We start from the raw sequence: 71784 nt of genomic DNA, 5'->3' as shown, positions 1-71784 counted from the left end.
ATTCATGTAGAGAAATGACGAAGTGACTAAGAATGGTTCCTGTGGAAGCGTATGAGAGGATCATTGTTGGATTAAATCAGATTGAGAGTGAATGAAAGTTGGCTTCTATGTGAGTCATATATGTGGTACTGAGAAAGAGAGTCAGGAACAACACTCCAACTCCATTGTCTCTAACAGTCACTGCTGACACCTAGGGGCCAAACCCAGACACTGCCTTCCATCGCTACACGCGTAAACTCTAGGTCCTTTAGGAAACAGAAGTGGGTTCATCTGAACTGTGACTGCTTCGTTTCGCTAGTCATTATTTTCTCTGGTCTTTATACATAGTCTGACCCCTTGTGAGGTCAAATGGTCCAAATGGGTAAAGGAACACTGAGCCCATCATGACTGAATGCAAAATGACAAGACAGGAAACCTCACATTGACTTGTGTCTCTTTCACTCTGGCATGTCCTTGTTGCTATGTAACTGTTCTTTGTTCCAATTATCATGCAACACTACTGTAGCCTGTCAGCCAATGACCGTTCTTCAGTGCCCATGCAATGCCTTTCCCTGATGGCGCATCATGCTGGCTCTGTTTTAGCAGCAGTAGTATGTGACGTGGGGCTCTCAGTGTGTATAGCATGCAGCGCTGCTCACTGATCTGTCACTGTAACGGTATGCTGATTTTCTATGAGGCTACACTCCATGGTGATATTATTATGGTGTGCATTGCATTGGCATTAATCAGTTTACCGTGACACACACACACACACACACACACACACACACGCGCACACACGCACACACTTCAGTGTCATGATTAGGTTCAGGAGGTTCAAACTCCTGGCTCCAGTCTTTGTGCCCACTCCTCCAAAAAAAACTCAGAAACAGACTCTTATTTCTTTTATTTTAACCAGGCAAGTCAGTTAAAAACGAGTTATTATGTACAATGACAGCCTAATCCGGCCAAACCCTAACAATGCTGGGCCAATTGTGCGCCGCCCTATAGGACTCCCAATCACAGCCAGAATCAAACACTGATACAGCCTTGAATTGAACCAGGGTCTGTAGTGACACCTCTAGCACTGAGATGGAGTGCCTTAGACCGCTGCGCCACTCAGGAGCCATAGCCTTGACAGGAAAGAGCCTACCTTATTGTGCCAATGTGGGCCAATGAGACGCCCTCAGTCAGGGGAAGTCCAGGGGTCAGAGGTCAACCCCAACTTATGGTCCAGCAGGAGGTCAGCCCATCTCTCCCTCCCTCACACTGACTCAAAGAATGGACAGAGTAAAAAACCATGCTCTGACCTTTCACCTCTGGCCTGACTCCTTTGTCTCGAACTTCACTCTCTCTTTCTGTGCCTTTCTCTTACTCTATCTCCGTGTCCAGTGGAGACCCACCCTGTGGCCTTTGTGTCCCCTAGTAGACGACCACAACTCCAAACGTCCACTTTGAGGGGTCAACCATTGGCCATGGTGACGGGGTTTCAGTCTGGGGTCGCGGGGTCATCGCGGGGACAGCGATCATCTAACGGTCAGCTCCTCCACTGGTCGGGTTAGCCCGGGGTCACCTGCAGGTCAACTACAGCGTCTCATTGTCCGAACATCCCCTCCCCCCCTCCTCCTGGACATAGTAGCCACCACCCCTCCCGTCCCTGTACACTTCCCCCTCCTCATCCCTTCCTGAAGCGTTGGTCAGTCACGAAGGCATGCGGCCCCATCCATCCAGGGCCTAATCATTACAAATGGCGGGGGGGGGGCAGCGTAAACAGACATCATTACAGACACTCGGCAGCGCACTCACGTCCACTTTATACGGCTATTAGGGCTAAGGGGCCATCCGTAATGCCTGCTCAGTAGGCAGGAGAGAGGGAGGGAGGGTATGCCCAGAGGGAGGAGGAAGAATGAGAGTGGGAAAGGGAGGCTTTTGTTGAGGCATTACTGTGTCCTCTCCTGTGATGTTTTGTCACTGTATTCATGACTGCCATTAGGCTCAGTCTCCATCTAACCTGCTGACCTGAGTGTTCCTCATCATGATCCGACTCCTCCAGAGGAGGGCGCTATCCCCTCAGAGAACTGGGCAACGTGCCGTGACCCGGCCTTCACCCCTCCTCCATTCAGGGGGCATCGGCGGAGAGGTCACCAGACGGTCGCACAGAGGCTTGAAAATGGCTGCCGCCGTTTCCTTGGGAAGTAAAGTTGCTGTGCTTACCAAGGTTGAGGGTGCCAAATCAAATTAGCCCTCCAGAAAGCTATTTGAGGTGTGTTGTCAAAAGTGAAAGCATCACATGGACAGCACACAACCTCCTTGTTAGCCAAGGAAACACAGATATTGTAAAACCTAGATGTTAGGATATTGTGGCCATGGATCATGTTTGGAGGTCTCACTGAGTTTGCATGAAAAAGGGATGCATTTCGTTATTTTGTGCAAATAAGGGCTGTTAGCAAGCTAGTATGTGTGTGTGTGAGAAAGAGAGAGAGAGAGAGAGAGAGAGAGAGAGAGAGAGAGAGAGAGAGAGAGAGAGAGAGAGAGAGAGAGAGAGAGAGAGAGAGAGAGAGAGAGAGAGAGAGAGAGAGAGAGAGAGAGAGAGAGAGAGGAAAAGGAGGGAGATGCAGGCTGTGGGTTCAACGGCAGGGCAAAGACAGACTTTCCATTCTCCATCACAACCCAACCCTGGGGGCAGGCAGCGCAATGCAGCGCGGCGCTACTGTTAGCAACCAACTGCTCCGTGTGTATGTGTGTGTGTGTGTGTTCAGAGGTACCAAACGAGCCCCCATACTGTACAACAGCCTGAACGATCGAGATCAAACAAGATGGAGGATAGGAGAGAGGGAAGAGGCTCAATGTAGCGAATGCCAAGAGAAGAGGACAAAAGACGGAAGGAAAGGAAATGAGAATGAATGAGGGCAGAAGGGACTGAGTAAAGACAGGCAAAAGAAAGGAGAGAGAGATGAGTGACATTAGAGAGAAATTATGGAGGGTGACAGTCGCCCTGTGATAAGTGACATCATCCCTCACCATCATCCACCTCTTCAACCTCACACACACACACACAAACACACCATTGGTTACCGAATCACAGCGCTTACACTGCCAGTGCCAACGCACCCCCTCGGCGGAAAACACATGACATCACAGGTCCACCACTATAGGCGTTGTCTAGGCGACCAGTACCCCAAACTTCCCCCTCCTTCTGCCCCCCCCCCCCCCCCACCCATCCCTTGATTTCTTCGATACATGTATGGATCCTTCCCTCTTTCGCTCTTTCTACATCCCATTCCATCTCTCCCTGTCTTTCCACCTGCCTTTCACCCCATCAGCGGTGGGGTCGCTGCGAGGTCGGCAAGACAAATGAGGCGCCCTTGTGGTTGTGCGCTGCACTGCTCTCTACTCCCTCCGCTGACGAAACAAATGCCCAACCTCCCTCCCTTGCTCTCGCTCTCCCCTCGCTCCACTTGTTCTCATTCTCCTCTTATCTCCTCCATACATTATTCCCCCTTCCACATTCCTCATCCCCACTACCCTCCCTCTCTCCTTCCCCCTCTCCCTCCATCCACCCCCAAAATGGAGTCACGCTAGTGATACGTGTTGGTTCCCGTGGCGTCTGGGAGATGGAGAGCCCCTCACTGTTCTAAGAGAGAGGGTTCTGCCATAGCGGGGGAGGGGAGGGGGGGGGTTGGGGAGACTTAGTGTGATTCCCACATATTTACCCTGATTTACACTGAGAGAGAGGTGATTTACCACGGTCTGACATGCCATGGCAGTGGTTCTCACCCTGATGTATGGTGCTGGGAGATGTGAGGGCTGGTTGATGGGATGGATCTGTCTCGATCACATCAGAATAAGACCTTTGTAGTCTGGGCTAGTTCAGTGGGAGAGCAGAGTGAATGTTAAGATTGATTTGAATTTGGTTGCTTATGGGTACATTGTGTGACCGTGTGTAATAAAGGGTATGTTTGTATGTAATGATGATCTACGTATATATAGCACACTGTTTATACAGTGCATTCAGAAACTAGTCCGACCGCTTTACTTTTTCCACATTTTGTTACATTATTACTTTATTCTAAAATGGATTAACATGATTTTTTCCCTTATCAATCTACACACAATACCCCACAATGACAAAGGAAAAACAGTTTTTATTTTTATTTTAGCAAGTGTATAAAAAATAAACAGCTGAAATATCACATTTACATAAGTATTCAGACCCTTTAATCAGTACTTTGTTGAAGCACTTTTGGCAGTGATTACAGCCTTGAGTCTTCTTTGTTATGACGCTACAAGCTTGGCACACCTGTATTTGGGGAGTTTCTCCCATTCTTCTCTGCAGATCCTCTCAAGCACTGTCAGGTTAGATGGGGAGTGTTGCTGCACAGCTATTTTCAGATCTCTCCAGAGATGTTTGGGTTCAAGTCCGGGATCTGTCTGGGCCACTCAAGGACATTCAGAGACTTGTCCCAAAGCCACTCCTGTGTTGTTTTCGCTGTGTGCTTAGGGTTGTTGTCCTGTTGGAAGGTGAACCTTCACTCCAGTCTGAGGTCCTGAGTATTCTGGAGCAGGTTTTCATCAAGGACTTCTCTGAACTTTGCTCCGTTCATCTTTGCCTCAATCCTGACTAGCCTCCCAGTTCCTGTCGCTGAAAAACATCCCCACAGCATGATGCTGCCACCACCATGCTTCACCATGGGATAATGCCAGGTTTCCTCCAGACGTAATGCTTGGCATTCAGGCCAAAAAGTTCTATATTGGTTTCATCAGACCAGAGAATCTTGTTTCTCATGGTCTGAGAGTCTTTAGATGCATTTTTGGCAAACTCCAAGAGGACTGTCATGTGCCTTTTACTGAGGAGTGGCTTCCGTCTGGCCACTCTACCATCAAGGCCTCATTGGTGGAGTGCTGCAGAGATGGTTGTCCTTCTGGAAGGTTCTCCCATCTCCACAGAGGAACTCTAGAGCTTTGTTAGAGTGACCATCGGGTTCTTGGTCACCTCCCTGAACAAGTCCCTTCTCCCCCGATTGCTCTGTTTGGCCGGCGGCCAGCTCTAGGAAGAGTCTTGGCGGTTCGAAACTTCTTCCATTTAAGAATGATGGAGGCCACTGTGTTCTTTAGGACCTTCAATGCTGCATAAATGTTTTGGTACCCTTCCCCAGATCTGTACCTCTACAAAATCCTGTCTCGGAGCTCTACAGACAATTTCTCCGACCTCATGTCTTGGTTTTTGCTCTGACATACACTGTCAACTGTGGGATCTTATGTAGACAGGTGTGTGCCTTTTCAAATCATGTCCAATCAATTGAAACCTTTAGCAAAGGTGGATTTCAGTCAAGTTGTAGAAACATCTAAAGGATGATCAATAGAAACAGGATGCATCTGAGCTCAATTTCGAGTCTCATAGAAAAGGGTCTGAATACTTATGTGAATAAGGTATTTCTGTTTTTTACTTGTAATACATTTGAAAAAAATTCTAAGAACCTGTTTTCACTTGGTCATTAAGTGGTATCGTGTGTAGATTGCTGAGGAAAATGTTTTATTTAATCCATTTTAGAATAAGGCTGTAACTTAACAAAATATGTCAAAGGTAAAAGGGTCTGAATACATTCGGAAGGCACTGTAACTGTATTTGAGAGTATTCAAGTGTGTGTCAGTCTGTGTTTTAGTTGAAAGCCATTCTTGTCATGCTATGCTGTGCTAAGCCACACGGCTCAGTTTGAGAAACACCAGAGAAAGAGGAAATGTACGTAAAGCCAGAATCCCATTCACCCTAAAGCCTCACTGATACCCCATACAGCCCTATAGGTCAATAGTCCAAGGTCAGAATTCAGTTACATGATCAACATGAAGCTTGAATGAGGAAGACGAACCAAAGTTCATCCAAAAACATACTTTTGCTTAACCTCCCCTAAAGCCCTTTAAATAAAGAGAAGCTAGGGAATTTCTAAGGAGGTTTATGTTTTCTTGCTCTTCAGATGATGCATCCATTTACATTCATTCATAGTGGTTCACTCCCTCTGACTGCTCCCAGCTTCGAACTCCAGCCATATTCATCATCACAGAACATTAACCCTCTAACATACGACATAACATCTCCACACGTCAATATTCCTTGCCTTCTCCTCTTGTTGTGTTGTTTCCTAACGCCATCCCCCCCTTGACATTCCTTGAACTCCTCGCCCCCCGCTGCCCCCTTAACCAAATCAACCTGGTTCTCTCCGCCGCCAGGCCCGTCACGGCGCGGCTTACAGATGGTAGTTTAAACGTCACGCCGATCAGAAGTATTGACCATAGCGACGGAGTCAAAATAAGTTCAATTGAGCGGGGATGATGGGTAATGGGTTAGGATGAGGCATGGGGCCACGGTACTCCCCCTGGAATGGGCTGGCTTGGGCTGGAACACAGTGGGGGGTTAACATGGAGGATAGGGAAAGATGAGAAGGGGGGGTGAAGAGAAGAGGAAGTGAGGGACCATAGGGGCCAGATGGAGTAGTTTTAAGTGCAGCAGAGGAGAGTGTGTGTGTGGGGGCGTTGGGAAGGGGTGACTAGTAGTCACGAAGTGCAAACCGTATGCTCCCAAACTAACGTTGTCAATGTATGTACTCTGCGTGAACTCTCTCGGTCTCAGTGAAAAAGAGCAGGAAAGGGTGAAAGGGAGAGTGAGGGAGCGAGAGGGAGAGTGTGAAATAGGGAGCGAGAAAAGGAGAGAGGGATAGAGAGAGGGATAGAGAGAGGGCATACATCAGTGCCTGGGTGCGTTGGCTCGGTGCAGCTGGTGATGAAGAAGCATATTAAAAAGGCAGGGTTGATCATCAGAAAGCTCTTTGCTCTAGCAGTGGGGGAATGTAGAGAGAGCCGTGCACAGATGGGCCGGGAAGATATTACAACCGCCTGTCACAGCGGAGAGCGGGCGCTGCAGGAGAGATGGAGGGAGCGAGAGAGCGGAGGAGGAGGGGGGATGTGAGAAGGAGAAATAGAGAAGTTGAGGAGGAAAGAGGGGAATGGAGTAGGAAAACAGGAAAGAGAAGAATGGACTGTGTGTGTGTGTGTGTGTGTGTGTGTGTGTGTGTGTGTGTGTGTGTGTGTGTGTGTGTGTGTGTGTGTGTGTGTGTGTGTGTGTGTGTGTGTGTGTGTGTGTGTGCGTGTGCGCGTGTGCGCGTGTGTTTAACTTTACTTGTGGGATGAAAAAAAATAACTTTGTTGGTCCCCCCAAAGGTCAAATGCTATTTCTAGGGGGTTTAGGGTTAAGGTTAGAATTAGTGTTGGGGCTAGAATTAGGTTTAGGGTTAAGGTTAGTGTTAAAGTTAGGGTTAGGTTGAGGGTTAGGGGTTAGGTAAAATAGGATTTTGAATGGGACTGAATTGTGTGTCCCCAGAAGGTTAGTTATACAAGTGTGTGTGTGTGTGTGTGTGTGTGTGTGTGTGTGTGTGTGTGTGTGTGTGTGTGTGTGTGTGTGTGTGTGTGTGTGTGTGTGTGTGTGTGTGTGTGTGTGTGTGCGTGCGTGTGTGTGTGTTTAACTTTACTTGTGGGATGAAAAAAAATTACTTTGTTGGTCCCCCCAAAGGTCAAATGCTATTTCTAGGGGGTTTAGGGTTAAGGTTAGAATTAGTGGAATACCTAGGAATACCTAGGATAGGATAAAGCAATCCTTCTGCCCCCCCCCCCCTTAAAAGATTTAGATGCACTATTGTAAAGTGGCTGTTCCACTGGATGTCATTAGGTGAATGCACCAATTTGTAAGTCGCTCTGGATAAGAGCGTCTGCTAAATGACTTAAATGTAATGTAAATGTAGTGTTGGGGCTAGAATTAGGTTTAGGGTTAAGGTTAGTGTTAAAGTTAGGGTTAGGTTGAGGGTTAGGGGTTAGGTAAAATAGGATTTTGAATGGGACTGAATTGTGTGTCCCCAGAAGGTTAGTTATACAAGTGTGTGTGTGTGTGTGTGTGTGTGTGTGTGTGTGTGTGTGTGTGTGTGTGTGTGTGTGTGTGTGTGTGTGTGTGTGTGTGTGTGTGTGTGTGTGTGTGTGTGTGGACGTGTTTAACTATTCTTGTGGGGACCAGAAGTCCCTACAAGAATAGTAAACAAACAAAAAGTTGACCAGCTGGGGACATTTTGTTAGTCCCCACAAGGTCAAATGCTATTTCTAGGGGGTTTAGGGTTAAAGTTAGAATTAGTGTTAGGGTTAGAATTAAGTTAAATATTAAGGTTAAGAGCTAGGGTTAGTTGTAGGGTTAGGGTTAGGAGCTAGGGTTAGGTTAAGGGTTAGGATAAAGTTTAGGTTTTTGGGTTAGGGTTAGGGTTAAGGTTAGGGTTAGGGTAAGAGTACGGGTTAGGATTAGGGTTAGGTTTATGGTTAGGGGTTAGGGAAAATAGGATTTTGAATGGGACTGAATTGTGTGTCCCCACAAGGTTAGCTGTACAAGACTGTGTGTGTGTGTGTGTGTGTGTGTGTGTGTGTGTGTGTGTGTGTGTGTGTGTGTGTGTGTGTGTGTGTGTATGTGTGCATGTGTGCGTGTGCGTGTGCGTGTGTGTGTGTGTGTGTGTGGCTCATCATCTTTTCTGCTCTACCAGTCCCTCTCTTGGCTGCACTTGTTTAATTAGCCATCCTCCTGCTACATCTCTTCTCCTCCTTCCCTCCAGCAGAACAGGAGGGCAGGATCAATGGTTTGGGATGTGAGAGTTGGGGCGCCGTCTGGTGTATGTCTCTGTCATTACAACCAGAGTCCGTGTTCTGTTTGCTGCACTGGGATGCTGGGATTTGTAGCTATGTGCCGAAATAGAAGACATTGTGAAACAGCTTTCCCTCCCTAAGTCTTAACCTTATCCCATAGGGGTGGTGGAGTCCAAAAATGGTTGGGGACAAGCTGACATTACTATATTTTGAGGTTATGTGCTCTAGCTACACACGTCTTAATAATCAGCACTGTCTGAAATGTTTCAGGGTAGATGACATGGCTCCTAGCAGCTGACAAAAGAACTCTGTGACCATGGTAACATTAGACAGAGGGTGTCTCCCTCCCTCCATCAGAATGGTCGCCACTCGTAAAATACAGCTCTTGAAAGAACTGGGAACCAAGTCATTACAGCATTTGAAGTAGAAAGAGAGAGGGAGAGAGGGAGAGAGGTGAGAGAGGTAGAGAGAGGACTGAAGCAGAGGAAGATGTTGAGGAAGCATCTTTTAATTAGATCTGCTACTGTGTGTCTACATGTCTGTTTATTTTATTTGGCCCACCAAGTTTTATGAGGAAAATTCATTTTTAATTGTTGTACATAAAATACTCTAAAAACACTGATAACAGTTTTGTCGATCTGTTCCAAGTATTCCCACGCATAATGTATACTTGATTGTATACAAACATAAGCATGGTTTGAAATGATAATGTTTTTGTCAAATATTATATTTGTTTGGACTTCTTGCGGTCAATTTTCAATCTGTAAAATTGTCTGTAATTATGTTCTGGCCCCCCGACCATCAGCTCAAGACGAAATCGACCCGCGGCTCAATCTACATATAGTTGATGATCCCTACCTTACGGTATCAATGCAGCTTTAATCAACCTTGCTCTGAAGCACCACCTGGTGGTCAAAAGCAGCAAAGCATATAGCTGTAAAGCATTCCGTGTCGGACAGAGGAGGTATATTATGGTGCCATTAACGCCTGGGGTAGAAGATTCGTATTAAAGCCTGCTGTAAGTAGTGGCTCGGTTTATCGCTGAGACAAGCCAGCTGAGATAATAATGTATTGATTTTTCCTCCTCACTGTACGACAGTGCAAGCCCTCGACACACTAGAGTAGATAGTATACTACAGGATAGGGGGAGTGGGGTACAATGTGATATACACTCCCAAGGGCACATAGGCTGAGTATGCACTCTGCTCTGGTAGTGCTCTGCTTGTAAATATTTTTATGTTTGGGAAATGTTTATGTAATAGTGCTGTAACTACACCCAAAGAGGGCAGAAACATTCAGTAAATTGATTGTGTGTGTGGACACATTCTCGTTCACCATTACTGCTCTTGTGACCAATGCCTGATTCAGAGGGGTTGGGTTAAATGCAGAAATGTCCTTTCCATGGGGTCTGCAGTGAGAGAGTCAGCACCTCGTTTTAACATCTCACCCACAGGACAGTTTTTATCTGTTTCAACGTGTACTTTCACTGCCACTAAGACACAAGTAAATCATCCGATACTATCTAATGCTACAGCAACATTTTACATGAACCCAATCTCATAAAGCTTCCTTATTAACATGGGATAACAGTTCTCACAAGCAGTCATGATATGGAATTGAAATACCCCTTTATATCAATTGATATACATGATTACACACACTGAGTGTACAAAACATTAAGAACACCTGCTCTTTCCATGACATAGACTGACCAGGTGAAAGCTATGATCCCTTATTGATGCCACTTGTTAAATCCACTTCAATCAGTGTAGATGAAGGGGAGGATTGATTTTTTGATTGATTTTTTGATTGATATTTTGATTGATTTTATTTGGATCTCTTTTAGTCCCCATTTGGACTAATCTCCCAAGAGTCCTTAAACATTGAAATACAATTTATAATACGAACACATTTTCACATATAATACAAATATACATAATATACTAACACCCAATAAATACTCAATCTAAAAAATGTTGATTCTTCATCTACTATAGTTCCACAACATGTCTATGTATTCTATTTAAATCGTTTTAAAATAATGTTTAAATGTATATATTGAAAGGTTTCTAGTTTGCTCAGTTAATTTATTCAATTTCTTTATTGCTCTAAATCGAAATGTTCTTTTGCCTATTTCTCTTTTCTGTCTGGACAACACATAGATGGTGGACAATCTATTCCTAGTATTTACGGAATGTCTGTCTCTTACCAACTGAATACCGTTGTGAATAGAACTTGGCCGTTTTAAATGATGTATATTATGAAATAAAATAAGCATGTTTTTTTCAATTATCTTGTTGATTGATAACCAACCATGAATACTGCGCATGACTGCAACAGAAGAACCATATCTCCACCTTAAAACAATCCTTGCTGCTTTGTTCTGGGCATTCTGCAGCCTCCTAACTTCACTTGATGATGCATTTCCCCAGACCACAGAACAGTAGTTCACCTGACTCTTAATTAATGCTTGTGTTATTTGCTGAACAAATTTTCCTGGTAAATATTTAGCTACCCTTCTGATTATGCATGCTCTTTTAATAATTTTTTTTACATAGATTAGTTATTTGAGACGACCATGATAAGCAGTTGTCTAGCTGCACTCCCAATAGTTTGGTTTCTGCCACTTCTTCAATTTGTACTCCTCCTATACTTAATTGTCTCCCATGCTGTTTTGGCCTTTTCCTAGTTGAACAGACCAACATAACTTTGGTTTTCTTGGTGTTTAAAACAAGTTTGTTTTGGCAAACCCAAACCCTGATATTCTCTAAATCTCCTTGTAAAGCTTGCTGTACCTGTTGAACCGATTGTCTTGCTGCATAAATTGTAGTATCATCTGAAAATATAGTAGCTTGAGTTTCAGCTAAGGCATAGGGAAGATCGTTGGTATATATTAAATAAAGAAGTGGCCCAAGGCAGCTGCCCTGCGGTATTCCACAGTTTAACACATGAGGGGAAGAAAATGAACCATTGATATAGGTGGACTGTTTCCTGTCAGTTAGATATGACTGTACCCAATTCAATGCTACCTCCTTAAAACCATAATGCATTCATTTTGTCAAAATTATTTCATGATCCACTAAATCAAATGCTGCACTAAAATCTAAAAATAGTACACCCACAAACGTGCCATTATCCAGAGCATTGAGCCACTGGTCAGTCATGTCAACCAATGCAGGGGTAGTGGAATGGTTTTTGCGATAAGCATGCTGATTGGCTGTAATCAGATCATTCTTTTCCATGTAAGGAGACAGGTTAAAGAAGAATTTTTAAGCCTTGAGACAATTGTGACATGGATTGTGTATGTGTGACATTCAGAGGGTGAATGGCCAAGACAAAAGATGTAAGTGCCTTTGAACAGGGTATGGTAGTAGGTGCCACCAGTTTGTGTCAAGAACTGCAACGCTGCTGGGGTTTTCATGTTAAACAGTTTCCTTTGCGTGTCAAGAATGGTCCACCACCCAAAGGACATCCAGCCAACTTGACACAACTATGGGAAGCATTGGAGTCGACATGAGCCAGCATCCCTGGGGGATGATAGAAAACCCTATAGTCTGCTTTGCCTATGACAATGGTGCCACGGCTTCCCTTGGGCCGTAGTGTGCCAGAACCCTTTACTTCAGTATAATGTTAGGTGAAAAAAATCAGTATAATTTTAATTGCAATTGTTCTACATGTGTATTGTATTGTGTCAGTGACCACTCTCAGTATTTGTTGACAGAGAGCACTCAACCCTTTTATCCACACGGTGGCAGCATTGAATAACCTTTGGAACTCATCCTTCTACATTAACCCGTGTGGACAATCAAATCGAATCACATTTTATTAGTCACATGCGCCGAATAGAACAGGTGTTGACCTTACAGTGAAATGCTTACTTACGAGCCCCTAACCAACAACGGAGTTTAAAAATTAAGAATTAACGAATAAGATTAAGAAATAAAAGTAACAAGTAATTAAAGAGCAGCAGTAAAATAACACTAGTGAGACTGTATACAGGGGGTACCGGTACAGAGTCAATGTGCGGGGGCACCGGTTAGTCGAGGTAATTGAGGTAATATGTACATGTAGGTAGAGTTATGCCTAGATTATAACAACAGAGATTAGCAGTGGTGACAGAGAGTAGCAGCGGTGCCACTAATGCAATGGAACGTTAAGAAGATGTGCGCTGTATTCCAATAATAATTCATGTGTTACTTTCCTCATGTCCTGCAGTGCCTCTTGCCCCTTGATGCATACAAAGCAGGGGTTTGGAGCACAAAACGGAGACAGTGTGGTGATGTCATAAAGGTATCCCAACATCATGACAACATGCAGTAATCAAAAGAAAACAGAGAATTTGAATTCAAACTAAAATCATCCTAGAATGTGTTGTCACAAACATCGTATCCCAAAACTAAACATTCTACATTCTAAGAGTGGACCAAAAACTACATTCTACAGATATCCAACAGTTCTACTTTGCTACCAAAGACAAAAGACTCACTGCAATTTTGTGGAGACCATTTGAAAGATTTCAGTCTTATTTCAAGGAAAAAGATATTGAGTTAGTCTATTTTGATCATAAATTAGAGCTTCAACAGATTTGCCATTTATCCATAACTTTAGCTCCAGTCTGTAAACGACCATAGCTGACAGGTAATGTTGTGTGTGCCTTCGTCTGTCAAAGGATGGATTCATATATGTCCTATCAGCTTTGGGGTCCTCTCTCTGCCTTTGACAAGTCCCTCGGTGGAACGTGGTGGAGCTCGGCCCTGGAGGAGCCTTCAGCGCACAACTCATCGGTCTGGGACCTCCATCCTGTCAACACCACTGATTGGCCAAAGAGCCAGGAAGTGACCTCAGAGTTCGACCAGGTTGAACATGCCATCAAAAGGCCCTTGCCCCTGGATTTCGGCAGGCCTGTAAAAGGCCTTAGGGAGATGAGCCTCACTCTCAGCCTCCACTGCTTCAGTGACTACATTATACAGTATTATAAACTGGATAGTTTGGGTGCTAGATGGGGCTGCAGTGAATAGCAGCCGTCTTACGGGCCCCAGACCAATTCTGCTCTTTTGTGTGTTTTTTTTAACACTGATCTTAACTTATTTTTTGTACATAATGGGTGCATTCGTAAATTGACTCTGGCTATCTATTCCGATTTCAGAGCACTCCAGTGACCAGCCTTTCCGAGTGTAGAATAACTGATGAATTTATCAACGCACAACACCTGTTGAATATAGCCAGTGTCAGTAAACCTCTGCAAAAAAACATAATTATAATGTTTCCATCAGCACAGTTAGTCACCAATGCTATAGATAACATGAAAACAGCCTAACCAGCTCTGCTAGGGCGAATAAAATGTTCAGAGTGAGGTGTTCTCTCATTTGTGTCTGGAAGTAGCTATCCAATGTTAGCCAGTTAGCTTGGGCGCTTGACTGCCGTTGTGAGGTCAGAACACTCGGATCAACCCTACTCCTCGGCCAGAGCGTCTAGTGTGCGCTCTGAACGCTCCGAGAGCGAAACGATCAATTTACAAACGGACTGTCCGACAACGCTCTGAATTTACGAAAACTCAGAGCACAGTCTGAGTGCACTCTGGCACTCCAGAGTGAATTTACGAACACACCCAACGTATCTGCCATCATTTACCTTGATTTGGACAAAAATTTATACTTCTACGAGTCGGCAGCTCTGGACGTTCTGTTTACCAAAAACGATTTAGTCATGTTGCCTAAATGGTCTATGACTGTCATACAGTACACACTTTTAGTTTTGTTGTCCTTGGCTACCTGGCTAAAATGCTTGCTAGCTAGCCTAACTTCCTTTCATGGGCAACGTTGCGCCAGGCCAGTTGGTTAACATTAGCGTATTACTTCTAGCTACATGTTGAACTTCCATCCTCTCAGGCACAGTATATTAATTCATGGTTGGATTAGAATCACCGTTATAATCATTGGCCAATACGGATAATTAAGTAAAACCACAAGTCCAAATCCCTATCTCCATCTATGGCTAATTAAGGAAAGGGCCAATTTTAGCTAGCTAGCTAGCCACCGGAGGACAATGACACAACGAGATGCAATAATTAATTTATTTTTTCTGTCAATGACATTTGGCTTCTGTTGTGATGTGATTGTTGTGAAGCCAAATTCAAACTGGCTTCCCTTGACACTTTTTTGGGGTGCACCAGGATCATTCACAGCTGAGCTTATTCAGTTTAGCTCAACGCTGATTGGCTTTTATTATTTATATTTTTTATCAAGTGAGGCCAAATGCTCACTGGCTTCCCTTGCATTCAATGCTACAGGCGACAACAATGGCATACTCTTTTTGACCAGATAGCATCAGATAGATTGACTACACATACCACACATGCTCTTTTGTTTTCTTGGATGCTTTCTCCAGAGAGACATTTCCTTAAATTCGCAAGAAGCTGAATGTATGAAACACAGAGAGACAAAGATACATTATTTTGTATGATTTACTATTTATTTCTTGGTACATTATTTGGGGAAGCTTGGCTTTCGTTGGCATCCATGAATACACACCACTGCTAATCTGGACGGTTATAAGAAATCTTGCTATGACCTCCGATGAGCCATCAAACAGGCAAAGTGTCAATACATGGCTAAGATCAAATCCTACTAAGCCGGCTCTGATGCTTCACAGATGTTTCAGGGCTTGCAAACTGTAATGGATTATAAAGGGAAACCCAGTAGTGATCTGCTCAGTGACGCGAGCCTACCAGATGCTTTAAACAGGTTAACATTCGCTAGGCCGTGGGGCCAGACGGAATACCAGAATGCATACTCAGAGCATGCGCTGACCAGCTGGCAAGTGTCTTCACTGACATTTTCAACCTCTCCGTGACCCGGTCTGTAATACCAACTTGTTTCAAGCAGACCACCATAGTCCCCGTGCCTAGGAACGCCAAGGTAACCTTCCGAAATTACTATCACCCCGTAGCACTCACATTTATAGCCATGAAAGACTGGTCATGGTTCACATCAACACCATCATCCCAGACACCCTGGACTTTCTCCAATTTGCACACACCTCCAACAGATCCACAGATGACACAATCTCTATTGTACTCTACACTGCCATCACCCACCTGGACAAAGGGAATACCTACGTAAGAATGCTGTTCATTGACTACAGCTCAGCATTAAACACCATAGTCCCCTCCAAGCACACACCTCTGACGGTTATAACAGCAGAGGGAGTACGCCTACCTTCACCACCTTGGGGGCGTACCGTCAGGAAGTCCAGGACCCAGTTGCACAGGGCGGGGTTCAGACCCAGGGCCCCGACCCAGGGCCCCAAGCTTACTGAGGAGTTAAAGGCTGAGCTATAGTCAATAAAAAGCATTCTTATGTAGGTATTCCTCATGTCCAGATGAGATAGGTCAGTGTGCAGTGTGACGGCGATTGCATTGTTTATGGATCTGTTGGGGCGGTAAGCAAATTTAAGTGGTTTTAGGGTGTCAGGTAAAGTAAAGGTGATATGATCCTTAACTAGACTCTCAACGTACCTTATGATGACAGAAGTGAATGCTACGAGGCGATAGTCATTTAGTTCAGTTACCTTTGCTATCTTGGGCAGAGGAACAATGGTGGACACCTTGAAGCGAGTGGGGATAGCAGACTGGGATAGGGAGAGATTGAATGTGTCCGTAAACACTCCAGCCAGCTGGTCTGCGCATGCTCTGAGGACGTGGGTAGGGATGCCGTCTGCGTCGGCGGCTTTGCAAGGCTTAACACACAAACGTCTTACTCACGTCGGCCACGGAGAACGAGAGCCCACAGTACTTGGTAGCGGGCAGCGTCGATGGCACTGTGTTATCCTCAAAGTGGGCGCAGGTAAAGTTCCGCCTTATCTCAACTCACTGGTCACGATAACAACACCCACCCGTAACACGTGCTCCAGCAGGTATATGTCACTGGTCATCCCCAAAGCCAACACCTCCTTTGGCCGCCTTTCCTTCCAGTTCTCTGCTGCCAATGACTGGAACGAATTGCACAAATTGCTGAAGTTGGAGAATTATATCTCCCTCACTAACTTTAAGCATCAGCCAGTGTGTCTATGTATGCGGATGACTCAACATTATACAAGTCAGCTACTACTAGAGGTCGACCGATTAATCGGCATGGCCGATAAATCTGGGCCAATTTCAAGATTTCATAACAATTGGTAATCGGCCTTTTTGGACGTCGATTATGGCTGATTACATTGCAATCCATGAGGAAACTGCGTGGCAGGCTGACTACCTGTTACACGACTGCAAGTTGCTAGCTAGCATTTAACTTATCTTATAAAAAACAATCAATCTTCACATAATCAGTAGTTAACTACACATGGTTGATGATATTACTAGGTTAACTAGCTTGTCCTGTGTTGCATATAATCAATGCGGTGCCTGTTAATTTATTATCAAATCACAGCCTAATTGAACTTCGCCAAACAGGTGATGATTTAACAAAAGCACATTCATGAAAAAAGCACATTCGTTACACAAATGTACCTAGCCATTAACATCAATGCCTTTCTTAAAATCAATACACAGAAGTATATTTTTCTAAACCTGCATATTTAGTTAAAATAAATGCATGTTAGCAGGCAATATTAACTAAGGAAATTGTGTCACTTCTCTTGCGTTCAGTGCAAGCATAGTCAGGGTATATGCAACAGTTTGGGCCGCCTGGCTCGTTACGAACTGTGTTTCTTCCTAACAAAGACCTAAATTAATTTTGCAGAATTTTACATAATTATGACATAACATTGAAGGTTGTGCAATGTAACAGCAATATTTAGACTTAAGGTTGATGGTTCTGTATTTCACTGAAATAATAAAAAATAAAAAATTTAAATGATAGTTTCCGGATGTGACCATATTAATGACCTAAGGCTCGTATTTCTGTGTGTTAATTATATCATAATTAAGTCTGTGATTTGATATTTGATAGAGCTGTCTGACTGAGCGGTGGTAGGCAGCAGCAGACTCGTAAGCATTCATTCAAACAGCACTTTCCTGCATTTGCCAGCAGCTCTTCGCAATGCTTGAAGCATAGCGCTGTTTATGACTTCAAGCCTATCAACTCCTGAGATTAGGCTGGCAATACTAAAGTGCCGATAAGAACATCCAATAGTCAAAGGTATATGAAATACAAATGGTATAGAGAGAAATAGTCCTATAAAATCCTATAATAACTACAACCTAAAACTTCTTAATTAACTGGGAATATTGAAGACTCATGTTAAAAGGAACCACCAGCTTTCATATGTTCTCATGTTCTGAGCAAGGAACTTAAACGTTAGCTTTTTTACATGGCACATATTGCACTTTTACTTTCTTCTCCAACACTGTGTTTTTGCATTATTTAAACCAAATTGAACATGTTTCATTATTTATTTGAGACTAAATAGATTATATTTATATATTATATTAAGTTAAAATATAAGGGTTCCTTGTTCATTCAGTATGGTTGTAATTGTCATTATTACAAGTATACATAAAAATCGTTCGATTAATCGGTATCGGCTTTTTTTGGTCATCCAATAATCGATATCGGAGTTAAAAATCATAATCGGTCGACCTCTAGCTACTACAGCAACTGAAATGACTGCAACAGTTAACAAAGAGTAGCAGTTAGTTTCAGAGTGGGTGGCAAGGAAAAAGTTAGTCCTAAATATTTCTAAAACTAAAAGCATTGTATTTGGGACAAATCATTCACTAAACACTAAACCTCTACTAAATCCTGTAATAAATTATGTGGAAATTGAGCAAGTTGACGTGACTAAACTGCTTGGAATAACCCTGGACTGTAAACTGTCATGATCAAAACATATTGATACAACAGTAGCTAAGATGGGGAAAAGTCTGTCCATAATAAAGTGCTGCTTTACCTTCTCAACAGCACTATCAACAAGGCAGGTCCTACAGGCCCTAGTTTTGTCACACCTGGACTACTGTTCAGTTGTGTGGTCAGGTGCCACAAAAAGGGACTTAGGAAAACTACAATTGGTTCAGAACAGGGCAGCACGGCTAGCCCTTTGATGTACACAGAGAGCTAATATTAATAATGTGCATGTCAATCTCTCCTGGCTGAAGGTGGAAGAGAGATTGACTTCATCACTACTTGTATTTATGAGAGGTATTGACATGTTGAATGCACCAAGCTGTCTGTATAAACTACTGGCGTACAGCTCAGACACCCATCCATACCACACAAGACATGCCACAAGAGGTCTCTTCACAGTCCCCAAGTCCAGAACAGACTATGGGAGGCGCACAGTACTACATAGAGCCATGACTATATGGACCTCTATTCCACATCAAGTAACTGATGCAATCAGTAAAATTAGATTTTTTTAAAAACTGATGAAAATACACCTTATGGAGCAGCGGGGACTGTGAAGCAACACAAACCTAGGCACAGACACATGCATACACACACGAAAACATGGATTTTGTACTGTAGATATGTGGTAGTGGTGGAGTTGGGGCCTGAGGGCACACAGTGTGTTGTGAAATCTGTAAATGTATTGTAATGTTTTTTAAATTGTATAAACTGCCTTGATTTTGCTGGACCCCAGGAAGAGTGGGGTCCATAATAAATACAAATACAAATACTCTGTAACTGTGGAATTTCCATGTACAAATCCACACCACTTGTCAGTCAGCATGGCTCAGCATTGAACAGCCTGCTGCCATTTCATGCCCAACCCACCTTGTGGAGAGCTATCGTTTAGCAATGATTATCACTTACATTCATTATATAACCATCTTTCTAACCAACAGACAGCAGCTGGTCAACATCCCCTCTACATGACAAATGTCTTATCCACAATGCCTTCATACAGCGTCAAAGAAATGTGAGGAAGTCACAGTACCACTGATGACTAAGTTAAGGGGGTGATTGTTGGATGTCATGGTTAGCTGCAGGAAGTCTCCAGAGTGCTGTGCCAAGGTAACCTACTTGGAACAGAATGGACTCCTGTATCTCCTGTCTCTGTCAACGGAGAACAACTTCACCACTACATTTTGGTGACAGTGGACCTGCGTGGAAAGAAGGACGGAGTGAGAAACATGGGTTAAGGACATTCTCATTTACTGTAACTGCACAAAAACTGACAGCGTGAAAGTTATACAAATCTTTCGTCTTTATTTCAATCAGATTGTTGATCAAATTATGCGGTTAGCCGTTTACAATAATGACTGTTATTTTTTTAAGAGCCTGACCTCTCTTGGCTCCCCCTCCTCAATCGCTGCTCTTTAAAAAAAAAATGTTTTTTTTTCTACACCGTCCAAAACCAGAAGACGCTGGGCCAATTGTGCGCCTCCATATGGGACTCCCAATCACGGCCGGTTGTGATACAGACTGGATTCGAACCAGGGTGTCTGTAGTGATGCATCAAGCACTGAGATGCCGCTGCGCCACTCGGGAGCCCTCTTCCCTAGTTGGTTCTCACCTTGCCCTGCCTCTCACCCCTCTTCTGCCACCCAGTCATGGTGTTCCATGTCCTTCTCTTTTATTAAACACCTCCTCAATTTAGGTACAATGCGCTTAGTTTAACCAGAGACGGTCTATTAAACTAAACCACATGGTTAAACGTTAGCTTTAACATTAGTTAGCTAACGTTTAACTAGCTTGCCTCATCAATAGCCTGCTTTAATAACTTTAATAAGACCAAATAACTACTTACTTCAATTTCAATATTGATATCATAGTTGATTAGCTAGGGCCTCTATTGAAAAACTATTGAATTTACCTCTTTATTATTGTCAGCTATCATTCACCTTTCACTGACTCTTTTTATCTCTATGGTCCATTATTTCAGTAGACCGCTACAGGCTATGTTCATTGGCTAGAATTTCCCTGTTATAAAATTATAGTAAGCAGTTGCGAAAGCAACATTTATTTTGGAGAGGAAACTGGAAAATTGGTGTGAGAGGGAGAAAAGACATCCGTGTAGGGACGCAGTCCTCCAGTCTTGACATGAAGTAGGTATTTCTTCAGGCGAACAAAAATCTCTGCTCTGTTATTAATTTACTGCATGCAGAAATGCAGTTGTGGTCGCTCAAGGTTTACACTCGCAAGCTCTCAAGTTTAATTTGCGAATATGCATGTATGGTGTAGCTACCCCTGCACATCGACTCGGTACTCCCTGTATTAGCAATGTTATTTTTACTCGTTATTGTTATTCATTATTCACTGTGTAGTTATTCCTCGTGTTGCTATTTCAATATTTCAAAATTATATATTTTTCTTATCTTGAAGTATCCAGGCACTCCACTTAGCGCATAAGAACTTAGCTGTGGTATATTGGTCATATTTCACCCCCCCCCCCCCCCCCCCCCCCCCACCCCCCGGGCCTTACTGCTTAATTATAATAGTCATTCCAATGGTAGCACATCATCTCTTGATAGGTTGATCTCGTGCTGTTATCACTGTATGTAGATTTGTAGACACTTTTTTCGACAACACATTACTTTCTCCCTCTTTATTTTTCTCTCTTCATCGGACTCTCTCTTTTTCTATTACTCTGTTTCTCTATATCTACCCCTCTTTGTCTCTCTCTCTCACTCTCCCCCACCCCTCTCTCTCACTCTCTCTCTCTCTCATACACAGGGCCACTGGTCCTAGTGAGTAATGGGGTAATTAGACCTATCATGCTGCAGACACAAGATGAATTCTGTGTGCTCTCCTCTTTTGTTCTCTGCTAAAACCCAATCAGGTTTCTTTCCTCAACATTACCTGAGAGAGACCCTATCACCCCTTAGCCCCCTCCCTCATTCCCCACCTCTCCCTTCACCCCATCTCTCTCTATACCCGCTTTCATCCTCCTGAGGTAGACTTCACCCCTCTCAACCTCGGTTATCCTCTCCTCCTTCAGTAAGATCTCAAACTTTTCCTTGTCCTCGTGAACTGAGATTGCTGTTTTCTTTGCTGTTTTTCAACAGAACATTGTGGCAAGTGGCAGCAACATGCTGATTTGTGAGTACAACTTACATTTGAATATAAAAATTGTCAACACTAACTAAAACACAATCATCAGCTATATAGACTAAGGACTTGGACCAGACAATCGGAGCAGTTTTTTGGCCACCATATAATCGATACATATGAGTTTTCTTTCTTCATATACCATGAGAGTTAGGGTTTGTTGAAAGTTCCCACCAAAGTCACCTCCTTCCTACTTGTAATTGACTTAGGGTCCTGGGTGAATAATGGGCTTCCTGTTAAAAGGGGTTGCTATTCGCTAATGAAGCTGAACGTGTTGTTTGTCCTCCTCCCTCTACCCATCTCCCCCCTCTCCCCCTCTGCATTTCCTTCCTCTACCCACTTACTCATACTTCTAATGCAGACACCATGTGTGTGCATGTGTTTGTGTACATGCAAAAGGGGGTAGGGGTGCAGTGTGTGTTTGGAGGGGGAATATGTGTGTTTGCATGCGTGTGTATGTGCATACATGCGCGTGTGTGTGTGGGATGAATTCATGCATTTGAAGAACACATGCGTTACCTAGCCTCAGGAGACAGGGGACATTATCACACCACTTGTCATCCTGCCTGACCCTTAACGCTTCGCCACACAGTCAAATCAATTAGGGATCTACATAAACAAATATACATTATACTGTCCACCTGCTCATATAGACCTATGAGTTAATCCCTTCTCCTCTATTTTAATCCTATCCAATTGATTCAATTCATGGTTTTGATGGGAAAACGTTCTACTTTTAAACTCGGACAAAACAGAGATGCTTGTTCTAGGTCCCAAGAAACAAAGAGATCTTCTGTTGAATCTGAAAATTAATCTTGATGGTTGTAAAGTCGTCTCAAATAAAACTGTGAAGGACCTCGGCGTTACTCTGGACCTCTGATCTCTCATATCAAGACTGTTTCAAGGACAGCTTTTTTTCCATCTACGTAACATTGCAAAAATCAGAGATTTTCTGTCCAAAAATGATGCAGAAAAATTCATCCATGTTTTTGTTGCTTCTAGGTTAGACTACTGCAATGCTCTACTTTCCGTCTAACCGGATAAAGCACTAAATAAACTTCAGTTAGTGCTAAATACGGCTGCTAGAATCCTGACTAGAACCAAAATATTTGATCATATTACTCCAGTGCTAGCCTCCCTACACTGGCTTCATGTTAAGGCAAGGGCTGATTTCAAGGTTTTACTGTTAACCTACAAAGCGTTACATGGGCTTGCTCCTACCTATCTTTCCGATTTGGTCCTGCCGTACATACCTACACGTACGCTACGGTCACAAGACGCAGGCCTAATTGTCCCTAGAATTTCTAAGCAAACAGCTGGAGGCAGGGCTTTCTCCTATAGATCTCCATTTTTATGGAATGGTCTGCCTACCCATGTGAGAGACGCAGACTCAGTCTCAACCTTTAAGTCTTTACTGAAGACTTATCTCTTCAGTGGGTCATATGATTGAGTGTAGTCTGGCCCAGGAGTGTGAAGGTGAACGGAAAGGCTCTGGAGCAACGAACCGCCCTTGCTGTCTCTGCCTGGCCGGTTCCACTCTCTCCACTGGGATTCTCTATCCTCTAACCCTATTACAGGGGCTGAGTCACTGGCTTACTGGTGCTCTTTCATGCCGTCCCTAGGAGGGGTGCGTCACTTGAGTGGGTTGAGTCACTGACGTGATCTTCCTGTCTGGGTTGGCGCCCCCCCTTGGTTTGTGCCGTGGCGGAGATCTTTGTGGGCTATACTCGGCCTTGTCTCAGGATGGTAAGTTGGTGGTTGAAGAAATCCCTCTTGTGGTGAGGGGGCTGTGCTTTGGAAAAGTGGGTGGGGTTATATCCTTCCTGTTTGGCCCTGTCCGGGGGTATCATCGGATGGGGCCACAGTGTCTCCCGACCCCTCCTGTCTCAGCCTCCAGTATTTATGCTGCAGTAGTTTATGTGTCGGGGGGCTAGGGTCAGTTTTTTATATCTGGAGTACTTCTCCTGTCTTATCCGGTGTCCTGTGTGAATTTAAGTATGCTCTCTCTAATTCTCTTTCTCCCTCTCTCTCGGAGGACCTGAGCCCTAGGACCATGCGTCAAGACTACCTGGCATGATGACTCCTTGCTTTCCCCAGTCCACCTGGCCGTGCTGCTGCTCCAGTTTCAACTGTTCTGCCTGCGGCTATGGAACTCTTCACCGGACGTGCTACCTGTCCCAGACCTGCTGTTTTCAACTCTCTAGAGACCGCAGGAGCGGTAGAGATACTCTTAATGATCGGCTGTGAAAAGCCAACTGACATTTCTCCTGAGGTGCTGACACGCTGCACTCTCGACAACTACTGTAATTATTATTATTTGACCATGCTGGTCATTTATGAACATTTGAACATCTTGGCCATGTTCTGCTATAATCTCCACCCGGCACAGCCAGAAGAGGACTGGCCACCCCTCATAGCCTGGTTCCTCTCTAGGTTTCTTCCTAGGTTTTGGCCTTTCTAGGGAGTTTTTCGTAGCCACCGTGCTTCTACACCTGCATTGCTTGCTGTTTGGGGTTTTAGGCTGGGTTTCTGTACAGCACTTTGAGATATCAGCTGATGTACATAGGGCTATATAAATAAATGTGATTGATTGATATGAAGAGGCATTTGCATTTCCATTCCAAAAGTACAGCTCTTTTTTTTTAGTGTCAAAGGAACAAAGAGGATATGACCCTATGTGTGTTGACAAGATCACATACTGTAGATGTGGAAGAGCATGCAGAAGAGATCCTGTTTAATGGCTTTTGTTTGTGCATTCCAGATACAAATAATAATAATAAGATCACACATGTCATCATCATTCACACAAACGCATACACATTGGATACAGTGTCAGCCGCAAGACCAAGCTCTGCAGCAGTGTAGTCTTGTTTTTAACAAAACTTTGACTAGTGCGTGTGCAGGTAATGCAAGCTTTTACTGATATTTTGTTAGTATGCATCACTGCCCAGCTCTAAATCATTTACACATTAATTCTGTGTTTTTTCATCTGTTTCTTCTGATTTACATGAAAACATAATGAGTGCACATTTTGTTGTCTATCTCTGGAAGCACTGTTTGTCTGGGCTATTGACTGTTAAGTATTATAATTCATCAAACAATTAACAGGATGGCTTCTAATGATATCCCAACGGACACAGAGAGGGTGAAGATGGCACCTCTCATGGGTGACATCTTCATCAGAGGTCTGAGTGTTTTCACATACAGCAGTTTGTCAGTCGGGATATCGAAGATGCTATACCTTCAGAATGTGTATGATATAAATGTTGGTGCAGTCATGCAAGTGCAGTCAGTTAAAAATAAATCTGGCAATGGAGATGGAGAAGAGAAAGTCTGCCAGTCGCTTTTCACTGGCTGAAGTCAGTGAAAGCTAACCAGCCAACAGGAATAGAGAGAGAAACATGGAGAGCAAGGTGGGGGGAGACGTGTTCAGGCTTCCACAACTGTTGGTGTCATAGGTTATTGAATTACTACTGCTTTCTAAAATGTGACTTTTTTATGGTAAATTCATCAATCAATCCTGGAATTCTAGAGAATAGAACCAAGTACAAGACATTGTAAGTAAAGTAATTGCTCTACCCATTGACATGCTGGACCAATAGCTAAACATTGAAAATAAAGATCATCAAACATCTCTGAATAATATGTTTATAATCGAGAAAAGAAAGATAGAAAAATAAAATGTTTAAAGACTGCATCTCCCATGGTGCCACACAATAACACGCTGCGTAGTCACGCTCGGCCGGAGTTGGCGGGTACGAAGGAGGCACTGGATGGCTTTTGTCTGTAGCTTTACGCTTAAATGAGAAGAGAGTATTTTTAAAATAGATTTTACAAGCTGATATTTATATAAGATAAGCACTAAAATTGTTTAGATAAACCATTGGTATCCATTTAATAACATTTACTACATTTCCGACCATTCATTCATTCGAGTCAATTCTCTGTAAAGGTAAGTGGCTAGTTACTTCACCATAGCCTTCTGCTCTTTAGCGGTTTCTCCCCCCAGCGTTAACCTATTGTTGCCACACATTTCAATAGGCCAATATATTGACCCTGCAATGTGCATCTTGCTACATTGTTGCATGCGGATTCTGTTTTGAGTATTCAATTGCATTGTTTTCGCGCGAGTTCGTGCAGATTGCTCGTGCTATGATTCAGGTCAACATGGACGACTAGTCATTCCGTCTCGATAGCTCTGGGGGGGGGGGGAAACCTAGCACCACAATGTGAAACGGCCGAGGGAACGGGTTGGTTAATAAATTGCAATTGTGTGTAGCCCTTTACAGTTACCGTGTATTTGACCATGTTGTTATTTTGTTGTACTGTGTTGATTGCCCGTTATTATTGATGTAGGAAAACGATTAGGCTGCTACATTTCATTGCATTCTTTCAAGCAGGAATGTGCCTCATCGAATTGGCTACTCATAAAAGAGAGCAAACGTGCTGTTGCAAAGAAAGGACTGCTTATGATACAAATATATTTGCATCGATTTACAAGTGGTTTTAAATTTGCATCATTTATTGGCATTGTCTGTTAAGAACGTTATAGCCACCAGCGAACTGCAGCGTGCACCTAAATTCTCAAGAATTTCTCAATTCTACCCAAATAGGGCAATGGAATCAGAAATCATCACCTTCTTGAAATGACTTACATTTGTAAATGCACATCAAAGCTGCCACTCAAATGCGTTGTTTAGCCTACAAAATATAGGATGACACTGAAAAACCATGTCCTATTGAATTATGTTTTTAACACATTTGCGTTGTCAGTGTTTGTATGATAGTGATGTTTTACCCCAGCTTACCCCAAATGTTCAGTTAAGAGGGGGTGGGGGTAAGTGTTTTCTTGGTGTTATGTATTCTATAGGATAAGAACCAGGATATGTGTGCCCCCCCCCCCCCCTTTTCTTCCTCCAGACATTCTGGTTCTCACCATGTTGTTTTCAGCCAGTGGGTTGTAGTGATTGTGTGCTTTAGTTGATTCGACTGTATGTGGCATTACTGTGCATTGATGTCCAGATTCTAAGCTTGACCCTTTCACCTGCTGAATCTCATGTAATATTATGTGTATGACTGCATGATCGCTGGTCTGATTTGAAATGATTGTGCTTCTGACATGTTAAACTTTCCTACGATATTGGTAGGTGTGCATTAGTCTACACCACATCAAGGCTACAGCCCAATGGAATGTTCAATAACTCGTGTAGTCCCTACCCCCTGCCTGGATCATGTATTCGAGACAGGTACCAACTCCTAGGGCTCTCCTCTGGGAATCACACCAACAGTGTACCATCATTTAGACTGTAGTCATAAATATGTCTGGAAATAGTGATGACGAACCGAGAGTGATTCTCGTCAAATGTGTTTCTCTATGTATTTGTTTGCATTAGTTGCAGACTTGCAGTACAACCAATGCATGCCAGCTCTTTTAATAGAAACATATCGCCGCTCCATGCGTTTTAGTACTGACCACGTAGTGGGAACTGTAGTCAAAGATTTTATTTTTAAATAACTGACCCAAGATAGACCACAGCCTGTTTTCCAATAGGCACAAATGAATCATAGTAGGCAGAACAAACAAGGAGTTTGGTAGAGCCAAGCATGAGCTAGCGAGATCTTATTGGCGCTTTCTAGCGCGTATTTGCATATTTCTGTTAGGGAGAGCCTAGCAACGGATAAAGTTTACATAACTTAGTCCATTCTGTTTGTAACAGATTGTAGTTTTGGTCACAACTCTATTGAGATCAAATGTTTTATGGATGAGAAAATTAGCAGGATGACGGCCAAAATCCATCTCGCTCCATCTTCTCCCACTGCCGACCACTGGTCTTCCTCTCATCACCATATTTGGTGGTGAGTGGAAATGCCAGCTGGATGCTTCACATTTATACATCCGATAGAACAATGAGACAGATGTTTCAATCTGGGCTGTAGTGGTATGCATGCATTACACGTTAGTAGTCGATTGACTGTGAGAGACGATACCGTGTGTTCTTCTTACCAATGCCAGTCTCTACTTCCTACTGTGATTTCTCCCGTATGCCTCTGATCCATGACCCCCCCCCCCCTTCTCATCCTGTTTAGCTCTGTTGACAAGGAACCCACTGGTTCCACTGCCTTCTCCCAGTCTGAAAATGAGTGAGCCTACTGCTACCGCTACAGAAGCCCCTAGCGATGTGATCCCCAGTGTTACTACTGGTGTAACCACTGAAGGTGTAGATCAACTTTCTACTAATGCAAACGGTAATCCATTGTTTCTGTTTTATGAATGCCATAGGGTTGGGTGGTGGACTGGCCAGCTTCGGCCGAACTTAAACGCACACAAGTGGAAATTCACTTGTGTGGGGTGGGGGGGGGGGGTAAAAGACAATGCCCATAGCTTACCCATGATGTTGCACAAGGATTTAAGTTGATCGCCTTAGTCAATGTATGATATATTTGGGCTTGAAGTGGGAAATCCGAAGTGGTAACTTTTTTCCGTGTCATTGCCGTGTGTTTTCCCCTATGAGATGACGTGCTAATACTTTTCAGTCTACAATTTTTTTTCTGGGCTGGGTTTTATTTGAATGTTACAATCAACTAGCTTGGCATTGTTTAATAATAAGATAAACCTGCAAAGTTAGTTGTTGTTTTTGCACCTCCACATTTTTACCAGCAAATTATCATAATCTATTGGAGAATTTGTGAATTTTCACTTATTTTTTTTAGCTAGTCTGTAAAAAAAACAAAAAACATTTTGGAACCCTGATTCCCCTGTCGCCCTGAGATGAATGGTTTTGACCACTAAAGTTTTGGGTGAATTCGTTTTGCAAGGCACGGTGCCCCAGGTGTGCGGGGTTTGCTCTTTTTTGACCATTCCATTGGTCCTAAGAAGAATTCTCTGCCCACCTGCGGCAAGACAAACTTTCCCATTGCTTCACAACACGCTCCACTGCTTTGATTGGTGCAGCTAGAAACCACAATATCCTATATTGAAAAGGCACCCACGAAAGAAAATTCAAGGAACTTGTTATATATTTTGTTGTGCTGTTCCATTTGTATTGGTGTTTCGTGTCCGATGCTCTTAGGGTGTGGTTGCATTTAATTTGCGTTGTGCATCATGAGCAAATTCATAGAAGTCTCATTTCACTTCCTCTGTGAGAACCATGAGCACGAGTTGGCTGCCGGTGTTTACTTAAGTACCTACAAATATTAAAATGTATTAAAACATTTTCAAATAAATAGTTTAAGTTAGGGATGCACGATTATAGCGGTGAACATATCGGAATCGGCTGATATTAGCTAAAATAGACATCGATATCGGCCCAATGTCTAGTTCAATACCGATGTGAAAAACTGATGTCAAAGCTAACGTGCATATTTATATAACGTAGGTACATGACGTAATGACGCCACGTAGAATTTTGCGCAGAACCTGCAACACAGTATCCTTGTGAGTAAGTATTGTTGTTCGCTTATTGAAATTGAACTTCAGTTCATGAAAATAAATAATAGCTTGCCAGCTGCTTAACCCTGTTGCCCAAAGCTAATGTTATAAGCAGCCAGCTAGCGTCATCTGGCTAGTGAGGCTCGACCTAACCGGGTTATGTGTTGTAAAGTTAGCCACAATAAGGATTAGGCACAATAGCGGAATTTGCAGTTTGCCTTCAAAGTAAAAGTACCTATTTGAAAGTGATGCAGATTGTTACAGTTGGTGGATTCATGCCATATTTAGACTAGATAATGTTAAACAAGGTTGGAATGTGAAGCAATGAAATGGGTTATCAGTGTACTCGCTGACACCCACACAACACAACTGTGAAGGGTTTACGCAAATATTAGCATTGGAGCTCTTGTTGCGTGACTGTGACTGTGTGAAATCACCTCCCCAGTCAACCTATTGTGTGTATTGACATTCATACTTCACTGTACAGCTTTACTTAAGAATTGGGGATCAATGAAATGGGGTAACCGGCTACTCAATACCCAATATATTTATTCCCAACGTCCTCCTCAGTTATCAGACTCCAAGACATCCACACAGTATTGTTTTTCCTCTGGAATAGTGTTCAATACACATAGGTTGACCAGGAATGTGGCTCAATTCACAGTTTTTTCAGAGTCCTGCAATAAGAACAACGATGCTAATGCTCTCTCGGTGTCACTGAGTAGACTGATACCTCATGTCATTGATCCACAATCCATAGGTAAGGCTGTACAGTGAAATAAGTATACCCCCAATGCCATTCTAAAGTATAATACATTGTGTGATTTCAACAGATTTGTCAAATTGTCTTGTTTTTATATAACAACATTCCAACCTCGTTTAGCATGATCTATTCAATTATGGCATAATTCTACTAATTGTATGCATTTGCATCACTGTCAATATCATACTTTTATTTTGAAGGCAAACCGCAAAGTCCACTATTGTGGCTAATCCTTATTGTGGCTAGCTTCACATAGATGGGTCCGACTACCATTAATCAAATAAGAACTGTCTTATAAATTAGGGTTATTTTGTAATACAAAATGTAATATCGGTGCATCACTAGCTTAATTGGTATTGAAAAACCATTCCGTAGCTTTTTACATATACCCTGGTATACGGTATAGCGCCCAAGCCTAATATGTACTGCATTGTGTCCACCCTCCACACACATTTGTCAACTATGCACTCATCTGTTACTGTTTGCTTTGATCATCATCCTTTACACGATCTCGTCTGTCCTCAGATTTCAGATATCCATGAGTCATATAAACTCAGCAAAAAAATAAAACTCCTCGCTGTCAACTACGTTTATTTTCAGCAAACTTAACATGTGTAAATATTTGTATGAGCATAACAAGATTCAAAAACTGAGATCAAAAGTAACAGTCAGTATCTGGTGTGGCCACCAGCTGCATTAAGTACTGCAGTGCATCTCCTCCTCATGGACTGCACCAGATTTGCCAGTTCTTGCTGTGAGATGTTACCCCACTCTTCCACCAAGGCACCTGCAAGTTCCCGGACACTTCTGGGGGGAATGGCCCTAGCCCTCACCCTCCGATCCAACAGGTCCCAAACGTGCTTAATGGGATTGAGATCCGGGCTCTTCGCTGGCCATGGCAGAACACTGACATTCCTGTCTTGCAGGAAATCACGCACAGAATGAGCAGTATGGCTGGTGGCATTGTCACGCTGGAGGCTCATGTCGGGATGAGCCTGCAGGAAGGGTACCACATGAGGGAGGAGGATGTCTTCCCTGTAACGCATAGCGTTACGATTGCCTGCAATGACAACAAGCCCAGTCTGATGATCCTGTGACACACCGCCCCAGACCATGACAGACCCTCCACCTCGATCCCGCTCCAGAGTACAGGCCTCGGTGTAACGCTCCATCCTTCGGCGATAAACGTGAATCCGACCATCACCCCCGGTGAGACAAAACCGCGACTCGTCAGTGAAGAGCACTTTTTGCCAGTCCTGTCTGGTCCAGCGACGGTGGGTTTGTGCCCATGATGTCTGGTGATGTCTGGTGAGGACCTGCCTTTACAACAGGCCTACAAGCCCTCAGTCCAGCCTCTCTCAGCCTATTGCAGACAGTCTGAGCACTGATGGAGGGATTGTGCATTCCTGGTGTAACTCGGGCAGTTGTTGTTGCCATCCTGTACCTGTCCCGCAGGTGTGATGTTCGGATGTACCGATCCTGTGCAGGTGTCGTTACACGTGATCTGCCACTGCGAGGACGATCAGCTGTCCATCCTGTCTCCCTGTAGCGCTGTCTTATGCATCTCACTGTATGGCCATTGCAATTTATTGCCCTGGCCACATCTGCAGTCCTCATGCCTCCTTGCAGCATGCCTAAGGCACGTTCACACGGATGAGCAGGGACATCGTTATTTTGGTGTTTTTCAGAGTCAGTAGAAATGCTTCTATAGTGTCCCAAGTTTTCATAACTGTGACCTTAATTGCCTACCGTCTGTAAGCTGTTAGTGTCTTAACCACCGTTCCACAGGTGCATGTTCATTAATTATTTGTGGTTTGTTGAACAAGCATGGGAAAGAGTGTTTAAACCCTTTACAATGAAGATCTGTGAAGTTATTTGAATTTTTACAAATTATCTTTGAAAGACAGGTCCTGAACAAGGGACGTTTCTTTTTTTGCTAAGTTTACGTTGTGCCATTTACTTTTTCAAGGGTGCAGTCCAGCTCTTTAATGTTATGGTCCAAGCTAGAGGTGGACCATAGTTTCAGAAACCTTGGTTACTCTTTTTTGGGATAGACTACAGACTAGAGGTCGACAGATTATGATTTTTCAACGCCGATATCGATTATTGGAGGACCAAAAAAGCTGATACCGATTAATCGGCTGATTTAAAAAATAATAATAATTTAAAAAATGTTTTACATTTATTTTTTATTTGTAATAATGACAATTACAACAATACTGAATGAACACTTATTTTAACTTAATATAATACATCAATAATATCAATTTAGCCTCAAATAAATAATGAAACATGTTGTTGGAGAAGAAAGTAAAAGTGCAATATGTGCCATGTAAAAAAGCTAACGTTTAAGTTCCTTGCTCAGACTATGAGAACATAGAGTGGTTCCTTTTAACATGCGTCTTAAATATTCCCAGGTGAGAAGTTTTAGGTTGTAGTTATTATAGAAATTACAGGACTATTTCTCTCTATACAATTTGTATTTCATATACCTTTGGCTATTGGATGGTCTTATAGACACTTTAGTATTGCCAGTGTAACAGTATAGCTTCCGTCCCTCTCCTCGCCCCTACCTGGGCTTGAACCAGGAACACATCGACAACAGCCACCCTCGAAGCAGCGTTACCCATGCAGAGCAAGGGGAACAACCACTCCAAGTCTCAGAGCGAGTGATATTTGAATCGCTATTAGTGCGCACCCCGCTAACTAGCTAGCCATTTCACATCGGTTACACCGGCCTAATCTCGGGAGTTGATAGGCTTGAAGTCACAAACAGCGCAAAACTTCGAAGAATTGCGTAGAGCTGCTGGCAAAACGCACGAAAGTGCTGTTTGAATGAATGCTTACGAGCATGCTGCTGCCTACCATCGCTCAGTCAGACTGCTCTATCAAATCATAGACTTAATTATAACATAATAACACACAGAAATACGAGCCTTTGGTCATTAATATGGTCGAATCCGGAAACTATAATTTCGAATACAAAAACGTTTATTCTTTCAGTGAAATACGGAACCGTTACGTATTTTATCTAACGGGTGGCAACCCAAAGTCTAAATATTGCTGGTACATTGCACAACCTTCAATGTTATGTCATAATTATGTACCAATCTGGCAAATTAATTACGGCCTTTGTTAGGAATAAATGGACTTCACACAGTTCGCAATGAGCCAGGTGGCCCAAACTGCTGCATATACCCTGACTGCTTGCACGGAACACAAAAGAGGTGACACAATTTCCCTAGTTATAAGAAATTAATGTTAGCAGGCAATATTAACTAAATATGCAGGTTTAAAAATATATACTTGTGTATTGATTTAAAAGAAAGGCTTGGATGTTTATGGTTAGGTACATTGGTGCAACGACAGTGCTTTTTTCGCAAATGCACTTGTTAAATCATCATCCGTTTGTCAAAGTAGGCTGTGATTCGATGAGAAATTAACAGGCACTGCATCGATTTATATGCTAGATAAACTAGTAATATCATCAACCATGTGTAGTTAACTAGTGATTATGTTAAGATTGATTGTTTTTCATAAGATAAGTTTAATGCTAGCTAGCAACTTACCTTGGCTTCTTGCTGCCCTCGCGTAACAGGTAGTCAGCCTGCCACGCAGGCTCCTCATGGAGTGCAATGTAAGGCAGGTGGTTAGAGCATTGGACTAGTAACCGGAAGGTTGCAAAAACGAATCCCCGAGCTGACAAGGTACAAATCTGTCGTTCTGCCCCTGATCAAGGCAGTTAACCCACCGTTTCAAGGCCGTCATTGAAAATAATGTGTTCTTACCTGACTTGCCTAGTTAAATCGGTGTCCAAAAATACCGATTTACCGATTGTTATGAAAACTTGAAATCGGCCCTAATTAATCGGCCATTCCGATTAATCGGTCGACCTCTACTACAGAGTATCTGTAGATGCTCTATCAGTAACATTTAAACGAATTATCTGCTAAGCCTAACCTTAACCTTTACCCTAACCCTTATTCTAAACCTAACCTTAGCATGCAGTTGCTTATCAACAGATGAACAGTTTGTTGATAGAATCTGTGGAGCATCTACAGATGGTCTATCCAAATAAAGTGACTGAAACCTTTCATTGGTTTTTTTTTCTTATCCTTTGTCCAACCTGTATGTCTAACTATATGTCCTTGAAATGTTAAATCCTTGGGTCAAGTCCCCATACCGGACACCTTAAAACTACCCCAGGAGCATACCAAACTAATTTAACTCCCTCTAAAAACAAATCTACGAGGGTCAGTTGGAGGATCTCTCTTTGAATACAGAAACCCATTGCCATGATTTGGTTATATTTACAGAGTTACAAAAACCCAATTTGAAAGTGAATCAGTCAGATGTTAGTGATTCAGAGCCAGAGATCTTGAGGCACACTGAAGCCTACATCAGATAGTCCTCTACAATTCCATGAACTGTAATGAAGAACGGGTTGGCAAACAGGGTTGATAATAAAAAGGTACGAAGTTTGCAGGGACGCAAACTAGTCACCTTTCGGCGAAAGGGGGGGTTGGATCACTACTGGCTGTAAGCCTACGAGTGATGTGCGTTTGGAGCAATATTGGCTGTATCAAAGGCTCAGCCAATGGTTTACATAGCAACAGAATGCAGCGCAGCAAGCGACTGCAGAGACAACCAATTTGCTAGTTACAACATCAGTGCGCGATCTGGAAAGACAGCATAGAGTAGAAAGGCAGTTACAGCAGCTCGTCCCCTGAACGATAATGAAGAGGTAACGTTAGGTGAGCAGCCTGACCACGGAGACGGGGGTGAGAAGGTGAAGAAGCGTACTTCATGAGCTGTAACCTGTAACGTAAACTCACCCCATTCCGTACAAATGTCCATAACCGCGACATTCAAACGAGGCTACAAAGAAAACTAATGGAACTGTAGCGACTGTGTTGACTTCAAAATCTGGGGTGTGAACTACGTTTCTATTCAAGCGTTGATCGACATGGTAATCGCTCTATAGTATTGGAGAAAAATATAAAAAATTGACCCTCCGTTACATAGTGACGTGTCATGCCGTAACGTACAGCACGCATACAGCAACTATTTCTGTCTTACAATCTCTCTCCACCAGGTGTAGCACTTCTCTCATCGTTTAAAAACAAGAAATGGACAGGGGTAAGGGGGGATACCTAGTCATTTTTTGCGTCATCACTGTAAGCGATCATGACTGTTTACTTCTGAAGATCACTTTAGCACCGCCCTAAAAACCGACACAAATTCAACACAAACCTTCAAATAGGTATGTAATGACACCTTATATAAACTCTTTATAGTGTTTTATTTACATTTTAGAGGCGATAAGGTGATAAGTTAGACAGATCGAGTGAAAAAAAGCAAGTTTTTCCACACATCTCCTCTCCTTCTCACTATCACGCATTAGTTTCGCTTCCCCACCCGCCATTTTTAAAAAGACCCTCATTGCCTTCTTGAATTATGCAGAAACGGGCAGCGTGGAGGTCATGTAATTAATTTTGTTGGACAGGGGAGAAATTGTGCTTTACAATGGTATTGACATTACAGTTGATCTGGAAGTATTACGTTTTTGGGGCGCTAAAATAAGGTCAATTGTACGGACCAAGGCGATGTACAAAAGTGAGTGTGTTTACATTAACCGAAAAACAACTGGCATTTGGAACGTTTGAGGTGAGGGAGAAAGTGGGGTGGAACAAGCATTAAGTACCTTGCTAGCTGGATCAAATTCTCCGTTAGCTTGCCTGAGAAATGTTGAGCCACATTAGCCAAGTTAACTGATCAAATAATTGAGTTTAATGTGTGAAAATGAGCTGGCTAATAAAGTCAGCAACATCAGATGAGCTAACATTAGTAACCTAACCAATTCGCTATAGTATTAACTGGTTTACGACTCCTTGCCGTTCCTCAAGTTATAATGTGTTAACGTTGCTTGCTGGACCCTGGTAATCTGTGAAATGTTAACTCGCTAACGAACTAACCACTATCTGTTAACGAATGTTTTCCCTCTACAGTATGTGGTTAATTTTCAGAATGAGAGAATTAGGTGAAAGTGAGGCATTGCTCGTTAAACAAGTGGATTCAGGGATCAAGTGTAGCTGGGCCTGGCTTAAGCTGGATGCCACTATAGAGGTGAAAGGAACACCACACACTTTACCTCTTTCTCACTTTTTCTGGCATATTGTAGGACAGGTGTCCACATGCGGAAAGTGTATCATGTGCAATGTAGCCCAAATATATATTTTTTGTTGTGTTGAACTTGACAGTAACGTGTGAGGGGGGATAATATATATTTTTAACTTAGTGAACGTTATTTTTGCACACATGTAGCCTTGCGCACTTGATTGACGTCTATATTGGCCACAATAATAGAGCAAAAATAGAATGCCTGTTTCGTTCTAGTTCTACTTTAAGATGTTTTTTCCCAAAGTGCAGTATTTAGGTGTGTGGTCACAAGCGTTCTATTATAAAGGCTGTCATGGCTAACTGCAATATTAGTGTCTTGTTTTTTTCTCAAGATTTTCGTGTCATTTGCAGTAAAGTCTAGGCAACAAATAACATTGGATTGCTTTCTTTAATTTTTTTTGGTGTGAGTTATATTCACATTAAACACGTTATTCTACGCACAGAGACTGATCATGTAGATCATGTTTGTTGTTTAATTAGTTAACCTGCATTTCCTCCTAGCAGGGTTTTTTGTTTGTTTCAATGTAAAAAAGGAAAAGAAAAAAAGAAAAAGTGTTACCTTTTTGGGCCCTCTTTAGTTTGCATCCCTGTAGTTGCCATGCTGGCACTGCTGCTTAATTGCAGATAAGACACAATTTGTATTTTGATTGGCAAAGCAAGTCCAACAAATGTTTTTGGGATGAATCCAATCTGTGTAATCTGACTCAACCGGACCATAGTGAAGTGTGCCTATAATCATTGGGACTTATAGCTGTGAACAAAGTCTATGAAGTCTAACCAAACTGTTCTGCACTCTACCCCTTCACCAGAGCCGCCCAAGGAAGAGGTCAAGTTGGTGGCAACAGCAGGCAAGAAGCAGACCAAGAAGAAGGTGGAAGAGGTGGTAGAGGAAGAGGAGGAGGAATATGTGGTGGAGAAGGTGCTGGACCGACGGGTGGTAAAGGGACGCGTTGAGTTTCTGCTCAAATGGAAAGGCTTCTCAGAGTGAGTGAAGATTTAATGCTTGTAATGCGAGTCACATAAATTATATTGGCATACATTACATACAATCCTGTATACATTTATTGATTTATAATTTTGCTTCTCTTTATTGGTACCCATGGGGTAGTGTAGCTGGGGGTCTTGTCACCACGCAACAGGATTTGTCATACCCCCTGGGCCCTCAACAGGTTGGGCATATATATTGGTTGCCGTTTTCCTCACAGAGCATGTTGTGCAAGGTCAACAATGGTCTCCACTGTCTCTGGCTTGAGACAAGTGGTCGTGTGGAACACTTGTCAGCGGTTGGCAAGTACAGTGCGTTCGGGAACGTATTCAGACCCCCTTTTCCACGTTTTGTTACTTTACAGCCTTGTTCTAAAATTGACGAAGCAAAAACACGTTTAAAAAAACGGATATCACATTTACTTAAGTATTCAGACCTTTGGCTGCAATTACAGCCTTGAGTCTTGGGTATGACACTACAAGCTTGGCACACCTGTATTTGGTGAGTGTCTCCCATTCCTCCCTGCAGATCCTCTCACGCTCTGTCAGGTTGGATGGTAAGCGTTGCTGCACAGCTATTTTCAAGTCTCTCCAGAGATGTTAGATTGAGTTCAAGTCCGAGCTCCTGCTGGGCCACTCAAGGACATTCAGAAGCCACTCCTGTGTTGTTTTCGCTGTGTGCTTAGGGTTGTTGTCCTGTTGGAAGGTGAACCTTCACTCCAGTCTGAGGTCCTGATCACTCTGTAGCAGGTTTATCAAGAATTTCTCTGTACTTTGCTCCGTTCATCTTTACCTCGATCCTGACTAGTCTCCCAGTCCCTGCCGCTGATCAACATCCCCACAGCATGATGCTGCCACCACCATGCTTCACCGTAGGGATTGTGCCAGGTTTCCTCCAGATGTGACGCTTGGCATTCAGGCCACAAAGTTCAATCTTGGTTTCATCAGACCAGAGAATCTTGTTTCTCATGGCCTGAGTCTTTAGTTGCCTTATGACAGCCAGCTTGGGAGTTTGCCAAGTCTTTTATTGCAGAGTGGCTTCCATCTGGCCACTCTACCATAAAGGTCTGATTGGTGGAGTGCTGCAGAGATGGTTGTCCTTCTGGAAAATTCTCCCATCTCCACAGAGTAACTCTAGAGCTCTGTCAGAGTGACCATTGGGTTCTCTTGGTCACCTCCCTGACCAAGCTCAGTTCTCCCCCGATGGCTCAGTTTGGCTAGGCGGCCAGCTCTAGGAAGTCTTTGTGGTTCCAAACTTCCATTTTAAGAATGATGGAGGCCACTGTGTTCTTGAGAACCTTCAATGCTGCAGATTTTTTTTGATACCCTTCACCAGGTCTGTGCCTCGACACAATCCGGTCTCTGGAGCTCTAAGCACAATTCCTTCGACCTCATGTCTTGGTTTTTGCTCGGACATGCACTGTCAACTGTGGGACTTTTTTTTATATAGACAGGCGTGTGTGCCTTTCCAAATCATGTCCAATCAATTGAATTTACCACCGGTGGACTCCAAGTTGTAGTAACATCTCCAGGATGATAAATGGAAACAGGATGCACCTGAGCTCAATTTAAGTTTCATAGCAAAGGGTCTGAATACTTATGTAAATAAAGTTGGAATCAAAGGGGTTAACATTTTTGGGTACCCAGGACTATATCACATAAATATTAAAGGACTACAACCTCATGCATAATGAATTACACAGGAATTCCCCTCAGCCAAAACTTACTTTCAGATATTGGTATTTCAACACCTTATAAATGGCATTGCAAGTCTCTGGAATGATTTTAGAGACGGTTGCAGGTCCAATACAAAATTGGAAGGACAGGCTCTTGTAGGTCTCACCTGCACAAAGACACTGATTACCAAATAAGGGTTAAAAACCAAGACAACAAGTCAACCCAGCTAGCTGCAAACTTAACTAGCAAACAGATACACACAGATACACTTAACTAGCTCACAGATACACAGCTCAGAACATTATATGGGCATCGTGAGAAAAAGACAACCATGAAGCCAGCTGTCTATGTATGCCCACATGCTAGCCAACTCCAAACATTTGATATATAGCTGCAAGAAACATTTTAAATAATGCTAGCTAATGTATTGTTTACAAGTTTTGTGTGGTTAGCAAATGAGCATACAAAGTCAGCTGGCTAGTTTTTACTTGTCTTCATAGTTGTCTCTTTGTCACGATGCCTATCTAATATCAACATCAAACATTTAAACATTAGGACAGCTATCGCTCGCCAGTTGCCAGGAATCGCAGAGATGCTGTCTTTGAAATGAGTGTCTTGCTTCCCGATTAGAGGGGCCACCAACTCCACCAGCTGGGAAAGATTATGGAGCTGGGCTACATCACCCAACTCCAGCTTGCTACACAAGTTTGCATAGGCTCCTTTAGGGCCTTCTAAAAAAAATATAATAAAATCTTTACCTAAATCCATTTTATATTTTCCCTAGGTTTTACCTGTTTTTTCTTCAATTTTTCGCTCCAAAAATCAAATTTTTAAATATAAAACAACAAAAAAATTGGATGTTGTATGTACACAACAATGCTTAAACCATACCAGGAGACCACTTTTGAGGTCTGGGAAAAATCTAAGACATTTACATTTTTGGGTGTAGATACCCTTTAAATTCAAGTGTGCAGTCTGGCAAGAGAGCTATAGCACACATTATTTCAGATTTGTTAAACAAATCACTGCTGGATTCATACAAATAATAATATAATTCTGCCAGGTAGGCATAGACTACTTTTGCAGTTAACATTTCAATGAGAAGGTTTTTGGGAAAGCCTTTCCATCTACCAGAAGACGGTTGTAATTCACATCATCGCTAATGGCTTTGTGGTAGACAAACGACACAGGGGCTTTCCCGCACCGTTGCCTCTTCTAAGTTAAAGGAAAATATGAATCCCTTATGCTATTTGTTCAGGTCTTTATTATAATCTTGGGTAGATACATTTTCCAATAAATACAATACATTTAGTTGATGTCCTAAGTTCAATACATGTTTGAATGTTGAATTCCATTTTAATGTCTGGATTCTGTCCGGGTTCTCCATATCGTAGATTTTTATAGGACCCTACTCTTTGGGCTTGGCACTGCATAAGCCAAAGCCTGCTACCTAATCTCCTTTCCTTTTGGTTGGTTGTTTTTGCTCTTGTTGGTTGCTCTCATCGTTCTACAAAAGTCAATAGCCATCTCAAACACTTCCAGCTTTTTCTGGTCCATGGTGACACAGTGACTTGCTTGGTTGGTCTTCAGCTGCTGTATATTTGGCATCGGTCTGTTTTACTACTTCGTCTTCCAGTGTTGCGGTGGTAGTCCTGCATTTTCGATGAGTTGGTTCTGGGGGGGGGGGGGGTTGAAACGGAATCTGATGGTTGTAGCCCAGGTATAAATGTACCTTTTTACACTTTGTTTACCACAGTGAGGACAATACATGGGAACCGCAGGACAACCTGGATTGCCCTGACCTGATTGCTGAGTACATGCAGAATCATCATAACAAAAAAGAAAGTTACAAGAAAGAGTCTGGTGGCAAGAGGAAAGCTGGTGAGTCTGATACAGAGGCAGGGGGTGAAGAAGGCAGGCCCAAGAAGAGGAAAGATGAGGTGAGAGCCTATACTTCGCTTCGATATTAAAGAACGTGCCTGATACTATAGACCGTGAACGTAGTCCTGTACTGAACCTATTCCCCTTTCTCTTCTTCGCTCTCCTTATCTATCATTCTTCCAGGCAGAGAAGCCCAGAGGCTTTGCTCGTGGACTTGACCCCGAACGGATCATTGGAGCCACAGACTCCAGTGGAGAGCTGATGTTCCTCATGAAATGGTGAGTTCTGGGCAGCATTGGGATTTTGACACTTTTCGCTATACATTACTGGGAGGGTGGAAAATGTTTGTGTGACATAAAACTGGTTAAAGTGGCTTCACCCTTAAATTCTGTCTCCACAGGAAGAACAGTGATGAGGCGGACCTGGTGCCGGCCAAGGAGGCAAACATTAAATGTCCACAGGTGGTCATATCCTTCTACGAGGAGCGTCTGACATGGCACTCCTACCCCACCGAGGAGGAAGAGAAGAAGGATGATAAGAACTAGCCACAGGTCCAGGATGAAGGGGAAGGGGGTACAGAGGGTGGGGTTTAGAGTGGTGGGGAGGGACAGAGAAGCTGATTTGTTTCAAAAGCTTCATTCTGCAAACCCGGACTGTTGAAACTAAAACAGAGGTTGACAGATGGGTAGGGATGATGGGAAGACTTGTCAAGGAGGTGGGTTGGGGGGCATGGGTAAATAGAACTCGTAAGTCTCAAGATCACTTCATCAGGCCTCACCAGCTAGGACCATGGGATATGTAGTTTTCAGTCCCTGAGCACTGAATTGCTTTAAAATCACCAGCTCCTCTTACTGTAGCTTCGCCTCAGAAAAGCTTTTGTCGAGATGATACACTTTTGAGTGAGCGAGGTATCACTACAGCAGCTGAGTTTACAAAATAGAAGGGTCAGATTCCAAAACATGATCCAGCAAACGTTCTCAGCTAATTCAATTGAAATAGCCAATCTTAATTTCCAGTTTTCCTGCGTGAAATGTCAAAGTTGATTTCTAGTCAGAACATTATCTCGTACTGACACATCCCTCATCGAGCAACTTGCAGTACTTTTTGTTTCCCTTTCGACTTTTTCAGAAACTCTGTTTTAAGTGTTGGCACCTGCCCTCCCTTGCCATATCATTATCATATAATGTGTAAATAGTTGTGGTTTTATTTGGTTATGAGAGCGATCTAAGAAGTGTTTTGGCTGTTCAGACTGGAGTTAACCTAGATTCTGGTCTTTTAAGTGTTACGCGTAGGTGTATAGAGTTGTGAACAATGGTGTGGAGCAGGGTTTCCGTTAGGAAAATGTGGTGCTGGACATTTTCCCGGCAGCATTTTAATTTACCGGACATTTGAGACATTTTCTCGACCCATATACATTGTGTGCGTAATCTGATTAGGGCGTACAGCCATGGTGCTCCGTATGACAGAAATGACTTTTACATTATGGTAATTCATCTAAAAATAACATGCAAATTGAGGATGCAACGGTGAGCGTCCCTACCGTATTCCAATGCGCACTTTGAAGATGTTAGAACAACTGTCCACATGTACCTTTCCTCAGCCAACAAGATGAGTAACGAACAGCAAAATCACCTGCCTATGTCAGTCTACTATCCCCCATAGTGGAACAATAAACCTATTTATTGGTATGCTTGTCGTTCTGTGCGATAAAGAAATGATCTACTCCAAACGGACTCCCAAATTCATACAACCAGTAGGCCTAGGCTACATAAAACAAAACAGAAACGTTAAAGCAATGAGGCTGATGCTACCGATCAGAACGTTTAGCTTAAAATGTTGATAAACTATTATTTCTTCACCCTTCGTGAATGTTTGTTCCGTAATGCAATTGTCAAGAAAACACTGTTGTGAAATGCGCAATGCACATGCGAGCGGTTTCATGAGATGAAAATATCCATTTGATCTCCCCTCTTAATCTAAAGATGCAACAACTAGCATGGGTTGCTAATATGACTAGGATTGTGCCTTTGACAACCACTAGAACATGAGAGAAATAGGCTGCTGGTTTCAATGGCATATGGAACTCTAAAACAATTGCCTTTACGTTTCTACGGTCAGATGTTGGCTAGGCTACTTTGAAGCGAGGGAAGACATGCCTCCATAATATGAAGTAAAACGTTCAGGTTTCAAACAATGAATGTTTTTTTTAAACGCATACTGCCTCCATTTCATTGCTAAGTGGTGTGTGATCCGCTGAAGCCTGCATATCGTTGCCTAGGCACTTAAAATAAAGGCGCTTCGATTGCCAGTTAATAAATAAAATAGTAGCTATTTTTAATGATGGCCTCATCTTATTTTAACACACGATTGCATTTAGTTGTGCAATGATTGGGCTTGTAAAAGCACGTTTGACTCCAGCAGCAAGGAACACGCTGTTTGAGAAGCTGTACCAGCAGCTCCTCCGTTCTGACAGATTTTCCACTCAAATTACGCTCTGCATCTGTATGCTGTGTGCATGTGATAAGATGCATAAAGACTAACGAAAATACACAAACAGCAAATTAACCTATATAACGATAATCTTGACCGGTCAGATGTATTGGCATCGACTGGTATTTCCATCAATGAATAGGTGAAAAGGCATTTTTTTTCCTAAGGGATTTTTGCGAGAAAATTGGCCGGCAGCAATTTTATTTATCGGCTTTTCACCTCTTTTTTTTAATCGGCCAAAAGCCAGCTATTACTAGCCAACAGAAACCCTGGTATGGAGCAACTCACTTTGTTGTAGAGCACCAGTATGACCTATGTAACCTGAGTTGTTTGTAAGCTCGTACCCATGGCTAATAAAACTTGATTGGGGCGATCCACTTTCCTGTCAGATAACATACCCTCAGAAAACCGGCAATAAGTAAGAAGCTACAGACGAAGATGCGAAAGATGGGCTTTCACTCAGATTCATCTTTGGTGGAAAGCTTGATTTACTATAATGTCCACATAGTCTCCCGCTTTCTTGTCGAGCTCTTCCCATGTGCAGTACATGCTCACCATTCACAGGCTTCCTTGAGGTGATTGGGGCTTTTAGAAGGTTTGGTATTGCCATCAAACTGCACTGTAAATATTTGGATTAAGGGGGTGGGAAGGGTTGGGCCCAGTCAAGGCCTATGGTTGGCTGTGGTTGCGAAGATTAGGGATGGACAAAAAAAAGTGTTTTCTTGCAATGCAACCAACATAAGCCAGTAATTCAAGTGTCAAATCTCTCCCAAGAGGTATACACAGAGGTAAATGTAGTGTCTATGCCAGGGCTCTCCAACCCTGTACCTGGAGAGCTACAGTCCTTTATATTTTTGCTCCAACTCTAATCTAGTGCACCTGATTCTAATAATTAGCTGGTTGATAAGCTGAATCAGGTAAATTAAAAACGGGTTGAAGAGAACCTACTGGAGAGTAGCTCTCCAGGAACAGGGTTTGAATGCCCTGGTCTATACACATGCTTCTGTTTTACTAAACCCCTGGTCCCTAGGTATAGTCTATATTGTGACTCAAAGTAAATACAACGGTTTTATGGTGATCTGTTTATAGTGTAAAGTAAATATATTCAAGGTGTTGACAGCCATGTGAATATAGATCAATCTAGCAACTTATCCATCTCACACAACTGACAAAAAGATTATGGGCCTCCTGCCCAAGAAATGGCAAGACCAGATCACGACGACTTCTCCAACTAAGCTAATTCTACTTTCAGACTTTACCTTTGAGCTCTGATGTTAATACTCGCCGAGTCTGGACCTGTTATATTAAAATGAGCTGCCAATTAAACATCTGACACCCTCACAGAGGTGAGCGGGTTATGTTAAACATCTGACACCCTCACAGAGGTGGGTGGATTATATTCAAGTTTGGTTTGTGGGGCTTTGCTACCGCTGGCTTAATTGTAGAATTGTTCACTGCTCTACTGCGTCTGAATATTCCTCTATTTAAAAAAAAAAAAAAAAAATCCTAAATTAAGTAATTGATTTAATCGATTAATCACAGCTAACAATAGCTTGAATGAAAGTGTTAATCGATTTAACTGATTAATCGTGACTAACATTTTAAATGTTGAGGTACTGAAGACAACCACCAGTACCAGGGGTTCTACAGCCCTGGTATAGAGCCTGTTGCCTTGGATTGATTTTGCATTGGCATTTTACTGCTCATTTTAACATTACAAGTCTAAGAGGGCTGTATATCTTTTCTAATATACTAGACTGGAAGATTTCTATATATACAGTATATCCTAGACAAGAGGCTCATATGTAACCTTTTTAGTTATTTTGTCTTTGACTCTTTCTCGTGTCTACTGAAGATGCATCTCGTTGCATGTTTCTTGCTTTCAATCAATGTCACCATTTGCAGTGGTTACTTTTACTTGTTTCAATGTTTTTGGACAATAAATCTTTTTTGTTAACAATGGTGTTTAATATAATTTGATGAAACAAGTTAACTTGTAATTCTTTAGTACGTATAAGTATTATTAGTAATATCACTCAATCGTCAAGGCAAAAGGGATCAAAAAGATGTATGTTGAAAATGTTTTATTCACCCAAAAGTAATATCCCTTGGTTGCCAGCAAGTACTCAAAAGTAGGAAACAGAATGAGGTGAGAACCTCCAAAAACAAAATATTGTTCTTTTATAACCAATAATACCATAAAGCACCTAATTCAGGGTTTTAAATTGTTTTTTATACTTTTCTGTTGATTGGACACTTGACAAAGCATAAAAGTAGTGTAAAGCCACAATCACAGTACTTGTAGTGGCATTTCATACATTTGACTTTTTAACATTTATGAAAATGCTGTGATATTTTATGCAGCATTAAGTTATATTCCAGTATGATACCGGTGATAAGGCATTCAATTTCAACTTGTTACAAATAAAAGTCCACAACCATATCATTAACACAATATTGTTGGCACGGCCTGAGTAAATATTATATTCAGGTACTTTAAACCAGTCTATTTCCTGAATATCATTGTACCATTGTCTGCATCATGTCATGTAGTCACATCCCCTGAGAACCACAGATAGCTGTGTGGGTAACTAAGGCTTTACTAAAAGCACTATCCAACTTCTTCACTGACAGCCATAATGCACCAGTTAATGGTAACTTGTGTTCAGTTTTTAGACTGGAGCAAATCTTTTTGGTTCCCTTTTGTTCTCAACCAGGCTCCCCTGTCCTTTTTACTTGGGTATACACTCACCGGTCAATTTATAACAGGATGAATAGGTACACCACCCTGTTCATGAAAATGGATCACTCCTACAGACAGTGAGTCTTGTGGCTGAGGCTTGCTTTGTAAAGCTGGCAGATTGGCATCGAGGCATTCAGTTACTATTTGATTGAACGTTAGAATGGGCAACGAGTGACCTGAGCGTGGTATGATCGTCGGTGCCAGGCTCACCAGATCCAGTATCTCAAACTCCCACCCTCCAGAGCTTTTCACACACAGCAGTGTCTAGGGTTTACCGAGAATGGTGCGACAAACAAAAAACATCCAGTCAACGGCAGTCCTGTGGGCGAAATCAGCTCGTTGATGAGAGAGGTCAAAGGAGAATTGCAAGAATGGTGCAAGCTAACAGGCGGGCCACAAACAGAGAAATAATGCTGCAGTACAACAGTGGTGTGCAGAACGGCATCTCGGAACGCACAACTTGTTCATCCTTGTCACAGATGGACTATTGCAGCAGACACCATACCGTGTTCCACTCCTATTAGCTAAAAACAAGAAGTGGCTCTAGTGGGCATGTCATCACCAACACTGGACAATTGAGGCCTGGAAAAAAATTGGTCTGTTGAATCCCAGTTCCTGTTGCGTCAGAGTCAGGACTTGGCATAAACAGCATGAGTCCATGGACCCATCCTGCCTGGTACAAGCTGGTGTGGGGAATGTTTTTCCTTGATACCAATTGAGCAACAAACGTTTCCGACACGTTGTAGAATCCATGCACCGAAGAGTTCGGGTTGTTCTGGAGGCAAAGTGGCTCTGAGCTGGTACTAGATGTGTACCTAATAAACTGTCCGGTGAGTGATGACTTCAAGGAACCTAGGCCTACCCTCAACATATAGGCACTGGAAGACCGGGACAGCAATGTGCCCGCATTGCGCCAAGAGCCCAGTCTTGTCTCTGTTGGCTGAAGGCCGTAGGTTAGCCCTTCCTCCTTGTCACCTTAGTGTTTTATGTACTGTATTTATTTGGAAGGCTGACATGGTCCTCCCAACAGTTATGTTGCTCCTGAGACAGGTTTTCCCTTTGTTTTTCCAAGATGCTCACAAGATTCTTGCATGATCATATTTGTGCTACATGTCCTTTCCAGCAAATAAACTATCAGAGCATATTAAACTGATTTAGGTTTCCTCTTACATCTTTCCTTTTCAGTTTCCTCTTATTGTGAGAAATTCTTGACTCTTTACAGCCATCCCCTTGTCAAACGACTCCTTGAGTGCTACACCAAACTGCACACCCAACAAATGTTCACTTTTTTCTGTTCTTCTGTTTCTTGTGGGGCTTGCGGTTTTGCTCACTGGCTGAACTGTTCCGTGTAGCAAGTAGGACCTGTCCATCATTTCCAAATTGGAGGGTGTAGTCAGTGGCAGGCAAGGGTCTTCCTTGCTCATCCCGCAGACGGGAAAAAACCTCCTGGTAAAGACCACTGAGCCGCTGCTTCATTTCCCGGACAGAGCGAAGGTTCTCTGCCTTTTGCTTCAACAGACGGGCCTTGTGGCGGCATAATCCTTCTACTCCCTCCTCGAGCTCAAACAGGACATCAAGCTTGCGTCGGCGGCAGTTCTGAGCGGCCATCTTGTTTTTGCCCCGCCTGCGAATGTCTCGGATCAGGTTGAGCTGGGCCTCACTGAGACAATGCTTGGTCAGAAGTTCGTTGAACTCCTCCACAGGCAGGTTGACAATGAGATCGTTGGAGAAGGGGATTTTCATGGCGAGAGCCCGGCGCTCATCACGGCCCCAAAGCTTATCGGAAATGTCATGCTCATAGGTTTTGCTGTAACGTGATTTTCCCTGCGTGGGAGAGGTGGCCCTTGGCTGGTTGTAGGTATGGTCGTGGCCCACTTGTTCCAACCAAGGGAGGTTGTTGAAACGCCCAGGCTTCTGGTAGCTTGTGCTGCACATCTTACGGACTTCTGGGGAGTAGCCTCCCACGGCACCTTCCTCTCGCGTCACAATAACCTCCATGTCAGAGCTGTAGTCCATAGCCCCTTCGTCAGAAAACACAGAAGAGTCAGATGATGAAGATGATGAAGAAGAGGAATAGGATGCCTCCGAGCTGCTAGGGGATGCAGGGCTGTGGCTGAAGTTCAGAGAAAGTCCAGAGTCCGAGTCTAGCTCCTCAAGTTGGGAGGCCTGTGTTGGGTTGAAGCCTTCCTCCAGAGCCAGGTCCAGGAAACTAACCTCATCCAGCAAGGCATCACCTAATAGGGAGCCGAGTGGGCTAGGCAGGACTGGTTCCTCCAGAAAGAGGCTTGACTGAATGGAAGCCATGGGGTTGCCAACTGTGCCATTGAGTGCCAAAGGAAGAGTGGTATCTGTCAGGTCAGATGGGCCAAAGGTCAAGTTAAGGTCAAAGTCAGGTCCGCTGGAGGACTGACTGAGCAGGGCTGGCTGGAGTGGGGCCTCCAGGGGAACACTGCCCCCAAAGCTGGAGTTGAAGGGGTAACTATCCTGGCTGCTTCCGGGCAGGATTGCCTGATGAAGGCTGACATCCTGGTGAACGGGGTCCATCAAGCTGGAACTCTGAATAGATCCAGATTGCATTGCATCTCTGCCATGGTCCATATCCATATCCTTCCAAAATAGTACAAGAAGTTGGATTACATTTATTTTGAATTACTTTCAGGGCAAGGGTATTTCAAAGTTTATACACTTATTGACATTTTAAATAAATTATGATTTTGTGAAGGGGATAAAATCAGAAACCACGTAGGACTTACTTCTGGCTCCATGGTGGCGAGAATATCACGCCACTGCTGCTCCAAGTCCAGAGAGGGATCCTCGTGGGACAGCAGGGGGGACAGAAGAAGCTCTCGGACAGGGGTTGGGTCCTCTCCGCTGGCGGCTTCCCTCCGATCTTCGCCAACTGGGTCTGACAGCTAAAAACAGAAACATCACAATGGTTATCCAGTGGTTAACAAACATATCAATGTTCATCTCTTACCCTAGTCCCATCAAATAAAACTGTACTGTACCTCTGTCTCCTCTCCAAAAGGGAAGGTGTCTTCCAAGAGCTGTAGACATTCCTGGAAGGACATTGAGGACTGAGCTTCCAAGCTGGCAAACTGAGAAGAGAACAGGAGTGAGCAGAGAGCTAACTGGATGGTGACAATGGTTCCTTTTCTTCTGAGCTGAACTGATGCAGATGGTGGAAATGATTAGGCTTTTACAGAACATGTTATGGCAAGAGGGTAAAACTCAACAGTTGGAACAGCGTGGCTTTATCTGAAACGTTTTGTAGTGTGGTATCAAATGTTAATTTCATTTCACTGTACTGTATTTCTCCTTGGGTCAAGGAAACTCATGCTCTAGCTATACACCACTGATGAGTGCAAATTCCTTTTAATGATATGTGGCTGCTCCTGTTTCCAAAATTAGGTATAGTGGATTAGCAAGAGTTTCAGGTCTCTTCTAACCCATAGGAGTGCAAGAGATTGGGGTTAGGAACTGCAGGTTTCTGGGTTATGTTCTTATTGTACAGACATGGGAAGACTGCTTCCCATCTCCACCTCATCTACCCCAAACACTCTATCCTGCTTCACGACGCACAGCCAGGATAGAAAACTCATATTTGGTTTCAAGCAACCGGAGCATTACTCTTTCCCAAAGTGCACCATGTCTTACATTTCAACATGTGCGTTTTATAACATAATTGAACCAGGATGTCTAAGAACAAGTCCAAGGGTACAGGTATGTATGACAAATGGACATTCTATAAGCCTCAGGACTGAGTCCCACCTGATCAGATAAATCCTGTGCGAGTTCTCTATTCGCATGGTCGTAAAAGCGTCCACCATCCCTCCAGATTTCTCTCCAGGTGTCCCCCACCAGCTCCTCCTCAGGCCTCTGATGACGTCCAAGATCAGAGTGATCCTGCCAAAGCATATCTGTATCCTGTGAACACATGATAATAATTGAAATGTCAGGTGTAGCGATGTTATCTACACCTTATTAAGCATATTAACTATAAAAATCAATCATCCATACAATGCCCTATGTATCCTTGTATGTTTTATTCAAGTTCTCGCTGTACTATTCTGCCCTACCAAGCATAAAGGCAGTAACTGCTCATTTGGTTGAAAATTAGTCATTTTTGCTGCATTAAATACGTGCTTAATCATGTGGACATGTATCCTGCCTCTATTGTGTTTGAGAAAATGGGGGTCATATTAGCAGTAACTGCATAAGGTTACTGTGAAACCAAGGTAAATAAAAGCCATTTTTTTCCTCAGTTCCACGCTATGAGCAGTTACTGCCTTTTTGCTCGGTAGGGCAGTATTGTTAGATAAGACAAAAAGAGAAAGGGGATCGCAGCCACCTTGTATTTAATCTACTACAGTTTATTTTTGCCATACAGGCCCATACATTAGTAGACATTGCATACAAACAGTGAGATGGCTATGAATAGACTTAACCTTTTCCTTAAGTTGGAGCTTAGTGATACCAACTGTTCCAGTCATGTCCCTAAACCAGTTCTAAATTTGCAGCTGATCCTCTCGCCCTCCACCGAAAGGGACTATAGGAGTTCGGGATGTTGCCATTTGTGATGCCCCGATTCTAACCTTACAGTACAGCAACCTGAGTGAAACTGGCTGTTTGGCTGTTTAGTGACTGTTTGGAACATTCTGATCTTGTGACCCCTTGAACAGTATTTGACAACATGTCAAATGTTGTCGAACCAGGGGTTGGAACTGAAATGATATACTACACATTAGGAATATTTTGGTAACAGAAAATAACATTATTAACCGGCTCTCAAGGTTAGAAAATAAAGGTTCTGTTCCGGAAGAATATAGATCACTTTTGTTCCTGGTTCTGTATCCCTTTCTCAATTTTTTTGGTGTGCTTTTCTGTTCTGTTTCCTGAACTGGTTCCAACCCCTGCCTTTGACCATTCTCTGAGGCCTGTGGTCCTGCTACTCTGCAATCACTTATGGGTTTGGGTCAATGTGTACCTGGAAGGGATTGCACAGTATGTTTTCCTCAAGCATATTCACAACATGAGAATTGCTAGGTAAGGAGGGGGCAAAGAAGACTGCTCTGGACAGATTTGGGCATTGGATGGGGTCCAGAGGGCTCTGGGTATAGGGCTATACATATACATGTGCCCATCTGAAGAGGTGATATACTACTAGCCTAAGCTAGTAAACAAGCATTGTGAAATCAAAGGTATGAATGTGTGCTAGAATGATGCCACCTTGTGTTACAAAACAAACAAGCTGTGGTCATAAGGGGCAATGTTCTGAGTGAAATATACCTACAAAGCACTCCGAGTCCAAGTTTCTAAGACAAACATCTGTAGTTACAGCCGAGCTGGCGAGTCAACACTGACGTCAGTTTGCCACCTTCCACAATATTGACATGTCACAATGTTACTGCCCTGAGAGGCTCAGACAAATGAGCCTGGCAGCACTTCAGTGTTTCATTGAGCAAGTCAAGTTAATAGAGCAGAGATTAGTTGTAATAGAACTGAATAATAAGTCCGGGAAGTTAAGACAAATTATAAAGTCAATGGTTCGAGCCCTGAATGTTGAGGTATATCAGACCGTATACCACGGGTATGACTAAACATTTATTTTTACTGCTCTAATTACGTTGGTAACCAGTTTATAATAGCAATAACGCACCTTGGGGGTTTGTGATATTTTTATTTAACCTTTTTAACTAGGCAAGTCAGTTAAGAACAAATTCTTATTTACAATGACGGCCTAGGAACAGTGGGTGAACTGCTTTGTTCAGGGGTAGAATGGCAGATTTTTACCTAGCTCGGGGATTCGATCTAGCAACCTTGCGGTTACTGGACCAACGCTCTAACCACTAGGCTACCTGCCGCCCCACTGATGGCCAATATACCACGGCTAAGGGCTGTGGCCTAAGAACAGCCCTTAGCCGTGGTATATTGGCCATATACCACACCCCCTCCGGCCTTATTGCTTAATTATAGCTCATGGCCTTAGGAGAGGTCCTTGACCCCTCTCTCTGTATGAATGCATAGAGAGAGGGGAGGGCAAAGGGTTCACAGAGCAGTATCCCAGAGGAAGCTTTGTTGACCTTTCTCCTCAAACAATACTGTAGGACTGGTGATGTCTGGCACTTTAGACATGTCCAGCCTAGCCCTGTACCAATAACAACATCTATAAGAGGGGGAGATGTCGTGGCATGCCCCGGACAGTACCACAAATTCCTGCCATAATATGATGCAGCTGGAGTTTAAAAAAAATACAGCCCAGCTGTCTCCGTGCGGTTGCTACTTCCCGGATGAGTTAGTCTGGGTGAAGGTCATTATCAGGGACGCTTCGTTCCTTGGAGGGAACTAAGATTATCAGTATGTCTGAATTGTTGCATGACGATTGCAGCCCCTAACTTAGTCTCAGATGGTCAGTTCAATGTCACTTACTGGGATCTTGGTTGACCCAGAAAGCATAACCATCGATGGAAGGAAGAGCATAACTATGTTCCAAAACCAAATATTTTTCAGCAGGAATACATCCATGGGGGGTTGGTAGGAAAACATGATGCATGTCAATTTTGAACTGAGTACCAGTTAGCAATGCCAAGAAACATGCCCTCCTGTCCAGAAATAGCCAACAGGGCTACATGTCCAGTCTGAACTGCATACTTGGTCAACTGTGACATTGGACAGGCCAAATGACACCACTTTCTCTGCCCTGAGAGTGGCAGCTGATTTGGGAGGCTAAAACTAAAGCCTCCGGTGTCTGCAGTCATTGTGGCTGAGACTGGGTACGCAGTCAAATGGCCCAAAAGAAAGAAGCCAGGAGATAGCAATGACACGCAGATGACTAAAACAAGACAACCCTCATACTTTTCCCAATTCAAAACAAGCTCATTATGGAGTGTTGATGAGTCCAGTGTAGGGCGCATACTAAGGCATGTTGCCAAGCAGATATATATTTAGACCCTACAGTGACTGAAAACTCCATACACTCCCAAAGTGACTAATAGTGTGCCTCAGTGCTAAATTAAAGTGATTTGGGAATTCCCCTTCAAAGTCTAAGTTAGAGCAGAAAAGAACTGTCCCCCGTGTTAGCAATATTCAATAAATAAATACATGTTTTAACCGTAATATTTTAGGTATCTTCTGATACTTTTATTTCCATAGTAAATGTAAATATTATTGTGATTGCACTTCTAAATATGATTGGTGTACAAATACAATTAGCCTACACAGAATGTGTGTACTTATGATGACTATGCCAGCCAGTTTATTCCTACACCAAATCAGCTGGGCTGCGATGGGCGTGGAAAGCTGTATGTATGGGGCAAATCTGAACAGCCAGTGGCTAAAGTGGGACACATTTCCAGTCACACACCCCTCTCTGGTCTACTTTCCCCTGACACACAGCAGCCAGGGCCTGGCCAGCGCACCCCTCAGTTATTTGAACATATCAACAAGCAGCTCTCTGTCAGCTGTTGAAAAACAAGGGGAAGTCCAGCTAAGCTTTTAGCACGTTGCTGCGTTAACTCGTGATTCTGTCATTCAATGCCCAAAACCATTGCTCAATGAGTGTTTTGGGTGCCAAAACACAGGCTCGAACAAAAGTGAGCAAATGCTAAAACATAATGATGGGTTGTGACTTTGGTTAATTCTAATTTCTTACAATTAAACAAATGTAACTGTTGCAATACAGTTGGATATCCACACTTATCAAAAATAGACTGGATAAAACAAGACTGTTGATATTCTTCCTGTCTTTAAAGTGATTTATGTCTTGTTTTCAAGTTCAGCAAGTTCTCAGAGAATAAACATTGACTAATGACCTAAATAATTTGCCTCGTCATATTGGATATTATACTTCTGCGTCCCTCTTGAAATCTGAAGAGGTCAGCCCACCAAACACCATGCCTAATATACAATTCCCTGAACTGTTTTACTAGAATAAAACAAACGTTATAACATGAAAAATATTTCACTTTCAGGCCTTCCCACACTGTGTCGGATTCAGTCTTTTACAGGCTACCAAATCAAAATCTTTATCAACCTGGTCAGATTGTATGATTTGCTTCAGTTTTGTCATCACATTCTGCGATTGGCTTGAGAGGTTACGTCAGCTGACGTAAGCTAGACCAACTGCAGCGGTGTATTTGATCAGCGCATGTGCCAGCACCAGCAGTGCAAGTCTCCCACGCGTATGCACTAGTGAAGGGAGTTCAGAAACACTGAAATTATGTGTCTAATTGTTTTCACAGAATCAAACATGCTTCCCAAAAATAACATGTCACTGTGATAAAACGTTTATTTTGATTTGCGATTTTGTGCATTTATCAAAATCCCATTAGGTAACCTGATTTCTGAAGTCATGTAAAGATTATTAGAGAAATCGTTCTTCTTGCAAAGCATGTAAACGTTTAAATCAAACTATTATACTAATCTGACTATTCAATCATATTATTGTGTGCACACTCAGTGCCTGCTGTGTTCCTATTGGTCAGTCACTGGGATTGGTTTGTAACACCAGCCACACTACACGATAAATCTCAACACTTTGTCGGAGGCTACGACCGCACATAGTGGTACTTAAATCGTCAGACCTAGACCCTGTCACACAACAACTGGATGTTCCGGTTTTCAGGGGAAATGGAAAGAGCCTGTGACTTCCTCTTTTGGATGTTAACAAGGCTACACTCCATTTTAACTCCTCCTCCACATTTACTAGATTGGTTGAACAGTGCAGAATGGAACCTCCCCCAACATTTTTTCCCTTCTCGTCAAGACCAGTAGGTAGGGGGTCTAATTTCAGGAATGTCTTTTACGCCTGCTAAGTTATGTTTGATTTGATTTGCTAGTCACACTGAATAAGCCAAGACGTCTGACAATCGTTTACAACCTAAGAATTTGCGCACAACGTGGAAATTGTGGCATAAAACGGCTAAAATCGTACAGTCTGAACGGGCCTTTAGGATTAGTTATCAGAAAACTTATTCTGAAAAGTAACCTACACTTCAATCTTGACTTGCAATCTTAGATGTATTCCCTAATGCTGTAAATTAAGGGAGTTGTAAATATCTTGCAATCTCTTATGCAGGTTTGAAATGAACAGCATGATACAGCAAATACAACCAGGAAGCTTTCACTTGCTTGAATCCGAGGAGGGTGGGAATCCCCACTCTGTTTACTGAAAGGCTGTTTTCATACAAGGGTGTTCTTCTCTCCCAGTTAAGCCTCCTTTTATAGAGTGATCTCAGCCTCCAGTATATCCCGCCCTTGATCCCTAATGATATATGACAGGCGTATCGCTTGCCTTCTGTAAATCAACAGTTTGATAGTTGCCTAATTGAACACACTTCTCCAGTGGCAGAGTCTTAGACTGGTTTGCAGTAATGTAGTTCACTATTGTGTATCTAAGGTTGGAATTCATATGTTTAAGGCACGGCATTGTATTTGAACATTGAATAAGCTCTGACACAGCCAATTCTCTTGAACACCACTCTATGCTGCCACTGGTTTTACTGACATAGAGTGTAGAAGAGTTCACCATAGTTTACCTCTTCATAGAGATCTTCATCCTCATCCTCCTCCTCATGGCTTCTTCTTAGAAGCGGCGCCGTGGTGTCCAAACTGTCCTCTCTGATTGGCCCGTAACCCGACTCCTGCGACCCCGCCACCACGCTTGACCTCATGACCGACTCCACCTGGTCACCCGCATGATCCTCCAACCCACCTGCCCCTCCCTCCAGGGGGGCTGGCTGACCAGGAGCCCCCACCACCAGGGCATCAGGCTCGCGCCGCACAAGCCAGGTTTCTAGCTCCGAGCTAGGCACCCGGAGGCGGTCCAGGGAGCGGACCCAGCCCAGGAGCCTCCGGGTTGTGAAGAAGCCGTCCAGGTCTACACTCTTGGGGTGGAGGTCCTGGCCATCCAGCTGGTTGTGGAGGTTGTGGAACTGAGTCTGGGTGAGGGCCGAGGTGGGGCCCAAGATCATCTCGTTCCAGGGGGGCAGGTAAGGGCCGACATCTACTCTGACGCCAACCAGACTGAGCAGGATAGCTACCTGGATCAAGCCCTCTGTGAAATATTTCTTCAGACACACCATGTCTTGTCTTCGGAGTTTACAGGGTGAGTGCAAGAAATGAGGGGAAAGGGAATGGAGACGTGGTGGGGTGGAAAATTGCCAAGTGTAAGCCTCCGATGACTTATTGTCTGTTGACGGGTTATCTATAGCTTCAAGTTTCAATAAGGCTATTTAGGATACACCAAAATAGACACTATGGTGAAATTAAAAAGTTCTGTATCCTCTCCTCTTCACTCTTCCAAATATCGTTAAATCCTATACAGACAAACACAACATGAAAAAATAAAGTTAGATAATACAATTAATTGACAAGTTATTTCAAAGGAATATCACATTGAAATGGTCATTCATAAAAGAAAAAGTAGTGAATCCAACGTAATTGATGTAATAGCAGAGGAAGAGGCTGCTGAATTCAACACTGCTATAATATCAGGGCCACTTCCAGGCATAGATCAGGGTCGCTTAGGGCCTCCGGCCGTTAGGGTGCCCACAACCCAAAAATAAAATATTTTTAGATTAGTAGTTAGTAATCATGGCCGAATACCGACTGGGCACGTGGGCCCTGACCCCCACGGGGCCCCCAATGACTTTGTTAGTCATTCTCACTCAGATACTATATTAATATGGCATAAGTCATTACAAAATGTGTAGAATTGCATGAATGTGCTCTAAAACAGTAGACATTTCTCCACCCCATAGCAAAATGTGTAGAATTGCAGGAAATTTGCCGTAAAACAGTTTTGTTTTTTTCTCTGCCCCATGGCAAAATATGTAGAGTTGCAGGAAATTAACTTTAAAACTTCCATTTTTCTCTCCACTGTCAAGAGGGGGGGCACTAAAATGTTTTGAGCGAGGTGGGGGGCCCCCAACCAAATCTCGCTTTGGGCCCCCAAAAGGCTTAAGTCTGCCCTATATAAGATTGTTGTACACTTATAAGAGTATGACACATTGGGAATTTTGAAACATTCTCCCTAAAGATAACAAACAGGGAAGTGTTCTTGTTATCAACAGATACCAGTGACTTCACTTCGACCTATTTCCTTCTATTCGTTCTAGAAATTGTTTGGTAGATAGCGCCAGGGCGGGTACTAGACAGACAGTGGTGAAGGTTACACCACATGATGTAATCACACTGTTACCCGGGAAATAACAAGCATATTCTGCCAATCAATGGGTCAATGAATAACTTCACAACACATTTCCTCAGCATTACTTCGGCAACTGTAGACTACTGTTTGTAATGTATTATGCCATGTAAATAAACTTGTGACCAATGAATGGTATTCCGCTATATGCCGTTGTTCCTGCATGGAACATCGTGTCATATGAGGAGACTGTTCAACAAAATATGGTTTAAATTACTGAACATGAAGCTGTCTGACAGGAAGAACGTTGAGAATTTAACTTGTAGGCTACTTCATCAAAAGGCACTGAACGATCCCGCGAAATCATTAGAGGTTCATTAAAAAAGATCTGGAATTATGTATGAACGTCAAGGATCTAAAGACTGTTGACAATACTTTTTCACCCACGTTCTTCAGAAGTTTTCAACTTTAATTGGCAAATAGAAATGGGTCCAGCAACTGAATATCCAATGTAAAACTGTTATTAACTGTTATTATTAACTGTGCCATAAACTCCACTTCATCTCAATTTAAGGTCTACAATGTGTATAGCCTGTTTACATATTTATTTACATTAATAACACCAATATTAGGCCGACATAACCGCCAAATAACACAAACGAGTGTAGGTAATGTCAGTGTCTTGTTTTGTTTTGATTCTCTTACCGGACTATGGAGACAAAAGTTGTCAACAATAGGCACATCAGTGGAAAAGCAGCAAACCCAATCCTTTTGGAAGATTTTGTATTCTGACTCCAAATCGGAGAGAGAAGACTTTTAAACCCTGCTCAGTTCACCACGCAGTTCGCTGTCCCCACCCTACATGACGTAAAGCCTACCGTTTCACTTTTATTTTTTCTATAACTCTGCGGCGTCAAAAACCATGCCCCTCTATAGACTATACCTCCCAACCCTGCCAAATCAATGGCTAAACACACACACACAGCCACTCGGTGCGCAGGCTCCAAAGTAGAATATCATACTGTCTGTGCTGTCTGTCAATCCATCCCTATGTGCATTGCTGCCATCTGCCGTGCTAGAATGAACTAGAAAATAATGACATCCGCGCTGGGTAATCCAGACAAGCCTCGCAACATGGATTGAATCACATATTTTAGAATAAAGTAGGCTATCACTTGTAACAAGAGTAGTTCATGTATGACATGTACTAAACACATGCGATTAAATATACTACTGATAGGATTTATATGCATAATGTCCCATAATGCACTGCTTGGTCATATGAATTAGGTGAAGTCACCAAAAACCTCATCGGTGTTAATTTTGGAGAAACGCGTAAAAGCACCGCTATAAGAAACTGACACCATTGTGGTTCCTAGAGAACAAGGACCTAACATCATTCACGAACTAGAGGGAGCCAACATGGCCGAATGATGGGCTTGGTTTCGCGGAGCCGCCTCCAGGCCTGCAGAAGATCCGCCCACCCATGAGTCAGAGGATTTTGCGAGGTCTTCTAGAATGACAGCTCAAACCTGTCCACGTCAACACCAGAGAACCACTATGGAGATCGCGTCTCTGGTAAGCAAGCGGTAGGGATATGGCGCTTTAAACATATTTCTAAACGAGCATTACCTTGCAAACTCATGATTAGGCCTCGTCGGCCATTGCTTGAATAGTATTCATTATAGCCCTTTGCTGCGTAAGATGTTGTATTCAGAATTTTGCAGTATGGCCAGCCTAAGAAGTGATTGTTTATGGTCTCTGACTGGCTGGATCTAATATTTTCAGGTATGATAGCAGACATTAGGAGGTACTGTATTCTGCACGACTATCGTTGTAATCTGAATGTAGTCTATGCGCTATTTGAGTGTAGCGTACTGAAATTCCACAACCAGCAGCAACATGTGTTGCACTTTTTCCTCGTCAATGGGCAATTGCTGTTGTACAAACTCGAACAGTTGCCAAGTTATCCCAGAGAGAGGGTCATACTGTCTGAAAAGCTACCCCATGTCACATATCTGATATTATAACTCAATTTGTTATGATTTACACTTAAATTAATGTCATGAGGTGTCGGTTATCCGTTATACTTTTACTATAACTGTGACATCACACTGCCCAAGCATTGAAGGGTGAACACTGAATATATTGTGTGCCACGTCTACGATATTTGGTTTCAACCGGAGGAGGTGCGTTGCGCAGCATTTTACGCTTACCAAAAACTTGATTCCACAGGTGGGTTTTTCAAACAAAATATGTATAGAATAATTTTACAGTTTTGAGCTAAACTCTAGACAAATTATCATTGTACTAAGATAAATTAACGTTTACGCTTCGACTTTACAGTAAAAAAAAAAAACTAATTTAAATGAATAATACAAGCAGCGCTGGACAAGGCCGCAATTACTTTTCTTTGATTAACACCTGCTTTACAGTACTTGACCCCAGCCTCAAAAGATCTCTCTCGTTTATATACACTTTTTTTTTTTACTGATATCATTTTAACTAATGTATTGCTCTATGTAAATTGCAGTGTTTTTTGTTAGTAGGCAGTCATTATGGCTGCACAGTACAGTGTCTGGATGTGGACTTCAATAAGTTATGCACTCTTGATATTGATTTTCACTGTTAATGCGTAAAATAATGTTGCACAAAGGACCATAGGTTTTGTTACCTGACACCTGCACCTCATTGAACTGTTCAAGGAATTAGTTCCACTATTGACTGTTTCTAATTGCCATAGACACCTGGATGACTGGTTTGGACTTTTCCTCCAGTTCAACTCTAAAGTCCTGAATGTGATGTTCCTGGCCCAAGTTCTGTGATACACTTAGGCTCTGAGTCTGTGGTAGTCAGTGCATAACAGAACTTTGGCCCGGTTCAACCAAGACACCGTGGGATGGAAATAACTGAAGGATCTGGGACCATCGTCATATACACCTCTTCCTGATATTGTCGTTTTCCTCATGTTTTTGAGTAACTTGACTGTATTATCATCACCAATATCATCTTCATCATCATGATCATCATCATCAATGCTCTAGTAATAACTGTTAGGAATGTGTTCAGTATGCCTAGGTCCTATGAAAATGCTAATTGTCCTTGATTCTGGTCAACATGTGGTCATACTGTCTTTCAGGAACCCTCACTGTACACAGTGAAAGCGGTCTTCATTCTGGATAACGATGGTAATAGACTTCTATCAAAGGTATGCTAATAACAGTTGTCCAATAGCGACCCACATTTGTTATTGTTGTGGAGTCGACATTGTGAGACCTGCCCCAAATGAGCACTTGTTGTAGATGGTGTATTAATCATAACTAATGAATCTAATGTCTGTCTTTGTTGTGTTTTAGTACTATGACAAAGAGCTCTACCCCTCCATGAAGGAGCAGAAGAACTTTGAAAATAACGTTTTCAACAAGACACACAAAGCTGACAGTAAGTTTTACCCCATAAAAATGTCCCTGCTCAGGAGACTATTGGAGTGGATAGTTGAGCTTGAGGCCTGATATTCTGTTCCATATTATAGTTTTAATGAACCACTAAGATTATTATTATTTTTTTTTAAAAAGCTTCTAGCAATGTGGTGAGAGTTGAGAAGATGTGCACTGTCAGTGAAATCAGTATCAACAGGATCATAATGTAAATCATTGCATATATGTACCAGTCTTCTTTGGCTTCTCGTCAAAAGGAAACTGTGTGTAAAGCATTATTAGGTCACGACCCGTTGTACATACACCTTCTGTCTAGAAAACCATGAGGCAGTGTTAGCTGTATAGTATTAGCCTGTGGCTCATCCCTCATTGGTTAGTTTGTCTAAAAGTTGAGAAACCGTATTGGTTCCTCTGGGTTCTTCAGTCCTCCCAAGCTCACGTTACAGTGAACAAAAGGGGAGGGAACCAGTTCAGCGACAGACAGCTCTCACACTCTTTTGTTCCAATGAAGTTCACAGCAGTCATCTGACACCCCGGGTCCACCTGCCCCTAAGGAGGATGCCCACTCTCTATCTCGATATCCCTCCTTCCTCTCCATCCCTTCTTCCCCACACACATAGGAGATTAGCATGTTATATGACAACACTCATTTAAATTGAAAGCCTCCATTATTGGCGACATCCATGAAACCTCTCACTTGGGTATGTCTGTATATGTTAAAGCACATCCACACCTTATTCACATGTCAATAAAGATCACTTGGTGCCTTGAAATCTCAGCGTCTCGCTCTCTCTCGCTCTGTCTCGCTCTCTATCTCTATCTCTCTCATTCTCTCTAAGCAGATGAGATTGCCTTCGTGGAGGGGATGACGATTGTGTATAAGTGCAGCATTGACCTGTTCTTCTACGTGGCGGGCAGTGCACAGGAGAATGAGGTAGGTAATGTGCTTCAGATACAGAAGGAGTACAAGGCTAGACTGGTGCTTCAAAGACTACATCATGGCCCGGATCCTGACTTGAGATCCGCAGTCCGCATGCAACTCAAGTTTTTGCACTAATCTTGCATTGACATCAATGCATAATTCACACAAAGTCTGAGTTAAGCCGTCGCATATCAATTTAGAATTCGGATCTCAGATAGCAACATGTAATTTGCAGTAGTGGTGCATGGGTAAAAATCACTGGGGAAGCCCCCCCCCCATATACATGTGTGTGTGTGTATATATACACACACACACACACACGTGTGCCTGAAAAGCTGAGACAACAAGAAGACTCAGTGGCAGAATAAATTCAACCACACCTTTGTTTTATCACACAACCGGAGAGCAACCTCTGTCTGGTGAAATCCACAAAGCGCTGCCTCCACTAGCAAAAGAGCAGTCCCTTTATGGCATATCAGCATTTATATACAACAAGCAGAGTGATTCAACCACACCTGACTTTTTTTGCTCTCTCTTCCCCACACCCTTTCTCTGTTTATTTCTCCTGGCTTCCATCTATACCTCTCAATTATCTTGTTTTCCTTTCATCCTCCCCTCCTCCACTGCACCGCTCTCTCTTCCTATAGCTCATGCTCATGGCTGTACTGAACTGTCTGTTTGAGTCCCTCGGTCAAATCCTAAGGTAAGCGGTCAAGTGTTGTCTATGTTGAAGTAACTTCACTTTTAAAATGTGAGGAGGTCAGTCAACCTTTTAGAGGCTAACGATTGTGGAAACATCGAGGAGAAAAACGTAACAAAGTCAACAGCCACGCAAGAAACGATTTATTCAACATTTTTGGGGTAAATAATTAGTGAAAACATCGCTCTTGTAAATATGGGGACAGGTCAATAAAATTAGAAAAGTTAATTTCTTATTTGAGTAACTCTGGTGTAATTGTTTCCTTCATGCGTTCAAAATATGGGGAACCGAAACAGTTGATGCCCGCAGTAAGTTAGTGATTGTTTATTTTTGGGTTAAATTATGATAGGATGACAGTGACACACCCAGAGCCTTCTCAGTGTAGTGGAACAGCTTGACAGGGGCTGGAGCCGTTACCATAGAAACCAATGCAGTAGCAATGCAGGTAGGGAGAGAGTGAATTCATCTATTTGCTCTCTCTACTCATTTCATGCAGTTTTTCTCCTATTTAAAAAAAGAAGAAGCCAACTGTTTAGTATCATTTCAAACCTTGACAACTGGTACTACAGGAAGTTAATTTAAGTCAGTGTTTGAAATGTATAGAATAGCCTAAGGTGATATGAGCAGTAGTGTTCCCTACATTTCTGGTCACAAGGCAATAATACGAGACCCAATCACAGATTGGGCTCCACGTACTAACTACAATTCAAGTCCGTCAATCAAGTTTTCTTCCTTCCAGGAAAAATGTGGAGAGAAGGTGTCTATTGGACAACATGGACGGAGTCTTCTTAGTAGTGGACGAAATTATCGACGGGGGGTAACGTATAGATTGCATTTGGATTACTGTTGCATTGCTATTTGTGTTGATAGTTGGATTCTTTCCCACATTTCTTGTTTTGAAATAATGTTGAATTATTTGTGTCCTTGTTTAAAATTTTACTGCCTCATTAGGAGTTATTAACATAATAATTTAACTGCACCCGCTATAACATCTGTTAAACTGTGTACACGACCAATAAACTTTGATTGTATCATTCATGGGATGGAGGTGGGAGTTACTGGTACAATATCTTCTCTGTTTTCTCTGAGTTACTGACCCTACCATTGTGTTACCAGGGTGATCTTGGAAAGCGACCCCCAACAGGTCATCCAGAAGGTCAATTACAGGGTAAGACATCTACAATCACTGACTGTGTCTACTATATGGATGAATACATAGATTCTGATATGGCTACAATACTCGAAGACACAGATGACTATAGGAAATGAATATATTTTCGGACCGACTGAGGTAGGGATTGTGTTTAGTGGATTGTTGTGAAATCTGATAACCTGTATGTTTGAGGAAAATTAATTAACTTATTTGATGTCACAACACCAAATGCCAGTCTTCAGCCCCCCCCCCCCCCCCTCCCCACCATCCTCTCAACACCCAAGTCCATCTTCCTCTTACATGTGTCCTCTCTCTCCCCCGACCCCACCCATCTCCTCACACTGTCAGCTGGATGGTTCAGAGCAAGCCTTCGGCTTCGACCTCTTTGATTACATCGTTGGTAACATTGATGGACAGACGGACAGAAGCCAGTGTGCATAGCAACAGGCTGCCCCTACAACCAGAGAGGGCGAGTGAGGAAGGGGGTGAGGGAGGGAGGGAGGGTGATCCAGTGCAGGTAACTGCATGGTGAGAGAGCATGCCACTTTAGGTTCACAACGTTGGAACAACCGTCCACTAAGTCTGTCTTGCTTGGGTTTGTCAGTGGTTAGACTGAGGTTACCCGGAGTGTTTCAAGGAGTCCGTATGGGGTTCCAGGAAGTACCATAGGTGTTGGTACACTTTAAGAGCAGCAGGGCCCTTTGTAGTACTCCCTTGCACAATGCATGCCTTGTGTGAGGCAGCCATTTTGATTGGATTGCGGTGGTCATTGACATATTCACCAGTGTCAGAGTGCATTTACATTAGCAACGCAAGGCATCAAATGATTGTTATAAGGGTATGTTATCTTAGTAGTTGCTTAGTTTATGTGCTTGACTCTTTACACACATATAGCCCCTAATGGTGTGTGTGATTGGTGTGTGTGATTGCTATGACGTCATGTCCCCTCTTTTACTGTATCTATTCCAGGCGGATGAGAACCCACTGTCAGAGCAGAGTGTGGCTCAGGTGAGGTCATACACAAGCGCACACACACACAAAGCAATGTCACTGCATATATAGACTATGATTATCTTTTCCATTGATACAGCTTTAGCCATTAATTTCAGTTCACACCTGTTGACATAACCTTCTATTCTACTGTCATACACAGTACATTAATTGCATATAAACTATAACATGATTTTTATCAGGGTTGGGGTCAGTTCCATTTTTAATTTGAGTCAATTCAGGAAGTACACCAAAATTCCAATTATCTTCAATGCTTTGGAATTGGAATTTGGTGGACTTCCTGAATGGACTGGAATTGAAATGGAATTGACCCCAACCCTGATTCGTGTCTTTCCAGTTACCCATTTTCATCATTTCTATACTAAATGTTCTGTAGAATAAAGCCACAGTACACAATATATGGATAATTGTCTCCCAGTATTGTTCCATTTGAAAATGATGAAATATTACTACTCATAGTACATGATTGTTTGAAGGTTGATTTAAAGGATAGGGTCCAGTTATATGACATGTCATCATACTACAATAGGGTTTCTCCATTTGACTAAAGTCACTGCATTCAGACATAGATTCATCAATTTGAATCATGTATTCTTTATGAGTGCCAAACACACTGCATTCATACAGAATGCTTTCAATATCATTTTGCCAGCTTTGCCAGCATGTACTAACCTGCATCTAGATTTGATGCCATGCTCACACCTGCATAGTAAATTATAGAATGGGCCATATTGCATGATCAACATGACTGCTGAATTGCTCTTACCTTCATGCAATGTTCTGCCTGTTACTTCCTTTTTCCTTCTTCTCCTAACCCTCTACTTTAACCCTCACAGCACATTACGGACAAATTGGCAATGACCTCCAATGTAAGTCCTCTCACTCCTCACCCTCCAACATGGGACATTTTGAGTCTCTTGGGGTGTGTTCAGAAGACCAGAATGTTGCAGATAGATATGAAGTGTATAGAATGGACACATCATGACTGTTCTATACTGGTCATCTCTATGTGTGACTTTCAGACTGCCCTGTACTCCTGAGTCAGACCCTGCTTGCAAGGAAGGGTTCATATCCAAAGCTATTAACGATTTGTCTTGTGGCAGTTTCTCTCCCTTGTTGGAACCAAACGTCAATGACAATACCTTTTGATCCTCTAATAGAAATGGAATTGTCATGGTGCCTATATAAAAACACTAGACCTAGACAATAAACCTTAAACAATAAACAAAACAGTAAATGACTGGAGGTAGACAGTAAACACTAGACACAAGTTCATAATTTTAGCTGGGTTCCTTGCGCCCCCTGGTGCATCGTTTTATGCTATGCATCTCTGTTTCAACAGCCCAAAAAATGCAGTTTGTTTCTCTTGTGGAATTTCATTTTAGCAGGAAGAGTGACATTTATAAATCACCGAGGCACACTTGCATCAGGTCATTGCCGATGTTGAATAGTATTAAATTGTGTTTCTAAGCAAGATGGAAATACATTTAAGTCTGCTCAGAGAAGCTGACTGTCACTTTTTTGTGTCTACTACACAAAATACACGTACAACGTTTGATGTTACACTTGCAAGTTTAAGGAGCTCATATTTCATGTAAATGATGAATGCGTGAGCAGTTCCATTCAAATTCACATTAATACAATAGTGACACCTACTGGTTGAAGTGTGTCACAATGAACAATAAATATAACACACTGCATACTATATACTATATGATCTGTGTTGTTTTTCCACACTCAATCTGAAAAAGTGTTCTTTCTGGGTTTTTTCTCTCCAGATAATGCAGTCTGCCAAAGAACAAATAAAGTGGTCAATACTCAAATGATCTACACCGCTTGTCCAAAGGTCAAATGTCTAAGAGTGGAATGGACAGTACGAATTTATGTGTAAATATTAAAGGGTGTATTTAGCGTTTTATGCTTAAATAGGCTGTATTTAGTGGCAAATATAGGCATTTTTCATATGAAGGCAAGCTGACATTTGTATGTATTATATTGGAAATAATCTATTTAATTTATTTGATTTGCAATAAGTCGGAAGATATTATGCTAGATTATAGCATGTGATTTTGTTAATTTCCCTCAACTCACCAAAATACTCTGTTAAGAAATGTTTTAACCAAACCAAGAAAACAACTGCATTTTGTTGTAATGTGTGCAGGCCTACACAACTTGGGAAACTGTTGCTTAGGCTTCAATAATTCTGAAGTTATGTTACAGAGAACTTCATATTTAAAGTTATGTTATACTACATTTTTAAAGCTTTGTAAGTTTAACAGAAAAATGCAATAGCCTGTGTTGTGTTACAGTAGTCCTGTTTCTATTTGAAAGTCAGGTTACCCCAGGTTAATTTATGTTTTAGATTTATTTTGTGTTCATACTAAAACGAAGTTGGCGTAGGTAGGCCTATGTTTTTTCTAAAGCACTGAATACCATTAGAACTATAAGAATAACATATTTTGTTACTAGACTGATGGACAAATACACTTTTAATATTTCCATTTTTAACGCCAACGAAGAAGAAAGGCTAATAATATTTCGCTTTGTTGATTTCTATTGACAGCTTTTTTTCAAATTTAGTCTGCCTGTTGTCAAGCTAATTAAAATGTATATTTTGTGTTGTCAAAATGGCTCTTGTTCCTTATATATCATACCTAATTTGACACTGTTTTTTCTTGTTTCCTCGAAAAGGGTTCCTGTGAGCAGTGAAGGCTGTAGCCCAGTGTCTTTTAAAATGAATATTTTCAATGGTAAATTCAGTTGTGAATAGTCATGAGAAATGGGGTGTGGTGTCGGTTTTGATTGGACGTTGTGGTCTTACGTCAACATCCCCCGCCTTCATATCAAGAGCCAATGAAGCGTTTCAGATGTTAAATCTCAAAATGTGATTGGACGTGTCTGGTGCAGGGTGGAGCTTTCTATATTCCATATCACTCTGTGCTAAATATCGTGTTAATTGTTTCAATATTACGTGAAATTATGCATGGACAATGAAGATGTGTCTGTTGTAAATGTAAACAAATTGATTAGCATACAAAAGTTGCTTGTAGGCCTATTTTAGATTACATTGCGATGCTTTAGATTTAGGAATTGGTAGAACTGGTACGATATTATATACTTGGAAAACATTATAGGTTTAAGAATTATTTCGATTTTGAAATGATAATGTTGAACGAGTTTGAAGGCAAGAGGGCATGTAGTTCTCTTTTAAAATGAATAATTGTTCAAATGTACAAGGAGCACCTGCTACTTTCATATAAGGATGGAAGAAACGGAAACGGATGAAATTCTTTATTTGGCCTACACCTCTAAAGAATCTTATTAACTCTAAATCTTTAGTTTACGATGTTATATGCAATGTTACTGCCATTCGTGTTTAGCCTATTTTCGTTTGAATTGCATTATAATTGCATCACAATTGCATTATAATTGAAACATTTTATTATAGGCTACACACGCTACAAAACGCTTGTCAATCTGGCGTTTTTAAATGTACCTATATGGAAATAAATGTGTAATAGGAAGACAAAGGCAACATATTCACTACGCAGGGTATGTAAGCTATACATTATGCTAGGCGACAGTGGTCCATTCATTAGTTTTAACGGCAACAAAAACGAAAAATATTTTATTGAACGCATGAAATTGCCTGCTCATAATTATAATCGGCCTGATGATAAAACCTGTCTGCATACACTGTGCCCACCAAGGATTAGTTTCCCCAACCATGCCATTGCTGCCATCTAGTGGCCTATCACCGCCTTGCAGCATCTCATGTGGAGCAATTTCCTCTCTCCCCAATGAAAAGTCACTGATAGGGATATCGTTGACATAGTATCAGAATGAAAAACTACCATGACAATCGATATCATTAAAGTCCAATCAAATATTTGAGGAATATTTCCATCTCATCATGGATTGCCTAGAACTAGTGCCTTGTAAGGTAGGCCTATGCTTATAGCCTATCGTGTTTTTTTTTCATTATCATTAGGTTTAGTGCAATTTCCAGAAACATAGGCTACAGGTCCTTTTTCAAAACAATTTATAGATAAAATAGAAATAGTGACACAGGGAATAACAAATAACAATAAAGAGTCAAAATCAAATGGCTATATACAGGGAGTACCAGTACTGAGCCGATGTGCAGGGGTACGAGGTCATTGAAGTAGCTACAGTGGCAAGAAAAAGTATGTGAACCCCTTGGAATTACCTGGGTTTCTGCATAAATTGGTCATAAAATGTGATCTTATCTTCATCTAAGTCACAACAATAGACAAACATAGTGTGCTTAAATTAATAACACACAAGTTGTGGTATTTTTCTTGTCTATTGAATACATCATTTAAACATGGAAAAAGTATGTGAACCCCTCGGCTAAAAGCTAATCGGAGTCAGGAGTCAGCTAACCTGGAGTCCAATCAGTTGGAGACGTTGGTTAGAGCTGCCCTGCACTATAATAAACACTCACACAATGTGAGTTTGCTGTTCACAAGAAGCATTGCCTGATGTGAACTCTGCCTCCAACAAAAGGGATCTCAGAAGACCTACGATTAAGAATTGCTGACTTGCATAAAGCTGGAAAGGGTTACAAAAGTATCTCTAAAAGCCTTGATGTTCATCGGTCCACGGTAAGACAAGTTGTCTATACATGGAGAAAGTTCAGCACTGTTGCTACTCTCCCTAGGAGTGGCCGTCCTGCAAAGGTGACTGCAAGAGCACAGCGCAGAATGCTCAATGAGGTTAAGAAGAATCCTAGAGTGTCTGCTAAAGACTTACGGAAATCTCTGGAACATGCTAACATCTCTGTTGACGAGTCATCGATACGTAAAATGCTAAACAAGAATGGTGTTCGTGGGAGGACACCACGGAAGAAGCCACTGCTGTCCAAAAAAAACATTGATACACGTCTGAAGTTCGCAAAGAGTACCTGGATGTTCCAGTAGCAAAATATTCTGTGGACAGATGAAACTAAAGTTGAGTTGTTTGGAAGGAACACATAACACTATGTGTGGGGGAAAAAAGGCACAGCACAGCACATCAACATCAAAACCTCATCCCAACTGAAAAGTATGGTGGAGGGAGCTTCATGGATTGGGGCTGCTTTGCTGCCTCAGGGCCTGGACAGCTTGCTATCATCAACAGAAAAGGAATTCCTAAGTTTAGCCTTACATTTTCCTACAAAATGATCAGTACATAGTGATGTACTGATCCGAACTCACCATCCTTTGTAAGCGCATTGCGGTTGGGTGCTTTGCCGTTGCCGTACCAAGCGGTGATGCAGCCAGTCAAAACTCTCAATGGTGCAGCTGTAGAACTTGTTGAGGATCTGAGGGCCCATGCTAAGTCTTTTCGTAGGGGGAAGAGGCGCTGTCGCGCACTCTTCACAACTGTGTGGGTGTTTTGTGGAGCATATTAATTCCTTAGTGATGTGGACACCGAGGAACTTGAAGCTCTGCCTCATCGTTGTCGGTGATCAGTCCTACCACTGTCGTGTCGTCAGCAAACTTGATGATGGTGTTGGAGTCGTGCTCGGCCATGGTGTCATGGCTGAACAGGTAGTACAGGAGGGGACTAAGCAGCGCTCACCCCTGAGGGGCCCCGTGTTGATGGTCAGCGTGGCGGATGTGTTGTTGCCTACCCTCACCGCTTGGTGGCGACCCGTCAGGAAGTTCACGATCCTGTTGTAGCGGGAGGTTTTCAGTCCCAGAGTCCTGAGCTTGGTGATGAGCTTTGAGGGGACTAACCTGCCTAAAAGACAATCATCCCGTAGCACTCACATTTATAGCCATGACATTTCTTTGAAAGGCTGGTCACCTGTGGGGGTGGTATGCGAATTGGACTGGGTCCAGGGTGATGTGAGCCATGACTAGCCTTCAAAGAATGTCATGGCTATAGATGTGAGTGCTACTGGGCGGGAGTCATTTAGGTAGTTAGCTTGGCATTCCTGGGCACGGGGACTATGGTGGTCTGCTTGAAACAAGTTGATATTACAGACCAGGTCAGGGATAGATTGAAAATGTCAATGAAGACACTTGCCAGCTGGTCAGCGCATGCTCTAAGTACACGTCCTGGTATTCTGTCTAGCTCTGCGGCCTTGCTAGGAAGCTTGCGGCTGCGTATCCCTTTGTAATCTGTGATAGTTTGCAAGCCCTATCACATTCGTTGAGCGTCAGAGCAGGCATAGTAGGATTTGATCTTAACCCTGTGTTGACGCTTTGCCTGTTTGATCGCTCGTCAGAGGTCGTAGCTGGATTTCTTATAAGCGTCCGGAATATTGTCCCACTCCTTGAAAGCGACAACTCTGTCCTTTAGCTCAGTGTGGATGTTGCCTGTAATCCATAGCTTCTGGTTGGTATTTTTGTATGGTCATGTTGTCGATGCACTAATGGAACTGGTGACTGATGTGGTAAACTCCTCAATGTTATCAGATGAATTCCGGAATATATTCCAGTCTGTGGCATTACATGGCATTAATTGGATAATTACAGAGGATGATACATTTCCTGAGCGAAAGGGTCCGTCATAACATCCTCTATCTCTATTGTCCTTCGCTGCACTCAGCACAAGCTATCTTCATCAACGCACCAGTTGACTGTGAGCACGCGACGCACGTGTGCCACATCCTCAGGAAACTCGCAACATCCATTATGGCCTATTTGGAAGCGAGGCGTGAGTGTTTTTAATAGATATCAGATACATCTCCATCTGTCACCAGCGAACTCAAAAGCAACCCAGCTGGCCTTTTTATGAGATCATTTTTTAAAGCCTACTAACATCTGTTTACCGGACGTTTTCTCAAATGTGTTCACGTTCCGCCACTGTCTGAACTGTATGGGCAATAAAACACACACAAACACGTGGTTCCGTCATCTCATATCAGACAGAGGCAGAAGAGAATGCTGAAAGGTCAGCGATAGTTCAACTTCACGAGAGGAAGAATAAAATAACAACTGTAGGCTAGCAATAGCCCCATAATTACATTTAAACAGACTCATTAATACACATCAGATATTAATTGTTTTTGTATGGCTTGATAGACCGATAGGCCTTGGCCTATCATATAGGCTTACCAAGTAAAATTATGAATTCATATTGGTTTCAGCCACAGAGCTAATCAGAGAAAAGTAAAATAATAAAACATGTAAAAATGTATAGATATATATATACAGTAAATATGAAGAGAGATTAAAAAAATACAAATGCCTTTCACAGCCAACTTCATTTGAGAACCACAAACCCACAACGCCACCCGTTGCCATAAATACCTAAAAAAGACAACAGCTTATTTAGGTTGTATGATCTTTAAGCAGCTTGAGTTCAGAGAAGTGGCCATATCATCAGTCAAAATGTGCCCTCAAAAAGCTGCCAGTGACTGGTGAGAGGATGAATGAGGTGGGGGGAAGATGGAGAGAGTGAGGAGGGCTCTCTGGCAACACAACCTCCCTAGCCCCCATCCCAGTGACTCCCACTGACAAAGCCTAAGTGGGAGTGGGAGTTTGACAAGGGGGTTTCACACAGGGATAGGCTACAATATGAGAGAGAGTGAGTGAGAAAGAAAAATACAGAGAAATGGAATGAGTGAAAGAGAGAAAATACACAGGGAGTGAAATTGAGAGGGAGTGAGAGAGGAAAG

At 42.6% G+C, this 71784-nt stretch overlaps 3 protein-coding genes across 5 annotated transcripts; 2 read left to right on the top strand and 1 right to left on the bottom strand.

The window, feature by feature from the left end:
• The first annotated feature begins 25357 nt into the window (after nt 1–25357).
• LOC129828631 (chromobox protein homolog 1-like) lies at nt 25358–44999 on the top strand. Of its 2 annotated transcripts, XR_008755265.1 has the most exons (7): nt 25358–25587; nt 27723–27881; nt 36817–36991; nt 40425–40608; nt 40733–40827; nt 40950–44385; nt 44425–44999. XR_008755265.1 is itself a non-coding variant. In XM_055889723.1 (6 exons), exons 2-6 carry the CDS (start codon nt 27773–27775, stop codon nt 41092–41094), a joined length of 708 nt encoding a protein of 235 aa, XP_055745698.1. In that variant the 5' UTR covers nt 25358–25587; nt 27723–27772; the 3' UTR covers nt 41095–44999. The 2 variants fall into 2 exon arrangements, 1 of the variants encoding a protein (XP_055745698.1); XM_055889723.1 differs by having other exon boundaries at nt 40950–44999.
• A 109-nt stretch (nt 45000–45108) lies between these two features.
• On the bottom strand, nt 45109–58168 carry LOC129828622 (endoplasmic reticulum membrane sensor NFE2L1-like). The gene is made up of 6 exons (XM_055889710.1): nt 57634–58168; nt 55319–56098; nt 49554–49709; nt 48791–48880; nt 48536–48694; nt 45109–48389 (listed from the first exon to the last, which is right to left on the bottom strand). The coding sequence occupies exons 2-6, from the start codon at nt 55862–55864 to the stop codon at nt 47064–47066; spliced, it is 2277 nt and encodes a 758-aa protein (XP_055745685.1). The 5' UTR covers nt 55865–56098; nt 57634–58168; the 3' UTR covers nt 45109–47063.
• Nucleotides 58169–58398: 230 nt separating this feature from the next.
• On the top strand, nt 58399–66779 carry LOC129828640 (coatomer subunit zeta-1-like). Of its 2 annotated transcripts, XM_055889737.1 has the most exons (10): nt 58399–58506; nt 60068–60136; nt 60285–60369; nt 61208–61299; nt 61935–61990; nt 62727–62804; nt 63104–63155; nt 64110–64148; nt 64988–65020; nt 65930–66779. In XM_055889737.1, the coding sequence occupies exons 1-10, from the start codon at nt 58447–58449 to the stop codon at nt 65975–65977; spliced, it is 612 nt and encodes a 203-aa protein (XP_055745712.1). In that variant the 5' UTR covers nt 58399–58446; the 3' UTR covers nt 65978–66779. The 2 variants fall into 2 exon arrangements, with proteins under 2 accessions (XP_055745712.1, XP_055745719.1); XM_055889744.1 differs by lacking the exon at nt 64988–65020.
• Nucleotides 66780–71784: the final 5005 nt, after the last annotated feature.

The sequence above is a fragment of the Salvelinus fontinalis genome, chromosome 2 (genome assembly GCF_029448725.1).
Source record: "Salvelinus fontinalis isolate EN_2023a chromosome 2, ASM2944872v1, whole genome shotgun sequence".
In the NCBI taxonomy this organism is placed as follows: domain Eukaryota; kingdom Metazoa; phylum Chordata; class Actinopteri; order Salmoniformes; family Salmonidae; genus Salvelinus; species Salvelinus fontinalis.
The sequence above is the reverse complement of the archived record's forward strand: the minus strand, read 5'-3'. Positions and strand labels throughout refer to the sequence as shown.

Excerpts from the sequence above, each read along its gene's own strand:
- LOC129828631 (XM_055889723.1), top strand. The coding sequence starts at position 27,773 with ATGAGTGAGCCTACTGCTACCGCTACAGAAGCCCCTAGCGATGTGATC. Across the intron at positions 27,882-36,816 it reads ACTTTCTACTAATGCAAACG|AGCCGCCCAAGGAAGAGGTC; the intron begins GTAATCCATTGT and ends CCCCTTCACCAG. Across the intron at positions 40,828-40,949 it reads CTGATGTTCCTCATGAAATG|GAAGAACAGTGATGAGGCGG; the intron begins GTGAGTTCTGGG and ends CTGTCTCCACAG.
- LOC129828640 (XM_055889737.1), top strand. The coding sequence starts at position 58,447 with ATGACAGCTCAAACCTGTCCACGTCAACACCAGAGAACCACTATGGAG. Across the intron at positions 60,370-61,207 it reads CAAGACACACAAAGCTGACA|ATGAGATTGCCTTCGTGGAG; the intron begins GTAAGTTTTACC and ends CTCTCTAAGCAG. Across the intron at positions 61,300-61,934 it reads GCAGTGCACAGGAGAATGAG|CTCATGCTCATGGCTGTACT; the intron begins GTAGGTAATGTG and ends CTCTTCCTATAG.
- LOC129828622 (XM_055889710.1), bottom strand. The coding sequence starts at position 55,864 with ATGGTGTGTCTGAAGAAATATTTCACAGAGGGCTTGATCCAGGTAGCT. Across the intron at positions 49,710-55,318 it reads ATGAAGATCTCTATGAAGAG|GATACAGATATGCTTTGGCA; the intron begins GTAAACTATGGT and ends ATGTGTTCACAG. Across the intron at positions 48,390-48,535 it reads TCGCCACCATGGAGCCAGAA|GATATGGATATGGACCATGG; the intron begins GTAAGTCCTACG and ends CTATTTTGGAAG.